At 46.8% G+C, this 72089-nt stretch overlaps 2 protein-coding genes across 2 annotated transcripts; one reads left to right on the top strand and one right to left on the bottom strand.

Annotated features, from left to right (window-relative positions):
- Positions 1-24678: 24678 nt before the first annotated feature.
- LOC124672464 (subtilisin-like protease SBT4.8) lies at positions 24679-30499 on the top strand. The gene is made up of 11 exons (XM_047208686.1): positions 24679-24876; positions 24946-25019; positions 26024-26059; positions 26168-26259; positions 28073-28313; positions 28415-28916; positions 29010-29071; positions 29165-29386; positions 29430-29577; positions 29670-29885; positions 29966-30499. The coding sequence occupies exons 1-11, from the start codon at positions 24679-24681 to the stop codon at positions 30497-30499; spliced, it is 2325 nt and encodes a 774-aa protein (XP_047064642.1).
- Positions 30500-30568: 69 nt separating this feature from the next.
- LOC124676627 (pentatricopeptide repeat-containing protein At1g59720, chloroplastic/mitochondrial-like) lies at positions 30569-32517 on the bottom strand. Its single transcript, XM_047212667.1, has one exon. The coding sequence runs from the start codon at positions 32515-32517 to the stop codon at positions 30868-30870; it is 1650 nt and encodes a 549-aa protein (XP_047068623.1). The 3' UTR covers positions 30569-30867.
- Between the last annotated feature and the right edge of the window lie 39572 nt (positions 32518-72089).

The raw sequence follows: 72089 nt of genomic DNA, 5'->3' as shown, positions 1-72089 counted from the left end.
TGTTCTATGTGATTGTAGTTTAGGTTAGGAGCTACATTGTGAGGTGTATGACGACACATGTGACGACTACCGAGACTTCTAACTTTATGAAACTTAGTCCTTTGGTGTTGCATATGCACATGTGTTGTATGAATCAACATTCCGGAACGAGACTTGTGTATTTGTGTATTGATACCGAAATGATACTTGACTCTCTATGTGCTTCTCATATTGCATGTGCTGCTTGTACAAATATGAACTGTGTTGTAAATATATACTGCTGTCAAATATGTATTCTAATATGCTGGAAAAAAGCTGAAAAAAGAATTTTCGAATTTATTGCCGGCGCACCTAAATGAGCTACTGCCGGCGCACGTGGCATGCGCCAATGCTGGAAGCACTACTGCCGGCGCAGCTGCTGGTGCGCCGGTGGAACTTTTCCTTTGCCGGCGAATCAGCGATGGCGCGCCGGCAGTATCCGTCCTATCGCCGGCGCACTGCCTGGTGCGCCGGCAGTGGCCAGTTATCACCGGCCCGTTCGCACCGGCGGGCTCATGGTGCGCCGGCAATGGGCCATTTAGGTTCGCCGGCGGTAGGCCTTTCCCTTGTAGTGGTATGTCTGGACCACATTCTATCGTGGGCTCCTAGCAATGCAAGGAGCAGTTGGAAGCTAACGCTTCTTTTGTAGGAAAGCTTGCAAAATCGTTAGAAAAATGCCAACCTTCGAAGGAAAGATAACCCGCTCTACACGCGACAAGTGGCGTTTGGTCTTCCTGCTCGGCACGTGTCGTAAGATGTGGATGAGGGAGGAGAGAGAATACAGAGGGGGTTGCGTTGTGTCAGCTTTTCCCTTTATTTTCTAGATTTGTTTTTAAAAAATGAAATATCTTAAGAACAGTAAGTCTAAATTACGATCCGTTTTTTTACTTTTGAGATCCTCGTGTCGAGATTTTCAAAATTAGATCCCATGTTGATAGGTTTTAGAATACTTTTTTTCATACATCCAATACTATTATGTTTATATTCGTGGTGTACCTAACTGTATTCGTGCTTCAACTGATAAGTACTTCTGTTTTTAGTGTATTTGATACAGTTTTTCCCTTTACTCAGTAACTGTACTTACTCGTGTGCGCTATTGTATTTCTGTACCAGTACTTAGTCATGTGTGCGAATGTACTTTTGTACATGTACGCGACTGTACTTATGTACATGTACTCGCTCGTGTACACGACTGTATTTCTGTACCTGTACTCGATCGTTCGTACGACTGTACTTGTAGAGCCTCATGTGTGTAACTGTATTCGTGTGTTGTATGTAATGGTACTCTTATGTTATACGTAACTGTACCCGTATTTTAGGTAATCGAAACTACATAAAACAAGTGAAGCTAGACGAGAAAGTGCTGACCGATATGCATGCATGGGTCAACAGCCACCAAGCGCATGTCTCAAGTACGAAAGTAGTACTTGCTCTGGCGTTTCTCCAGAGATTTTAGGCAATAGATGCATGTAAGAGCATCTCCACTCGTCTCCCCGACGAGGCTTCCGAGCGATGTTTTTTCCATCCGAACGGCGAAATTCGGCCCAGTCGCTTCCCCGGTTTCTCGTTTTCGTCCGGATTTGGCCCTTCATCCATCCGGCAAGCCCACGCCATCCCCGGCCCCCGGGGAGCGCTCGGGGAGTCCGGACGAAACGAAAGCGCGGGAAACACCGATGAAACTTCCCGCGCATCTGGTGGCCCCAACTTGTCGGCGAGAGACACCGATCGTCGTCCTCATCGCATCGTCTTCCGCGCGCTGTAAAAGCCTGCCGCCGGTTGATACGTCTCCGACGTATCGATAATTTCTTATGTTCCATGCCACATTATTGATGATATCTACATGTTTTATGCATACTTTATGTCATATTTATGCGTTTTCCGGAACTAACCTATTGACGAGATGCCGAAGTGCCAGTTCCTGTTTTCTGCTGTTTTTGGTTTCAGAAATCCTAGTAAGGAAATATTCTCGGAATCGGACGAAATCAATGCCCAGCATCCTATTTTTCCACGAAGCTTCCAGAACACCCGAGAGCCAGCAGAGGGGGGCCACAGGGCCACCAGACGCTAGGGCGGCGCGGCCAGGGCCTGGGCCGCGCCCCCCTATTGTGTCACCGCCTCGTCAGCCTTCCGACTCCGCCTCTTCGCCTATTTAAAGCTCCCTGACCTAAAACCTCGATACGGAAAAAGCCACAGTACGAGAAACCTTCCAGAGCCGCCGCCATCGCGAAGCCAAGATCTGGGGGACAGGTGTCTCTGTTCCGGCACGCCGCCGGGACGGGGAAGTGCCCCCGGAAGGCTTCTCCATCGACACCACCGCCATCTTCATCAACGTTGCTGTCTCCCATGAGGAGGGAGTAGTTCTCCATCGAGGCTAAGGGTTGTACCGGTAGCTATGTGGTTAATCTCTCTCCTATGTACTTCAATACAATAATCTCATGAGCTGCCTTACATGATTGAGATTCATATGATGATGCTTGTAATCTAGATGTCATTATGCTAGTCAAGTGGATTTTACTTATGTGATCTCCGGAGACTCCTTGTCCCACGTGTGTAAAGGTGACAAGTGTGTGCACCGTGTGGGTCTCTTAGGCTATATTTCACGTAATACTTATTCACCGTTATGAATGGCATAGTTAAGTGCTTATTTATATCCCTTTATAATTGCAATGTGTTTTGTATCACAATATATCTGCGTGCTACTCTAGTGATGTTATTAAAGTAGTTTATTCCTCCCGCACGGTGTAATGGTGACGAGTGTGTGCATCGTGTAGTACTTGGCGTAGGCTATGATTGTGATCTCTTGTAGATTATGAAGTTAACTATTGCTATGATGGTATTGATGTGATCTATGCCTCCTTTCGTAGCATGAAGGTGACAGTGTGCATGCTATGTTAGTACTTGGTTTGGTTATGTTGATCTGTCATGCACTCTAAGGTTATTTAAACATGAACATCGAATATTATGGAGCTTGTTAACTCCGGCATTGAGGGTTCGTGTAATCCTACACACTAGTGGTGTTCATCATCCAACAAGAGGGTGTAGAGTATAGCATTTATCTATTTATTCTGTTATGTGATCAATGTTGAGAGTGTCCACTAGTGAAAGTATAATCCCTAGGCCTTGTTTCCAAATACTGCAAACACCGCTTGTTTACTGTTCTGTTGCATGTTTACTTCCTGCAATATTACCACCATCAACTGCACGCCAGCAAGCACTTTTCTGGCGCCGTTACTACTGCTCATATTCATTCATACCACTTGTATTTCACTATCTCTTCGCCGAACTAGTGCACCTATACATCTGACAAGTGTATTAGGTGTGTTGGGGACACAAGAGACTTCTTGTATCGTGATTGCAGGGTTGCTTGAGAGGGATATCTTTGACCTCTTCCTCCCTGAGTTCGATAAACATTGGGTGATCCACTTAAGGGAAACTTGCTGCTGTTCTACAAACCTCTGCTCTTGGAGGCCCAACACTGTCTACAAGAATAGAAGCACCCGTAGACATCACCGGTCAGTATTCGCCGGCCGCGTAGCTTCCACGCGGCGAGTTAATGCCGTCGCCTCGGTTTCACGTGCGCCTACCTCTATTTATCGCCGAACTACCGCGTCTGCCCCGCATTCACCTCGCTCGCCTTCCCCCAAATCTTCCCCGACCTCGAATGAACCAGCAATGGCGAACGACGGTGCGGCCAACAACGGCTTCGGCCGCCGCTCTCTCCACCAATGGGAGGGACGGCTCCTCCACGCGGCGGGCTACCCGGCGCCGCCGGACTTCCGCGCGCCGGGATGATTGAGACTTAGCGCGGGCGGCGTGCCGATCCCGCCACCGCCAATGGGTCGGGCCGCCATGGACGCCGAGATCGAAGCAGTGCTCGCCACATTCAGCGACGAGCAGCGCGCCGAGCCGTGCTTCTTCCCCAACGCGTACGACTCGTGGAGCGACTTCTTCCGGCGCAGGTACGAGCGGGAACTCGCCGCCTACGACGGCCCTCCTCCTCCTCCGGCAAGGAACAATGCCGCCGGCTGGCGCTGGTGGTGGAGCGCGCCTGGCCGCATCCTCTCCAATGTGCTCGCGCACATCGAGGATGGGAATTCCCCCGTCCTGCAAATGCCGCCACCGGAGGCGGCTACTGTGTCGCGCCGGCGCGGTAGCTCATGGATGCCGAGGAGGATGGCGCCGTCCTCCTCCTCCTCTGGGTCAAGGTCGGCGTCCAGGTCCGGCGGGTCCACGTCGGTCTTCGTCAAGAAGGAGCCGACGTCTCCGTCGACCCCGGCGGGCGTCAAGAAGGAGCCGGCGTCGCCACCGCCGACCAGAGGGCGCAGCAGCGGTGCCCTCGTCATCCGCGACCAACGCTCCTCGCCGCAGCGCGGGCGGAAGAGGAAGTCGGCGAAGAAGGAGGCCACCGCGGCCGCCGCCAACCAGCTCGCCGAGGCGGAGGCGAAGCGCACGGAGGACGCCGCGATGGCGGAGGCGATCGCCAGGTCGCTGAACGACCTGGTGTCCGCCGACAACAGCCTCACCATCGACGCCGCACTGGAGTGGTCCAGGCGCGACTGGGAGCGCGAGGAGGCGGAGCAGCAGCGGCGGCTGATGGATCTGGCCGCCGCGCGTCAACTCGCCGCCGCGCCGCCGCACCATCCGCCGGTAGGAACGCCGCGCCCAGGGAGGTGGTCAAGCTCGAGGAGAGCAGCGACGACGACATCTACCGTTTGTCTCCGCCACGCGCCGACGACGCTGGCCAGGGCACGAGCCGCTGGTACGAGGCGCCGCCGCCCCAGGACGACGCCGGATCGAGCGACGACGACGACGGCGGCGACTACACGGCCTTCTACCGCCATTTTGGCATGTAGGAGGCCGCTTTTTAGTTTATGTTTTAGTTTGCCAATCGCCGAATTCAAATATATGTACGAATTCAGCCTATTTATGTACGAACTTGCCTCTATATGTTAAATATCATTAAATTTCGCTTATGTTTGAACGAACTCGCCAAATTTTGTCTGAATTCGCCAAATATCCATCCTGGGCTCGCGGCTGGGAAAATGGGCCTCCCCAGGCCAAATTTTCCTCCAATCCGTACGAAAATATCGCCGGATTTGGCCGTGGGGATCGCCAACGAGTGGAGATGCTCTAAGCTTGTACGTGCTCACGATGGAAATCTAGAGTGTGTTTGGTAGCCTGGGCGGCCCTTGGCTCACATCATCCCAGCATTTTTCGAGTCGTTTGGTTTCCTGCGCTCTCTCACGTTTTTGCATAGCACGGATTTTAAAGCACCCCTAGGAAAGGCCCCGGAGGAACGTCCGGTTTGACAATTTTCCAGGGCCAGGCCCTGGCGAGACAAAAATCGACAACGCCGTTTGCGCGGGAGCTCCACCTCGGCATGGTGGGAGAAGCCGAAATCCGAGCGGCGTTGCGCGGCAAAGGTAGGGGTAACCTCCCTCTTCGGTTACCCTCTCCATTAGACCCCTCCCAAATTTTCCCTTGCCCAAAATTTCGCACCGGCGGCGGCGGCAGCAACCCAGATCTGGCAGCGCGCATCTCCCTTCGGTCTCCGGTGCCGGACCAGGGCCCTCTTCTCCAGCCGCGGCGGAGCCTGCGCACATCTGCGGCGGCTTTCGGCCCTGTCCTTCGTCCGCCATGACAGAGGTAAGTGGAAACTTCTCTGCTCTACTGTAGTGTTAGATTCATGTTGGTAGAACTAGTTGGGTTCGATAAAACCGTTCGTAATGCATAGATCTTGTTTGAGTAGACCGACCAGCTCTAGCTTGTGCATCACACCGTAGCACTCATCATTTGCATACAAGCCTGGATCCTGATGGTTCACAAGAGAGCAGTTAGGCATGCTGCTTATCCTCGTGTGACTTACGGACCTATGTTACAACGAGATCAGGAGAGGATTGCCAACCTACACAACATCTCCAACTGAATGACGTAGAGGCTATCCAGATGCTACGGATGAGAAGAGCCCGTTTCTATGCACTTATGAAAACGCTTAGGGATAGAGGACTGCTGACTGATAGCATCCACACCTCTGTCGAAGAACAAGTCGCAATGTTTCTTCATATCGTCCCTCATAACCAGAGGTCCAGAGTCATCCATAACACATTCATGCGATCCACGGAGACTATCTCTCGGTACTTCCAGCAGGTGTTGTACGCAATTGGGGAGCTGAGAGGTGAAATGATCAAGCCAACATCAATGAACACACCAACCAAGATCAAGAACAGCTACAGGTGGTTCCCCTATTTCAGGGTGAGTAGAAAACCATGTTCTTTCTACCTATCCGGTGTGTGGTACTGTCAGAAACATGATTGTGTGCTAATTTTTTACAGGATTGCATTGGGTCTATTGATGGTACTCATGTCACTGCAAATGTACCGAGATCAATGTCTGTAGTATTTCGCAGGAGGAAGGACTACACCTGGCGTTCTTGCTGGGTGGGAGGGTTCAGCTCATGATGCCAGCATCCTGGCCGACAGCTTGTCAAGGCCTGATGGGTTGCAAATACCTGACGGTAAGTTCTACCTTGGAGATGCTGTATATGCATGCCGACCTGGAATTCTACCTCCCTTCAGGAAAACAAGGTACCACCTCAATATGAGTTCTCTGCGAAGCATCGACCTCTGAATGTGAGAGAGTTGTTCAATCTCAGACACTCAAACCTTAGAGTCACCATTGAGAGGGCCTTTGCTGCATTGAAGAATAGGTTCAAGGTCCTTGACCAGAAACCGTTCCACAAGTTTGCCACTCAGGTAAAGCTGGTCCTTGCTTGTTGCATTCTTCACAACTAGATTCTAGGTTGGGGCGATGAGTTCTTCGAAGAGGTTGTTACTTTTGATGAAGTGGAGACCAGCCATGGCGTGGACACAGGCGACAATGATGCCTGAAAGATGAAGAGGCAGGAGTGGGCAGACGCAATGTGGGAAGCCAGATGCAACACCACCATCTGAGAAGAAGTGAAGAAGTGAAGAAGAAGAACCCCCTATGATCCCCTGTTTGTCGAAACGCTTTTCGATTCCCGTATGTTGAACGACCCCGTTATGATAAACTGCAATTCGTAGTAGCTAGGGCATTCGTAGTAGCTAGGTATGATTTCGTGAATAGATATGCTCTGTAACTTTGCAACTATCATGAACTGTGATTTATGTGTGATGGGAGGTGACAGGTGAGAGCATGGTAAGGCTACCCTTCATAGAGAAGAGGTAACCTTAGGCATGCCTCGATGGTACCAAACAGGCCTAATACCATCTCCATCACGATTTGGGCTTGGCTGCAGGCAAACAAACAGAAAGTCCTTTTTGGCCCAGCCAATGCGGCCCGACCTACCAAACAACAGGCCAATTTCGCCCGTGGCTCATTCTGGACGCGCAAGTGTGCTTGCACCGCTGCGCCTGTGAGCCACGAATCAAGCCCAGGCAACCAAACGTGCCCCAAGTATCACGTGTGGCTGTTCGTTCGTGATGCGGGGGGCGGTTCGGTGACACGTCCCAAACGTATCTATAATTTTTGATGCTCCATGCTTGTTTTGTTACAATTCTTATATGTTTTATGTGCACTTTTTCACACTTTCTAGCATTTTCTGGGACTAACCTATTAACGCAGTGACGTAGTGTCAGTTCCTGTTTTCTGCTGTTTTTGTGTTTCGGAAAAGTTGCACATGAAAGTTTCTCGGAATTGTACGAAACAAAAGCCCAAAGTCTTATTTTTCTGGGGCGAAGACGGAGCCGAAGGACACGCGCAGGAGAGCTGCCACGTGGCAGTACATAGGGCAGGCGCGACCCCACCCTTGGCCGCGCCTGGCCCATGTACTGGCGCCTCGTCGTCTCGTTTGCTCCGCCCTTCCACCTATTTATTCCTCGTATCGGGAAAACCCCAAGGACCCGAGCCTCCATCCACGAAAAGTTCTGATGCCGCCGTCAACCGAAACCCTAGTTCGGGAGGGTTCTGCAGTCCATCCCGACACCCTGCCGGAGAGGGAAATCACCGCCGGAGGCCTCTACATCGCCATGTCTTCATCCGAGGTGATGCGTGAGTAGTCCTCCACGGGACCATGGGTCCATAGCAGTAGCTAGATGGCTGTCCTCTCCTTGTTCTGCTTCATGTATATATCTTGTGAGCTGCCTAACATGATCAAGATCATCTATTTGTAATTGCTACATGTTGGTTTGATGTGGATCCGATTTATAGAGAGATTGCTTTGGTTGAGATTATGTATTATGTTATTATGATCTTGCATGCTCTCCGTTTCTAGTAGATGCTCTGGCCAAGTAGATGCTAGCGACTCCAAGAGGGAGTATTTATGCTTGATAGTGGGTTCATGCCTCTATTTAACCATGGGAAGTGACCTTATTCTCTACGGTTGTAGATCTGTTGTTGCTACTAGGGAGAAAACACCGGTGTTCTATTTAAGGGTAGTTTCATCATTTACTTTACACACATTGCTTAAAGCGATAGTCCGTTGCTTGCAACTTAATACTGGAGTGTGTCGCGGATGCAATCCTGAAGGTGGATTATTAGTCATAGATGCAGTTGGATTACGGTCTATGTATATTGTTGTAATGCCCGCATACTTTCATACCATGTATTCTGCACCAACCATTAGCGTAGAATCTCGGTTTGTCAATTGCCCATCTGTAATTTATTTGCCCAGCATATTTATTTTATTGGGGAGGCGCCTGTAGTGAACTGTGGACCCCGGTCCTTCTTCTTTTAATTGCAATCTTCTACAACATTTTTCTGTTCTGTTCTTTGCAAACAATTCTTTTTCCACACGGTTCGTTTAATCCTTTGTTTTCAGCAAAACCAGTGAGCTTGACAACCTCACTGAAAGTTGGGGACAAAGTACTTGGTTGTTTGTGTGCAGGTCTCCACGTTGCTGCTGACGCCGGCAGTGCGCCCTACCACGAGTTGGTTCGCAACACCTCGAGAGAGAACGTTTTTCTCCTGCTGGTCGATAAACCTTGGTTTCTTACTGAGGGAAAACTTCCGGTTGTGCTCATCATAACTTCCTCTTGGGGTTCCACTCAACGTTGCGCATAAATTCTCCTTCATCAACTCCGCGCTCAGCAAAGACTTTTTTTGGCGCCGCTGCCGGGGAGAAAAGCATCTCTTCTGCGAGGGGAGTCTCTCACTCTCAACTCTTTTACTTTGTTATTGTTTTGCTTGCATACTTTATATTTATCTTGTTTTTATTTTATATTGAAAATCTAAAAAAAATAGTACAGTTTTTATTTGTGTTGTTTACTTTACTTTGCAAAATGAATGTCCATGAAGTTGAGGTTCGTACTTTTAAGCAACAAGGGGGTGAAAGTTTGAAAGATGCTTGGTATAGAATATGTGATGCTCATCATAGATGTACTAAGAAATATTCTACTATGATTCTTCTTAGGAATTTCTATGTTGGTATTTCTACTTGGAATAGATATGTTCTAGATACTCTTATTGGTGGTAATTTCCTAGATGCTCCCGCTTCGGAAGCCTATGTTTTAATTGAAAGTTTAGTAGGAAGTCCTCCCATTAATGTTGCTAAAACTGAGATCACTTTAGAAGAGGTTGTAAAAAGACTAGATTCTTTAGAGAAAAGTTTGTCCAGATTACTTTTTGATGCTATCCATACTAATGAGTTGATAGGAGAAATCAATAAAAAAATTGCTGTTTTGGAGGGCAAATGATGATAGAACTATTAGAATTGGTAAACTTGAAGAAGCTATGGAAACTTTGAGTTCAACCTTTTTCTCTCTTGGTTTCAAAAAGGAGAGAGCATTTGTTGGGAAAGAACAAAAATTTATGTATGTCCCTAAGGCACCCAAACCAAAAACCCGTGATATGTTTAAATTTGATAAAACATTTAGTGCAACTAAGAGTAAATTGCATGTTGAATCTTCATAGGTGTCTAAGGTACTTGATGATACAAATGGTGTTTTGGAAGAAGTAATTGATCTTGATGTTTTACCTCTTGATAATACTTGATTTGCACCATTTCTGCGCCTAGCTCAAAGGCGTTAAAGAAAAGCGTTTACGGGAGACAACCCATGTTTTATTTCTGTATTTTTTCTTTGTTGAGTCTTGGAAGTTATTGCTACTGTAATAACCTCTCCTTATCGTTTTTATTTCGTTTTTGTGCCAAGGGTAGCCTCTAATAGAAAGAAAGCACTGTTTGGGGTATTTGCAATTCTGAAACAGATTTTGTGCTGGTCACGAAAAAAATTTAAAAAATCGCCAGAACGTGATTTTGAGCTAATTTTTTTTGCGATTATGCCCCATTATGTTAGCTAACTTTCGTTAGTTTAGCAATTTTCCATTTGATCAACAGAACTATTTCTTTAATTTTGATCTCTGCCTGCTGGTCTGTTTTGACAGATTTGTGCCATGTTTTGCATTTGCGTCTTATGCTTCGTCTTTTTGAGTTCTTTTGTGAAAAAAAGCTTTGGGAAGAAGTAGCTACAGTAGTATATGTTAAAATGAGTGTTTTATATGTGCCATTACTGAAGCCTTGCTGGTTTGATATATTTTTATTTACACTAATGATGCTAATCAATTGTGTTGAGTTTGTGTGAAGGAAGTTTTCAAGTGTAGGGACAGAAGAATGATGTAATAAGATGAAGCCTGGACAAGAGCTAAATCTTGGGGATGTCCCCTGGACCCCCCAAAAAATATACAAGATGTACAAGCGTCAAATCTTGGGGATGCCCAAGGCATCCCCTCTTCATCAACAAAAAGCACCAGGTCATTTTTCAACACGCTATATTTTTATTCCTTCATGTGATATGTGTTATCCTTGGAGCGTCTTTACTTTTTGCTGTGTGTTTAATTTTAATAAAGTTGGATCCCATCATTCATGTTTACTTTGGAGTGAGACACGCTCCAACGCTTTGCATATTTACTTTGGAGTGAGACACGCTCCGCTGTTTTGCATGTTTATTTTGGAGTGAGACGCTCCACTGTTATGTATTTTGCGTTGGAGAGAGACACGCTCCACTTTTACATTTATTTCAGTTTCAATAGCTCTCTGGACATTTACTTATTTTTCATATATGAGAGTTGTCTGGTTTCATTTGGTTGGTGTTGGAAGCATGAAAAAAGTTTTATGTGTATGTGATGCAAATGGAAGCATCTTTAGACTGTGGCATAGTTATTTTTGCATATCTTGCTAGATGTTATTCTCATGACGAGCTTGTTAATTATGTTTTCATTATGATTAGTCTCAAATACTGAGAGTGTTTAGTGTGCCACTGAAGGTTTCATGCATTGTTTTTAGCATACAATAGAAAAGCATATTATTGTGGTATATATTCTCCTGCGAATGTTTTTATTTGGGTCGACTTGGCACATGTTTTGCAACATGTTATGACTACATTCCAGTCAATTCTTGCCTCTATGATAATTTAGTTTGCAACTTGTGTATCACTTTATGCTTTGACTAATATATTTTGTCGTTGTGCATGATTATGGCCATTATGCTCTCTTAGTTGTTCGCACCCGGTCTTTTTCTAGCCTTCATTTGTATGAGTATTTTATTTATACATCCAACCACCAAAAACCAAATATGCCAAAGTGTCCACCATATTTATCTATATGTGGTATTTCATTGCCATTCCATAGTAGTTTGCTCATGTGCTACCTTTAAATTTCAAAGTATTATATTTTTGTTGCTCATGGGAAAGTACTCAAAAATGACTATTGTGCCTAGCGTGTGTTCCTTGTGTAACCGTAGCTCTTTTAAGTTGCTTTTTGTGTGATAACCATTGAAATATTGGGGACACCTCAGCGTTCTTTGCCGCTGAATATCATGTGGGTTTCTATGCATGTTCATCTTATCTGAAATGAAGGAGATTATCCATGCAAAATAGTTTGAGTATACATTTTTTGTTAGAGAAGAACATTGGGCCGCTAACCGAAGCCATGTATCATGGTGGAAGTTTCAGTTGGAAAAATCCTCAATCTCTTATGAGAAAGCTTCTAGCAATAAAAAAATAAGAGGAGTCCATTTATCTGTTGCTCGTGTCGTCCCGGTATGGATGTCCCAAGTTGAAGATGCTTTAAAAATGAGAAATCAAAAGCAATGCATCTCCTAGGACCTTTGTACAGGAGGCACGGGGTACCCCTTTGTGATACTCAGTTAAAACAACTTGTATGTGATGAGAGCTAATGTTGATCCGAGGTGAGCAGGACGAGGTGTGAGCAGTAGTAGCAATTATGCATGAGGCTTGCGATTTACAAGTAGCACTTTTGCACAACCAATATGCTTTGTACTTACCGTTGACATCATCCACCTCTCAAGGGTGCATTTTATACTCTTGTTCTTTTCAATAAAAAGCTCTAGCACATGAGTGATCTTACTTGCCTCTCAAAGACATGCCTTCTTTTACATTTATGTTGAGTCTCCACCTTCTAGTTTATGCACCACTTATGAGAGCATCGTTTTCATTCTTAGTTTTACGTGAGATTTTACTGATTGATTCATAATTATGGTATTGCTTGTTCAAACTTTTTGTTTCTAGTCATCCTTATAATCTTTTAAAGGTGTCCAAGCATTTATGTTTTGCTTCCACTTATGGGACAAGATGAGTACCACTTTATTATGTATCTCGGCTATGCTCTTGACAATCACTTTTCTTTCCATGCACGTTATACATTTTCTTTTGTTTGATTACTATTCATGTTTTAGCATGGTTATTAAGTTTTATTTTTTGATTATATCTATCATGCTTATGTTAGGATTCTATGATTCCAGCTATGTTTGCTTTTACACTTAGATTGATCAAAGTAGTGTGACAACATGTCACCTCAAAATTTATTTGTTTGTTATCACTTACCTACTCGAGGACGAGCAGGAGTTAAGCTTGGGGATGTTGATACGTCCCAAATGTATCTATAATTTTTGATGCGCCATGCTTGTTTTGTTACAATTCTTATATGTTTTATGTGCACTTTTCCACACTTTTTAGCATTTTCTGGGACTAACCTATTAACGCAGTGCCAGTTCTGTTTTCTGCTGTTTTTGTGTTTCAGAAAAGTTGTACATTAAAGTTTCTCGGAATTGGACGAAACAAAAGCCCAGAGTCTTATTTTTCCGGGACGAAGACGGATCCAGAAGGACACGCACAAGAGAGCTGCCATGTGGCAGTACATAGGGCAGGCGCGGCCCCACCCTTGGTCGTGTCTGGCCCATGTACTGGTGCCTCGTCGCCTCGTTTGCTCCGCCCTTCCGCCTATTTATTCCACATATCGGGAAAACCCCAGGGACCCAAGCCTCCATCCACGAAAAGTTCTGACGCCGCCGTCAACCGAAACCCAAGTTCGGGAGGGTTCTGCAGTCCATCCCGGCACCCTGCTGGAGAGGGAAATCACCGTCGGAGGCCTCTACATCGCCATGTCTTCATGCGAGGTGATGTGTGAGTAGTCCTCCACGGGACCATGGGTCCATAGCAGTAGCTAGATGGCCGTCCTCTCCTTGTTGTGCTTCATGTATAGATCTTGTGAGCTGCCTAACATGATCAAGATCATCTATTTGTAATTGCTACATGTTGGTTTGATGTGGATCCGATTTATAGAGAGATTGCTTTGGTTGAGATTATGTATTATGTTATTATGATCTTGCATGCTCTCCGTTTCTAGTAGATTCTCTGGCCAATTAGATGCTAGCGACTCCAAGAGGGAGTATTTATGCTCGATAGTGGGTTCATGCCTCTATTTAACCATGGGAAGTGACCTTGTTCTCTACGGTTGTAGATGTGCTGTTGCTACTAGGGAGAAAACACCGGTGTTCTATTCAAGGGTAGTTTCATCGTTTACTTTACACACATTGCTTAAAGCGATAGTCCGTTGCTTGCAACTTAATACTCGGAGGGTGTCGCGGATGCAATCCCGAAGGTGGATTATTAGTCATAGATGCGAGTTGGATTACGGTCTATGTATATTGTTGTAATGCCCGCATACTTTCATAGCATGTATTCTGCACCAACCATTAGCGTAGAATCTCTGTTTGTCAATTGCCCATCTGTAATTTGTTTACCCAGCATATTTATTTTATTGGGTAGGCACCTCTAGTGAACTGTGGACCCCGGTCGTTCTTCTTTTAATTGCAATCTTCTACAACATTTTTCTGTTCTGTTCTCTGCAAACAATTCTTCTTGCACACGGTTCGTTTAATCCTTTGTTTTCAGCAAAACCAGAGAGCTTGACAACCTCACTAAAAGTTGGGGACAAAGTACTTGGTTGTTTGTGTGCAGGTCTCCACGTTGCTACTGACGCCGGCAGTGCGCCCTGCCACGAGTTGGTTCGCAACACCTTGGTTTCTTACTGAGGGAAAACTTCCCGCTGTGCTCATCATACCTTCCTCTTGGGGTTCCACTCAACGTTGCGCATAAATTCTCCTTCATCAACTCCGCGCTCAGCATTCGGCCATACACGTAGGGCGCGTTTGGTAGCCTGAGCCCGATTCTTGGCTCACTGGCGTAGTGGTGCAAGCACACTTGCGTGTCCAAAACGAGCCACAGGCCGAAATTGGCATGTTGTTTGGTAGGTCGGGCTGTATCGGCTAGGCCGAAAAGGCCTTTCTGTTTGTTTGCCTGCAGCCAACCCAAAATCTCGATGGAGATGAGTTTAGGCATGTTTGATACCATCCAGGCATGCCTAAGGTTACATCTTCTCTACAACAGGTAGCCTTACCATGCTCTCACCTTCCATTACACATAAATCACAGTTCATGATAGTTGCAAACTTACGAAGCATAGCAGTTCACGAAATCAGCCCTAGCTACTACGAATGGTAGTTCATAACACGATGCTCCCTAGCTACTACGAATTGCAGTTTATCATAACGAGGTCGTTCAACATACGGGGATCGAAAAGAGGTTCGAGAAACAGGGGATCATAGGGGGGGTTCTTCTTCTTCTTCACTTCTCACTTCTTCTCAGATGGTGGTGTTGCCTCTGGCTTCCCACATTCCGTCTGCCCACTCTTGCCTCTTCACCTTCCAGGCATCATTGTCGCGTGCGTCCACGCCATAGCCGGTCTCTACTTCATTAAAACCGACAACCTCTTCGAAGAACTCATCCTCGCCCCAACCTAGGATCCAGTTGTGAAGAATGCAGCAAGCAAGGACCAGCTTTACTTGAGTGTAAAACGTGTGGAACGGTTTCTGGTCAAGGACCTTGAACCTGTTCTTCAATGCACCAAAGGCCCTCTCAATGGTGACTCAAATACTTGAGTGTCTCAGATTGAATAAATCTCTCAAATTCAGAGGTCGGTGCTTCACAGAGAACTCGTTGAGGTGGTACCTTGTTTTCCTGAAGGGAGGTAGAATTCCAGGTCATCATGCATATCCAGCATCTCCAAGGTAGAACTTACCCTCAGGGATTTGCAACAGACCGTGACAAGCTGTCGGCCAGGACGCTCACATCATGAGCTGAACCCTCCTACCCAGCAAGCACGTAGGTGAACCTCATATCGAAATCCACAGCTGCTAGCACGTTCTTGCTGGTGTAGTGCTTCCTCCCACGGAATGTTGCAGACATTGATCTCGGTACCTTTGCAGTGACATGAGTACCATAAATAGCCCCAATGCAATCCTGCAAAAAATTAGCACATAGTCATGTTTCTGACAGTACCACACATCTGATAGGTAGAAGGAGCATGATTTTGTACTCGCCCTAAAATAGGGGAACCACATGTAGCTATTCTTGATCTTGGGTGGTATGTTCATTGATGCTGGCTTGATCATTTCACCTCTGAGCTCCCCAATTGCGTACAACACCTGCTGGAAGTACCGAGAGATAGTCTCTGTGGATCGCCTGAATGTGCTATGGATTCCCCACATGTAGCAGTCCTCTACCCCTGAACGTTTTCACAAGTGCATAGAAAGGTGCTCTTCTCATTTGTAGCATCTGGATAGCCTCTATGTCGTTGCAGTTGTAGATTCGGTTTAGGTTGGCAATCCACTCCTAATCTCGTTGTACCATAGGACCGTAAGTCACACGAGGAAAAGCAGCATGCCTAACTGCTCTCTTGTGCACCATCAGGATCCAGGCTTGGATGCAAATGATGAGTGCTGCGGCGTGATGCACAAGCTGGAGCTGGTCGCTCTACTCAAACAACATTTATGCATTACAAACGGTCTTATCGAACCGAACTTGTTCTATCAACATGAATCTAACACTACAGTAGAGCAGAGGAGTTTCCCCTTACCTCCATCATGGCGGACGAAGGACACAACCGAAAGCCACCGCAGATGTGCGCAAGCTCCGCCGCCTGGTCCGGTGCCAGAGACCGAAGGGAGATGCACGATGCCAGATCTGGGTCGCCGCCGGTGTGAAATTTGGGGGAAGGGAAAATTTGGGAGGGGGCTAATGGAGAGGATAACCCAAGAGGGAGGTTACCCCTACATTTGCCGCGCAACGCTGCTCGGATTTCGGCTTCTCCCGCCATGCCGAGGCGGAGCTCCTGCGCGAACGACGCTGTCGATTTTCTTCTCGCCAGAGCCTGGCCCTAGAGAACTGTCAAACTGAGCCTTCCTCCGGGGCCTATCCCAGGGGTGCTTTAAGACCCGTGCTATGCAAGAACGCGACTGAGCCCTGGGAATCAAACTGCCCGAAAAATGTTGGGCCGATGCGAGCCAAGGGGCGCCCAGGCTACCAAACGCTCGTACTTGCTCTCGCACCCTTCCGAGTTCGGACTGACTCGACGTACTCGCACGCGTGCGAGGCCTGGTACATGTCGTTCTCTGGTGCGTCGCGCGGAAGCAACTTTTTTACTTTGTGAAGGTCGGTCTTTTTCTAGTGGTACCCGCAAGCTTGTCATCTACTTTTAGCTACATCTCCATCTTCTTTTCTCCAACTACAAATGTATTGGCCTAATTTAAAAGGTACATAATCTTTTCTCGCTTGGTTCATTATATACATGTTTGCCCCACACTCTAATTAGGTTGGTCGGTATGGGCCACGTCGATTGACTGTTTTGTTTTGTAATATTTGACAAATTATGCGTTTCAAATTCATTGACAATGAATATTGTAGTTTGTCTGCACAGTTTCCTATTCACCTTATTTAATTTGACTTGGTTTAGACTTCTCGCTTGGTTTGATATAAGGCAGAAGGGTGAACCCTAACATCAAGCGTTGATGCCTTTTTCATAGAGCAGTAGTAACACTGGATGTCTTGTTTGGAAGTTCTTCATGCTTAACCACCGGTAGAAAGAGAGGAAACAACTACTTTTTTTAGATAAAAGACAATACTGCCCGACCTTAACTTAATAAAGCCCTGATGAGATCACAAGGTTATTACAAACTGCTGCGGCATACAACTTAACCAAAGAAAAAGAACAGAGGAGCATGGTACAAACAACCAACATGACCAGCTCAACAACCGAACCAACTAAGATAACTAGGCCCCTCCGGACAGCATGAAGAGCCTGCGCCACCAAGAAGATCCTTCAGGCACAATTACACCCACGAGCGGAAGTAGATCTCCCGGAGCTCGTTCATCATCCAGCACAGGCCTTCCTTGTCTCTAGTCTTGGAGTTAATACTCCACAACTGCAAGAACAACACGGTTTTGTATATAACATCAGATGGATGGTTAGGCACAACTTTCTCTTTCGCTAACTTATTGCGAATTTGCCACAACGCCCAAGACTGTGCCAACAACAGCACCCAACGCAATCTCCTAGGGTAGCCCACCAAGCTAGTAAGAATATGATGAAATTGCGCGAAGGATGACGGACGCCAGTTGCACTCCAGCAGCTGGCGCATCACACTCCACACAAAGGAGGATAGCGAGCACGAGAAGAAGATGTGGGACGCGTCCTCCGGGGCACCACAGAGAGCGCAGGAGCCATCTGAGGGGCCGTTGCGAGTCGCAATCTGCAAGCTGGACGGCAGTTTGTCAATCATGAGCTGCCAAGAAAAAAAATCTTGATCTTGAGAGGTACCGCCGCCTTCCACAGATCCTTGAAGAAGGCCACCGTCGCCCCTTGCGAGAGTTTGTCGTACATGGACTTAACCGAATAGCTGCCCGAGGGTTCTAGATGCCACCCAACCTTATCATGTCCTATCCTGAGCTCAACCCCCTGAACACTATCACAGAGCGCGCGCCAATGTACCAACCCCTCCTGGTCCAAAGAGCGTCGGAGCCTAACACCTAGACCAGTGGAAAGGCACACCTGCGCCACTGTTGTCGACTGGTCCTCGCAAACCGCAAAGAAAAGAGGGAAAATGTCCTTTAAAGGCATATCCCCAAGACGCCAATCCAACCAGAAACGAGTGCGAGCGCCATTAACGACCTCAAATTTAGCCCCTACTCCGAAGTAGTATTTAATCCTATGGAGGTTCTTCTAGTACCGCGAGCCTCCTTGGCCCGACCCAGCCAAGATGTTGTCCGCGTGGCGATACTTTGCCTTGAGGATTCTAGCCCAAATAGAGTCCTCGTCTTGGTAAAGCCGCCACACCCATTTGAGCGTATATCTAGCTCTAAACTTTGTCCACAAAATGTGTACCCCTATCTTTCCAATGCACTTTAATTTCTTCTCTCTCATCGCACGGAAATTAAACTAATAATTTTGACCACATGTTCTTCTTGTTTTCTACATGCATTTATCTCATTGGAGGTGAAAGAATTAAAGATGAGAGATGCATGTTCCCAATGTAGTATTTTTCACTCCATTTCATAATTTATCTTGAAAAACCCACATATACACTTATTTGTGGATGGAGGGAGTACACAACTCAACGAAATAAACGAATGGACGAGAAGTCACATTGGCATGATTGATGGTCTCCCATCTGAGTGTAATGTTGCGTTTAATTATCTTTCAGTTTCTCAATGATATGCAAATTTTTCTCAAAACTTTGCAAATGATATAATATTTAGTTAATTTATATTAGATATTTACACTTTGTTTCCTGTCCGTAATAATCACATGTTGGTTCTTGTCCTAAATGAGCCTATCAGGGCAAAAAGCATGTTCGACAACAATATGTCGTTAATTGGCCGTTAATTGGGCACAATTAATGAGCCAAATGAAGAGCTGAAGTGACCTTTGAATATGTCGGCATGTGATACCGTGAGACACTAACATGTCGTAACTGGGTCGGGCCGGACTTGTCATCTAGTATTAATGGGATGTTGCTAGTCGTAGTCGTAATGAGAACTGATGGGTGAGCCACCTAAACAAAGTAGGCCTTAGATGGGTCTACCCGTTTAACATCAGTAGGCCTTATGTGGGAGGCCCACTTAATCTTAGTAGGCTTTAGGTTGGGCACCTTGTTTAAACTAGTAGACTTGGGCGGGCCAGCCCAATATATTTTAGAAGGTTTAAGTTGGAAGACCCATCAACTTTTAGCAAGTCGTAGGGGTTGGGCCACTTAGCCTTATGAGGCCGCTAGCGGGCTAACCGGTTTTTTTTACCTCAGAAGGCCTTACATGGACCGGCCCGCTTAAAATAATAGCTCTTAGATGGGCCAACCCGCTTAATCTTACTAGACCTTAGATGGGATGGATTTTTTTACGCTTAATAGGCCTTAGGCGGCCGACACATCAAGCTTAGAATTTCGTAGGTAGATCACCCCGGTAAAAGTCCAATAGGCGACATATTAAATAATAGCTCTTAGATGGGCCCAACCTATTAAATCAATAGTACGCTTTGGGTGGGCATGTCTACCATGGATTTTTAACTAGATGACGATGTTACTAGCTAGTTAACGGTGTCTTCCACTTGTCAATTGCCATGATGTCAGCAATCAACGGCATCCCCAAATCAATCTACGCGACCCGAAAATTTGTGGGCTTATCCGCCACAGACCAAACAGTTCGTGGTACATCTTTTATTGACGCGATAGACATGACGACTGTCATTCTGTCGTAAATGATTCTTTAACCACGAAAACACCCCTTTAACTACATATTTGGATTGTATCTAATAACATTTTTATAGTGATATACCGCTAGACTCTCAAAATGTATTTTTAGAGGCGGTCCAATATAAAAACCACCCCACAAGATTATTTTCCAAGTCCGTATGGAAACCATAGTATCAGTAGCAACTATCGCTTCGATCCGGATTGGAATGTCGCCACCAACCCATGGTGGAGAACCAAATCTAAAGATCGGTTTTGTGCTAGTGATTGTGAAGTAGTTGTGCCCCTAGTTCCATGTGGGTTGTGTTCCAAAGGGCATGGTGTTGGCGGTGCCGATGAAATGTGAGGAGGTTGTATTTGTCGATGGCAATGAGGAAGAGCTCCCACCAGTTGGAGCCGTTGAGGTTAAGGGTGATCGAGATCTTGAGCTTGATGGAGGTGGCATATGTGGATGGGCTAGGTGCCTAGGTAGAGTATCTGGGGATGGGATTGGGGTTGAGGGTAAGTTATGGGTTTGAGGTATTGCGACGGTGGTCGTCGCCTTTCCTTTTTCCTTAGTGGTGGCGGCTTGTTGGCAGGAGAGGTCGGCCTCGAGGTCGTCGATGACTTCGCCCCGAGCCCTGAGCTTGCTTTTTTTTGGTGCAATCTCGTCGGTAGTCAAGGTGGCGAGGGAGGGAGGTTTAGGTTAGGGTTTTAGGGTTTGGGGTCGACTAGGTCTAATAGTTAGCCTTCTGCACGCCTCAATATCGTTTCCTTATCATTATATACATGAATATAAGGCGTAGATCGACTTGGATCGTAGTCACCGTTACAACATTTTTGCACAAGAAATACTCCTAACCAACTATGTGTAAGTAAGATGGTATGCAATGTGCAAGATCTGGCCGGTATCTCTAACAGTCTTCAACTAGACAGAATGATCCCCTCTAATTCTTTTTTTCGATACGGAGGCATCTAGCCTCTCGGTAGATGCATGCAGACTTTTATTTCCTTATTGAAATAATCTTAGTTTTACAATAGAATACATCATGGGTCACATAGGGTTGATTTATGTATCAACCATAAAAAGATAAAAGATAACATGACTTGACTCTGCAATATCGTGTTAATCTAAAGTCAAAATGCCAGTTGCATTGCATGTATATATCCTTGCGCTTCTCCATTGGTGATAGGTAGGACTATGTACGGATCCAATGAGTAGCAAGAGGAATAACCTGTAAAAGAAGTATATTTTGTCTTGTTAAAGTATAATCATTTCTCACATTCCAAATGGCCCAAAGTAAAGCGCAAACACAAACTCGAATTTGCACTCTATGTTTTTTAACCTCACCCGCTAGACAATTACCAAAAAATATTAGTGATGTTCTTTGGGGGGATAATGTTAACCGACGTATACACTATGCGCCATACAAAAATTTCTAGCGGTCACTCAATATAAATGTTATATTGATCCATCTTGATTACAATAACATCATTTCTACTACCATTCTAACTTATTTTGATGAAGTTATCCTTTGTCAGAAGGACATGACGTTGAATAAACCACATGAAGATGCTTACTTTCAGTGGTAATTTCATCTTCCGAAGATACTTCTAAGAAATGTCGTATGATCATTCATAAAAAATCAAGGTATAGTGATTTGACAGTAAAGGAATCTGATGGTGTTAACTTCCAAGAGAACGTATCAGGTTGTTTGGTTAGTTGAATAGACATCAAACGCAACACTAAATGAGTCCATCTATCGGTTGTACCACCGGCCAGCGTATGTGTAAAACCACATTTAGAGGCACATGATCCATGAAATTAGCCACTAAAACTTGTTTTCTTTGGACTATATTATGCAAAGATGGATATTGATTAGCAAGCGAATTATCCCCTAACCACATATCTTCCCAAAACCTAGTGATCTCACGGTCTCCTACGGTGAAAGAACCACGATCAAAAAATTCATCTTTTATTTCATAAGTTCTTTCCAAAAGGGGGAATCCCAGGGCTTCGCCATTACTTGAGATAAACATTTGGAGTGAAGGTATTTATTCTTAAGTAGCTCCTCCCAAACTCCTTGCTTTGTCCTTAACTTAAAGAGCCATTTGCTCAATAAACACTTATTCTTAATATCTGAAATATTCACTCCCAATCCCCCTTCATCCTTTCGATGGCAAATAATTTTCCATCGAGTAAGTCTATATTTTTTCTTGTGGCCATCATTTTGCCAGAAAAATCCCGATCTAAAAAAATCCAGTCTTTTATGTACCCCTATAGATATTTCAAAGAAGGATAACATAAACATGTGAAGACTAGTCAGCACAGAATTAATATGAACCAACTGATACACTTAAGAGAGAAGTTTTCCCACCCAACCCGCGAGTTTTCTCTCAAAGTGATCCTTGACAGCCTTCCATTCACCATTGTTTAATTTCCTAAAATGAATGAGAATACCTAATATCTCACTAGGAAAGAACCTATCTCGCAACCAAAAAAATATATATACTCCTCTTCTGCGTCCCGAGCTTTACCAAACAAAACACTCACTATTGTGAAAGTATTTCAGACCTCATAGTTGTTTGAAATTACAAAGAATGAGCTTCATATAATATGCTTTCTTAATATCATGCTTCATAAAAATAATTGTATCATCGGCAAACTGCAAAATGGATACATACCCCCCCCCCCCATCAACTAAATGCGGAATCGGACCCTCAACCTGGTTGTCTTCCGTTGCCTTGGCTATTAAAATTGCCAACGTATCCGCAATCAGGTTAAAATAGCATTGGTGACGACAGATCACCTTTTCTTAAGCCTTTCTAGGTCCTCAAATAATGACCTATGTCATCATTGACTTTCATAGCCACGCTCTCTCTACTAACAAAATCGTCAATCCATTTACACCATTTCGGATGAAAACCTTTCATACGCAACACCTGCTGTAAGAAAAGGCCATCTAACATTGTCATATGCTTTTTCAAAATTGATTTTAAGCAAAACCCCATCCATTTCTTCCAATCAAGTTCATGGATCGTCTCATGCAAAATGAGCACCCCTTCTAAAATGCGCCACCCTGTCATGAAGGCAGTTTGGGTGGGCCTGATAACTAAATGTGCAACCTTAGTCACGAGATTAGTGCCAACCTTAGTAAAAAAATTGAAGCTTACATTCATCAAACAAATAGATCTATATTGCTGATTTTGAATTGTGTTTTCATTTTTTAGGAAGCAGAATGATGGTACCGTAGTTCAGGTGGAGGAGAGGTAATTCCCCTTGCTGGAAACTCTCAAACAAACATATAAGATCAAATTTAATAGCTTACTAAAAATTTCGATAAAACTCTGCTGGAAAACCATCTGAATCAGGTGCTTTATTTTTCTTCTTTTGCATAATAGAATCATGGCTTCCTTTTCATCAAATCCGCTGGAAGAATACTATTTTCCACAGCAGATAACTGCGCGATATCTTTAATCTCGCTTTCTACCAAAGAGAAACTATTCAGGTCACCGAAAAATCCCTTGTAGAAACCAGGGATGTAGCTTTTAAAATTTGCTTGACCAATAATTGTTCCTTCCTCTTGTTGTAACTAAAAGATATTTTCTCCTATGTTTTTCATTTGCAATGAGGTGAAAGTATTTTGTGTTGTTTGCCCCCTCTAATCCCTTAAAATGCATTTTAAATACACTAAAAATAATCAAGGCATAAAGAAACCAAACTATGCACTATACAACTATCAGGAGTGATGTTTTGACTTTTGGGTGCATATGCTACCTTTATATTGAAATGTCAAAAAAATCCAAATAAAAAAATTGAAGTGTACAACTTCACATGTTACGTGTGTACAAAGTCTTTTCATGAAAAATGTACTTGATATTTGGGCTATGTAAAAAAGACAAAATTTGGTGCTAAAAATAAGGTTTTTGTGAGACATGTTTTATCGTTTTTACATCGACCATAAAAAATATCGGTTTTCCGTGAAACTGTACAAACGTACATAAATTGTCGAGATATACATGCGATTTTTTTTATTGATTTTTTATATAAATTAGAAAAAAAAATTGGTGGGGGGGGGGGGGGGGGGCATACGGCTCCGGAGCCAAATTGAATTTCCGACGACTATCCGGATTTGTTCCAAAGTGTAAGACTAGTCGCAATGCATAATATCATATAAAAGTATCATGTGTATGATACTACTACATGTTACTATGTCCACGATGCATGATATCGTGTACTAGTATCATAATTTTCTTATATTAATTGATTTGTAGAATCTTAATGTAGATCTATGTACAAGATGTATTTGACATTAAATTTTCTAGTACTACGTGCTATGATACGGTATCTACCTATGATACTAGTACAATACTCTCTCTAATCTTTAATTGCACTGCCATATCAGCTTTTTTGTATGCATGAGATGCATGATACTACCTACTCCTATTGTGGGTAGTCTAAGAGCATGTCTAACAGACCCCTTATAACCCGCCCACCCCGTAAAATTCCGGCGACGTACGGGGCAGGCGAGGTTTGGGCCGTCTAGCAGGCCCCGTATTCGGGCCCCCCCGTTTCGGCGGAATACGGGGCCCAGGAAATCGGCCCCTCCGCCCACTATTTATACTGGGCTCAGGTGCGAGTGAGGGAACCCCTCACTCGCAACCCTAGCTCCGCCGTGCGCCGCCGCCTCCTCCTCCTGCTCCGACGAGCAATTAGTCGCTCCCCCGCGCCGCATTCCACCCGCCGCCACCTGCATGGACTCCCGCCGCCGTAGTACCGCCTCGCCGGCGAGCGGATCGAGCGATCCCGCTCGCCGGACAACGTGGAGGATGCGTGGCGGCTTTCTGCAAAGATCCGCCGCCGGCAGCCGTCGCGCGGCCTGCAAGTACGACGGCGGGGAGTTCGTGCCGGAGAAGCTCCGCGACTTCACGCGGGGCGGCCGCTGGTACCACGAGGACCCGCCGCTCAAACCGATGAGCGGCCCGAAGTTCTCGGCGTGGCTCGCCGAGTGGGAGCGCCAACGTCGGGTGAGCGAGGCGTGGAGGGCGATGATCGGGAGCACCAGCGGCGGAGGTGCCCCGCTCGCCGGCGAGGAGGAGGAGGAAGACGAGGACCAGGACCCCGCCTTGTTGAAGGCGATTCAAGACTCCCTCAAGGAAGCCGCCGAGAAGGACAAGGCGGAGGAGGGAAGAAAAGGCGGCGTCCATCGCCGCCGTGAAGGAGGCGGAGGCGCGGGCGGCGCAGGCGCAGGCGGAGGCCGTCGACCTCTCCGACTAGAAGTCGCGATCCGATCGCGCATTTTGTATGTATGTAGGTACGTCGATTTCTATGTATAATCGACGAACTATGAATGAAACTTTCCCGCGGTTTTAAATTTACAAATATACGGGGTCAAATACGGTTCTGCTAGACGGAGCGGTGCCTGATCGACCATTTTTTTTATACGGGGCGAATTTCGAGCGTTATACGGGGCAGAAAAGTAAGGGGCCTGTTAGACATGCTCTAAGGAGATTAAACCTGATCCTTTTGGTTTAGCATAGATAGATACAATAAAAGGATGGGATTTAAATCCAACGCAGAGTACGTGCTGAACTAACCTCTCGGGCGTACGCACCAATGAGGCGATGGACACTTCATCGTTTTACCGTTTCTTCACGCACCAGAAGACACCAAGAAATGCTCCGGTGCAAGCGAAGCTCGCGAGACGACTGGACACGTACGTAGCATATAATCCAGTGATCCAGCTGGGACGTCGCTCGCCTGCCGTCGTATCCAAAGCTACGTCCTGCCCGCTGTACAAATACACTCACACTATCAGTCTCAAACGTAATCCACGATCGTACGTACGGAAAAGAGAGACTAGCAATGGCCGGCGCCGCCGGCGCACTCATGGCACCCCCATTTCCCATCCTTGCCGCCATCATCTTCCTGGCCTCCGCCGTGACTAGCCTGCATGCTTCTGATCAGATCGGCGGCGACGGCGATGGTAGACAGGTCAGATCAAACCTCACGGACATTCTGCGTACATGTACACAGTAACCATGCATCAAGAGCCATAAGCCCATAAGCCCATAAGTAAGTGGAGTTCTGCGTGCAGGTATACATCGTGTACATGGGATATCGATCGGCGGGGGAATCGCCGTCGTCGGAGGGTCGACTAGGCTTCTCTGCTGCCCACCACGAGCTACTCAACAGGGTCCTCGATGACAGGTCAGGATCCTTTTTACCAAGATCCATTGTTGTACTAAACCAGTGACACCGAATGAAGGAACTGGGCCTGAATTTTTGCTTTACTTATCGTCTATACCTTGTTTGTAGCTCCGCTCACGAGAGGATCATCTACAGTTACCAAAGAAGCCTAAGTGGATTCGCAGCTAGGCTAACAGAAGACGAGAAACAAAAGCTCTCCAGTAATGCTCTGCAAGTCACCATGCCGTCTAGATCAGCGAACTTTTTTCGGATATATTAATGTCTGTTATTCTCACTAAAAAAGTCACTTTTTATTTACTTCGTAGCCAACAGCCAAAACCCTTATGAAACCGGAGAGAGGATTTTTTGAAACCTGGCCCCAACTGCTAACATTTTTTTTTTGCAAACATGACCTTATATTTTGTTAACATTGACACCAGTCCACTTGTGTAGAAGTTTCATCTATGGAACCTTGAAGGAGCATTGTACTTTTTAAATCAAATTCACCACAAATTTATCATCAATAGGCTCAAAATTTTAAGTTGAGGCAGTGCTGCGCCCGAAACATGCTATTTTTTTTCTGAACATGCTATTTGTGGTGGTATGCTGAATTTTTTCCGTGATGAAATATATTTTCATCATGCAGCTATGTGGTTTCATAAATACATATTAATACTACTCCCGGGTGTAGATGTAAATGTTATACAAAATCAAGGTAGTACCAGTCATAACCAAGAGTATGTGTATGTAATACTCCCTCTGTTCCATTCTATAGTGCCTATTGTTTTTTGGCACGGAAATTAACACAAGAGTATTTTTTACATAAAACCCCTAGCTGAACGATTTGAGATCAACGTAAAATTTGGAAAATTCATATCTTCCAAACTTACCATAACAATTTTGGTTGCTGAACGATTTGGGAGCTGAACGGGGAGGGGGTAATTTTAAAAAAGCTAAACTACAACCTTATATTTTGAAACAAATGCCAAAAATCTATAGGCACTATAAAAAGGAACGGAGGGAGTATGATGTATTCCGTGTGTTCCAAATATGTTGGTTTTGCTAGAGCGCTCTCTTTTGGAGCTAATGTCTAGCTCCTTCATGTACAATTAGACTTTTTGTACAGTTCCATATTTCAATAAAAATAAATAAAAATAGACAGTGTGGAAAAATTATGTAACCTTTTTCTCTTTTCAAAATGAGCCAATGTACATATTGAAATGCGTCTATATACGTATGTATTTAGATCAAATTTGACCAAAACTGTGATAATTAATTTAGAACGGAAGGAGTATGTAAGACTATTTAGGTAGTATCCATGCAAATTAATAGGTAGTATGTATAATTATTTGACATGCTCATTTTTTAAGTACAAAAATGAAGTTATTTCAAAAAATATTGCAAACTACTAGTATGTGACCTCTTGCAATTTTTTCAAGTAATGTGATTTGAAGCATCTTAGATATGGTATATGAGCATACTCAAACCGATAAAGTATTACATATACTTTGTATGGTAGCATATGACATTTGGGTGTAATTACACCTAGAAATAGAAATAGATAATATTTTACCTTATAAATAGTGTTATATTTTTAGGGTGTGACTATTACTCAGTCGACTAAGAACTAACTTTGTTCTCAGTTAGATAATGTCATCAAATCTCAGATAAAACTCATGTTGCAATATATGACTAGCACAAATCACGATGCAAATTAAATGGTGTAGGACTTGACTGAGCACGAATTAGCTAGCTGAGAACTAGCAAATCCCATATTTTTATGTAAAGTTGGTCAAAGTTTGAGATGGTTTGACTTTTAGTAAAGCTAAAAGTAAACTCTTTCATGGGCGGAGGAGTACACTGTAAGATCCAGCCACTGTGGATGTGTTGGCTCCGCCAAAGGAAATTTGTAGATTTTGTTCCTTCAAAATTTCGAATCTAAAACCGGTTGATTCCAAGTAGCTATGTCGCTGAATATTTTGCGTAGCTCTGTTGCTGAATGTACCGAATCTCCGGATGGTTTTGACCTGGTAGGCACGGAGGGTGTGGTTTCCATCTTCCGGAGCAGGACGCACCGGCGCCCTGTAACGACAAGATCATGGGACTTCCTAGGCTTCCCTAAGACGTCAAAGCAAAACCTTGAGCTCGAGGGAGACGTCATCATCGGCATGCTCGACACCGGCTTGTGGCAGGACTCCCCGTCTTTCTCCGACGAAGGCTTCGGCCCGCCGCCCAGCAGGTGGAAGGGCGCCTGCCATAACTTCACGTGCAACAAGTACTGCTCAGCCGCCATTTCCTTCTTGCCATGACCATTTCTTGTTGCCACGCCGGTCAGCCGGTGAACTCTTAGTTGACGTACACATGTCGTATGCACAGCAAGATCATCGGTGCTCGCGCGTACCATCACGGAATCACGGAGGGGCTGTCGCCGGTGGACACCCACGGCCACGGCACACACACGGCATCGACGGTGGCGGGCCGGGTGGTGGGCAATGTCAGCCTCGGCGGCCTGGCCGCAGGCACGGCTCGGGGCGCCGTGCCGGGCGCCAGACTCGCCATCTACAAGGTATGCTGGGAGGACTCGTGCAGCGACGCGGACATGCTTGCGGCGTTCGACGACGCGGTGGGCGACGGCGTCGACGTGATCTCCTTCTCCATCGGAAGCAAGCTGCCGGTCCGGTACTTCGAGGACGCGGCCGCGATCGGCTCGTTCCATGCTATGAGGGGCGGGGTGCTCACTTCGGCCGCGGCCGGGAACTCCGGGCTGGACGGCGGGCGCGTCAGCAACGTCGCGCCGTGGATACTGTCCGTCGCCGCCAGCAGCACCGACCGCCGGCTCGTCGACAAGCTGGTGCTGGGAAACGGCAAGACGATCGTGGTAAGTGGGACACTGAGACATGCTACTGAAACTTCGCAAAAGGAACATTTCGCAAGGTAGTCCCATATTTTTTAACATGTTCTTCTCATACAGGGGGTCTCCATTAATTTCTTCCCCGAGCTGAAGAAAGCTCCACTTATTCACCCAATCAATGGGTAATTGTTACAACCTTAGTGACATAAACTTATCTTCAGCTGTACAATACGGGATGATGTTCGTATTGGTTTAACATGTCGTCCATGATGCAGTTCTTGTGAACCAGAGTCACTGACCGTGGCAGGACGGTCATACAAGGGGAAGATCTTGCTCTGCGCCTCTTGGAACAATGGCAGCGGCCCGGCCATCGTCGGCGCTGCTGGCGCAGTCATGGCCACCTCCGAGCCCGATGTCGCGTGGCAGGTGACCCTCCCTGGCGTCATGGTTACCCAGGATCAGTTCAATGGAATCCTGGCCTACGTAAACAGAACCCGGTATGATTATCAGCCTAGTAGCCAGACAAATTTCGTTTTGCAGAGCTGAAATGGAGAAACATCGTAATGTTTTCTTCAGTAATCCTGTGGCCACCATCCACACCAGCGAGGCAGCCTTCGACTCTGAAGCCCCCATCGTGGCCGGGTTCTCTTCTCCAGGTCCCAACGCGATTACTCCTGGGATCTTGAAGGTTGTTAGCTCATCAATCAGGCACAATCAATGGCTTATTTCACAGTTGAGGATGCCAATTCTGGTGCTCATGCATTTGTATGGACGTTGCAGCCTGACCTGTCGGCGCCGGGGATCGACATCCTGGCGGCGTGGTCACCGCTGTCACTGGTGGCCGGGAGAAGCGTGGCGTACAACATCGACTCGGGCACGTCCATGGCGTGCCCCCACGCGACCGGCGCCGCGGCCTACGTCAAGTCCTTCCACCCCGACTGGTCACCGGCGATGATCATGTCGGCTCTCATCACCACAGGTAATCAATCAATGCGCATGCGCTCTCTCGTGTCTTTCATTCCCAAATGTAGTCACTTGCAGAACGGCGGCGTGTGCTTGCAGCAACTCCAATGGACCCGTCGCGCAACCGCGGCGGCGCCGAACTCACATACGGCGCGGGGCAACTCAACCCGGCGCGGGCGCGGGACCCGGGCCTCGTGTACGACGCGCGCGAGGGCGACTACGTGCGCATGCTGTGCGCCCAGGGGTACAACTCCACGCAGCTCCGGCTCGTCACCGGCTCCGACGACGCCACGACCTGCCACGGCGGCCGTAAAGGGTCGGCCGCCGACCTCAACTACCCGACGATGGCCTTCCACGCCGTGCCGGGGAAGAACTTCACCGCCCGCTTCCCGCGCAGCGTCACCAACGTCGGCGTGCCTGGATCTGTGTACGTCGCCAAGATTGTAGGCTCGCGGCCTGGTCAAACTGTTGTCGCCGTTTCGCCGAGGAGGCTGGCGTTCAGCCATCTTCATCAGAGGATGTCCTTCACCGTGACGGTCTCTGGCGCGTTGCACGACGGGAACGAGTATTTCTCGGCTGCTGTCGTGTGGTCCGACGGTGAACGCCAGGTGCGGAGCCCGGTGATTGTCCATACTGTGGATGCTTAACTGGAGACTTGGATACATCGTCGAGTGAAAGCATGCACTCGTGTTGAATACAGTAGTTCATTTCTCTGATGATTTCAACTCTCCTTTCTGATGATTGCAATTCAACACACAAGTGGACTTGGGGAATTATTCAAATCCAATTCATACATATTCGACCGATTGATCTCATATTTCTTACCAGGTCAATGTATTTGTCATATATCCTATAATATTCTGTTTAACTGACCAGTCGATCAAACAAGAAAGAACTATCTCAGCACCGAACACTCTAGTTCACTTTGCGCCCAGCGCCTAGAGAAATGCGCTTTCTCTTGCGTTAAATAGTCAAACAGCAGCGCAACCTCTCTGGATATATCATGGCTTAAGGATCACCAATAGTCTTTGCAGGAACATACTCCATCCTTGAAATGGTGAAACCGAATCCGGTCTCTGACGATGATCTCGACACCATACAGCTCCGATATGAGCTTGCTGATGGTGTGGCAATCTTTGCACACTCTCAGGTTCTTCAGAATCCGAATAGGTGCCCCGGCTCTCGCCTTGAGCAAGCCAAAAGATATTGCTAGGCGCTCGCTGTGCAGACGGAGCGCAGCGCCCTTGGTATGGTCCATGCCAGCAACCATACGAGCCTCTGATAAGTCAGGCTTGTATCCAGAGGATGCGAGCCTCTCTTCAATTTCATCCAGTTTCATGTATATCTCCTCCGATAGAGGGTGCGACGTGTCACCTGCGACAAACTGATGAACCAAGCCGTCCATTTCAATAGAGCTGAACCCTGGCTCCTTCTTGAGACCCTCCTCGCTCATCAACCGCCGGACCATGCCGACGTCGTTCCACCGCTGCGCGGACGCATAGACCCTCGAGAGCAGAACATAGACGCCACTTACAGCATCATCAGGAACATCAAGTGCCATCTTGGCCATGGCCTCGCTGAGCTCCGACCCGGCATTCTGCTTGCAGCATGCATCAAGCAGGCTCCTCCAGATGATGGCATCAGGCCGGCAGTTCATGGCAGACACAACATCCAGGGCCTCTTCAATGAACCCAGCTCGTGCCAAGATGTCCACCATGCAGCCGTAGTGCTCGATCCTCGGCCTGATCCCGTACTCGCTCACCATGATCTGGAAGTAGCGTCTGCCCTCCTCCACCATCCCGCCATGGTTGCACGCGCTGAGAACCGCGACGAACGTGATGGCGTTGGGCACAACATTCTCCAGCCGTGTCATCCGATCGAACAGCTCCAGTGACTCGCGCACGCGGCCGTGGTTGGCAAGCGTGAGGATCATGACGTTCCAGGACGTGATGTCCCGCTGGGGCATCCTGTCGAACACCTGGCGCGCGAGCTCCGCCGCCCCGCACTTGCCGTAGAGGTCCACGAGCGAGTTGTTAATGAGCACGTCGCGGGAGACGGCGTCGCCGTGGCCGTGGCCCCCGAGCTCCCGTAGCAGCAGCGCGTGCGCGTAGACCCCGAGCGAGAGCGCGCCCGCGCCGGCGCACGCGCCGATGGCGCTCTGCACGGTGTAGGCGTCGGGGGCGAGGCCCGCCGCGTCCCGCTGCATCTCGCGGAAGAGCTCGAGCGCGCCGACGTGGTCGCCGTTGCTGACCAGGGCGTCGATGGCGGTGTTCCAGGAGACGAGGGACTTGGCGGGGATGTGTCGGAAGAGGGCGAGCGCGGCGTCGGGGAGGCCGCAGGAGGCGTAGAGGTGGAGGAGGGAGTTGGCGACGACTGTGTGGGCCGGGGCGAGGTTGAGCTTGACGGCGAGAGCGTGGAGCTGGCGGCCCTCGGGGAGCGCGGCGAGGAACGAGGCTGCGGAGAGCGCGGCGGGGAGAGAGAAGTGCGGCGGCGGTGGGGACGGGGAGGCGTGGAGTGAGCGGAAGAGGAGGAGCGCGCGGTGGGCGAGGTGCGAGCGGCGGGAGCGCGCGAGCGAGCGGAGGAGCTGGACGGAGGAGGAGGAGGTGGGGTCTGGGCGGTGGGAAGGGGTGATGGGGAGCGGCGTGGCGGCGAGGGAGGGGGGCATCGCAGCGGCGGTGGCGGTGGCGAGGCGAGCATGGTGATGGCGGGGTTAGTGAGGATATGGTGGCGGTGGTTTTTTGTGTGGACGGCAGCGCGCGATGGGCTGATCCGGGGATTTTCCCGGTGCCGATCGAGCGCGCCACCAAATCCTCCAACTCGCGATAACCGTAACCCGGCCAATCTTCCGTGAACGGGGGCTGGCGTTCATGTTTCCTCCCTTTCGATTTTCACCTACTCCAGTTTAGTTCCGATTCGTGCTGTCGGATTTCACTCCAATTTTTATGGAAAGTGTTGGGCGTCCCCGCGGATCTGATTTCCCAGCCCCCGGGTCTCCAGCCGTCGGATCAACATCATATACGTTCAGATTTACATGTAGCAAAAAAACATATCCGGCAGCAAAAATAACATCCCGGCAGCAATTGTATGTAGCAAAAAACGGTTCACCCATGAAACAAAAGAAAACGTCTAAGCTCGCCGGAGTCTCGTCGGAGACCTCATCGGAGACCCCGTAGCAAACATATTACGCAGATGTAGCAAAACCACAAAAAATTGTAGCAAAAAAATTTATTCATATGTTGTAAATCCTCTAAGGCTGGTGCCAACGCGGGCTGGAGGCGGGGCGGTACCGCCCGCGTCGGGGCGAGAGGGAGGCGAGAGGCGGGCGAGACGCTAGCGGCGGGCGGTGGATCCACCGCCCGGCGGTAGGGGCGGTACCGCCCGCCTATAGCCCGCGTTGGAGGCGAGAGCGGGGCGAGAGGGAGGCGATAGCGATGCTAGTGGGGGCGGTAGGGAGGCGGTAGGGAGGAGAGAAAAGTGAGAGCTGGCACTATAGCTCGTGCACTGGCACCGTGGGGTGAGAGTGGGGTGAGAGTGGGGTAAAGTCTGACGTGGCGAGGCTATAGTGGTGTGATGCATTGGTATCAGCCTAAGACATCAACGTGGACCTCGCCTGCAGCCGACAATAACGCCGTCCGAGGGTGGCAGCAACTCCGTTCGTCTAGAACAGCAACACCAGAAGCCGCTAGTAGCAACATCCTATGCCTATGGTAGCAAAAAATCCACCCTCCGTCAGTAGAAATGCCGGACACCTTAAATAACAAAATTTGTCCGCACAGCAAAACTCCTAACGAAAGCAGCGAGATGGAGGCGGTGATGGTAGCATCAGCGGCGACCGCCTGTAGCATCGACGTCCTCGGCTGGTAGCACCAGTGGCAGCCACTAGTAGCATCCCCCAAATTGGGTTACACAGCAGCGTCGTCGACCGCTGGTAGCAACGGTGCCCACGGCAGGCAGCACCTCCGCCGACGGGAGGCAGCAACGACGCCCTCAGTAGGCAGCATCTACGCCCACGGCGCGCAGCAACGACGGCCATCGGAGGCGCAGCTTGACGTAGCGACGGAGCACACCGTGGGGGCAGACGAGGGCGCATAGGACGCATCGGTGGTCGTCGGGGTCGGAGGTAGTGGGTCCGGCCGAAACTCCGCGATGAGCTCGGCTTCCCTTGATGGCATCGACGCGGAGAAGCGCGACGAGCTCAAAAGCGGCGAGGTGGGCGAGCTCCTGGCGGCAGGTGGCGGCCAGCTACCACCGGCGGAGCGCCTTGGAGGCGCACCTGGGCTACGACCCCCCCCCTCCAAATTTGCAAACATAGTTCTGGCCATACTTCACGTCAGTCATCATCGTTTGTTTCCTAGTGGTTAATCCTGTGTAAAAGCGAGCAACGTGAAAAAGGCCTGGGCGTATTAGGTGGTTGGTGTCAATGTTTAAAATAGTCGGCTACAGGATATAGCCGCGGCCTCCCAAAACAGCTATAGCCCGGCTATAGCCTGGCTATAACCGGCTATTTAAGGACTTTAACATTTTTTAGTGGACTAATGCAGGTAGCCACACCATGCGGGAAAGGCTATAGCGCGCTATAGCCCGGCTATTTTAAACTATGCTGGTGTGTAGTTCGTTGGCTGTGTGCCCAGATCGGCCTGCTGGGCCGGGTGGCAATAGGTTAATAGCTTGGGCCGTGCGATCAACTTATTCAGTTATTGTAGATGTTTTCTCCTTGATAGTGGTTAGCTTCCTCTTGTTTTTTTTTTTTTTTTTTAAAGATCGGTTAGCTTCTCTTGTTGTTACAGATAAAAACAGAATCGAATCTGCGTACTATGTCAATTCCCATATAAAATAACTAATTGCCTAGGCTGCAACAATGTGTAAATGGAGTCTTGACTTTACAAAAAAAAAATTGAAGCATGCTTTGGTGGCGAAGCATGGTGGGGTGAAGTCTCAGCTATTTCTGCAGATTGTGTTGATTTGGCACGGCTTATTGGAAATGTCATGTTCAAGCATTGCTCAAGCGAAGCCAACAAAGTTACTCATGATTTGGCTAGAAAGTGTTCTTCTAGTAAAGATTCTTATAATTGGGTTAATGAATCCTCAAGCTTAATTTATATAACTATTGTTGACAATTAATAAAATTCCACATAGTCCTTATTTCTCAAAAAATAAAATTTGCTGGCCATCGGTGTGTAAATAAGTCCTCTCTTATTTGCTATGCAACACCTATTTAAATCGAGAAATTAAGTGCAATTTCATTCTTGAACATCGTCAATAGAACAAGTTGAAATTACAACAATTTTAGGGGTGAAAATTTTGCCCCCGCTTTACTTTCGGTCACGCTCCGCCACTGCCAGCTACCCCACCTCACCCTCCCGCTCGACCACTTCGCTCTGCGCCCGCCGCCGGCCTAGCCCGTCGTCATCGCGCCGCCGGCCTAGCCCGTTGTCGTCGCGCCGCCAAACCTCCTCCAACTCCCGCGAGGCAGAGATCCGTATGCTCGCTGCCGGCGTGCCGCAGTTCAATCGGCTCCGCGCCATGAGCCCCTCCCCGGCGGCGGAGGAGCCACCCGCGCTGGCGTCTGAGCTCGTGCTGGGAGGCTCCTTCGCTAGCCTTCTGATCCGGTCCGCTAGCCTTCTGATTCGGTCGCTCCATCTCCACTAATATAAAAAGGGAGAAAGGGTGGTGATCCAAACGATCTCAGCCATACATCGTCCATCTAACGTTACAAATAGGAGCGGACAATACCCGGCGGACTGCCCAGGCGGACTGGAACCTCTCGATCAGAAAATCACGCACGAACGAGTGAGGGGGCGACCCTATTCTTTTTCGGAACCGTCGCCGTCGTTGCCCATCACAGAAGCCTGCTGCGCTTCCCTGTCCGCAGCCGATGCCGCGCGGGCCCGCCTCCGATTGGGTCGCCACCGCCGCCCGACCCTGCCCGCCGCCGCACGAGCCGGCATTCGACGGGAGGGGTGCGCCCTCGACGCTGCAGAATCGAAGCCGCGCCCTCAATGACTGGGAATCGCTGGAGAATCGAGGCCGCCCTCAACGACGGGGAATTGCCGGGAAGTCGAGGCGGTAGTCATCGTCGATCGACCCAAGCGTTCTTCCTTGTGCTGCCAGTCCTGGCAGGTTCCACGGATGTGTTGCCCGCACATAAGAGAATAAGAGATCCACGCGCTCCTCAACGGTTAGTCTACCACCATCCCTGACTACATCGGCCATGGTTCTGCGGCAGGGACCTGAAAGAAAGATGACAGGGGTGGAGACGTGGAGTTCTATGTTCCTTTCTGCTGACAGCTTAGCTTGGTTTCCGGATCAGATATGAATTTTTTAGATTGCCCTTTCAGAGAATTCGGAGTAAGTTCTACACCAGCAGCTACTGGGGATTTTCGTACGACACCATGCTTTCTACCCTTATTTGCAGGTGTATTTTCGGTCGTTCATCATGCAATACGATAAGGCTGATATTTTTAATTATCAGCTGTTGGCATGAATTGATCTATGCATTTTGCACAGGCACACATGATAATTTTAACTTGCTAATCAAGCTGGTGCACCTTGATTCACTTTGAGGATAAATGATGGGGCAATTGGCTGATTAAATGCATATGTTCTTTTCCATGTTCAGATGTAGCTGCGGCAATTTGCTGTAACAGCTACTTTTTCGCAGTTGGGTCGTGCATCGAGACTTGTTAGCTGCAGCAATTGACAAACTATTTTTTTTCGATCCTTCTCATGTTTCTATGGACATAGATTGTACTTTGCTTAGACTGAACAATGATTTCGAAATAGAGAAGTCAGGCTATTAATTATAGTCATGTATCTAAATCAGTAGCATCATTCCTAAGTTTGAACCCCTCTCAGTGTTATATCCTGTTTTCATGGCTCTACCCTAATCTGAGCAATACTAATAAAGAAGGCATCACAATTCTTTTCTTGCATAAAGTATTACTTTTTTTGAAATAAATTATTTCTTGCATAAAGTATCAAATTTATGTTTCATCATTCGTCTCATACACAACTCCATCGCCTCTTATCTGAGCCGCATATACTGGGTTTTTTTGCAGGAAGGACACACATAGTCTGTCCTCGGCGTCATCTATCCCGGCTACATATAGTTACATGTCTTACAGAACCTACATATACCATGGTATTTTCGGCTGTCCATGAGATGGGTAAAGAGAATTGAGGGCAGTTTATGGTAATCCGTAAACAATGTGTCACCCCCTGTAAATTAGATGCTAAATAGTTTCTATTTTGTTCATACTCCCCTTAATTAGGTCCAAGCACATTTTACAAATAAGTGGTTCGGCTCAAATTCTGGGAAGAAGGCAATAGACATATGAGTGGTCTTTCATATTTCAGAAGTTTGAAACTATAGTGCATGCCATTTTTTTTATAATTTTAGATTTATGATATTGGGCAAATCCTCTACATAATAATATTTTTAGATTTATGATATTAGCTATTTTTCAGTCATGGGTAGTAATATTTCACATAATAATCAGTAGGTTCAAGAAGACATAATTATCTCCCTCTACTGGCTGTTATCATCTTCCAAGTTCACCAAAGGCCATGATTTCACTCACGTATCTCCGGTTCTCAAACTAACATATATGTATTTCTTCTCTTTTATTAATAATCACTAGGTTCAAAAAGACATAATTATCTCCCTCTACTGGCTGTTATCATCTTCCAAGTTCACCAAAGGCCATGGTTTCACTCACGTATCTTCGGTTCTCAATCTAAGATGTATTTCTTCTCTTTTATTAATTGTGCAGGGAAAGGCTTTGCGAAAGGATGAATCTGAAGTAAATTCGTTCTGCCATCTTGGATGTGTGCGCGCTACTATTTAGTAGATTTCTAACTTGGATCTAACATAGGATCAATTGCAGTATGCCGGTCAGTTTATTTTGCATTCAAAAAATTGTACCTGCAGATTATGCAAATTGTTTAGGAGACTGAATATGTACAGGACATCTCTAATAAAATGTCCAGAGAAAATAAATTTTGTTCTAGAATGGAGAATCTTATATCAAGAAAATTCTGTAGATGCTGAATTGCTTACTTATGCTTATGGCACTGATTTATTATCAAACGTGGTTGCTTGGACAGCAGCCTCATGAAGGTCACGTGGTGTCAGTAATTGAGTTTGCCTGAGCATTCGTGCTATGTACTACTATCTGCTGATTGGACATGACCTGTAGGTGGAGTGAGGGGAAACAATGAAATCCAGTTACGAGAGTTGGTAGTACGTATATAAGCAGAGATATTGGATGGTTGTAAATATTCATTGGCTGGTCCATGTTTTATTCAGGGAGTTATCAAACATTTAAATCAGTTCTGATAATTTTTCTAATCAGGGCTTTATCAATTGTTTAATAGGAATATGAGTATGAGTATCAGTGCTTTATTAGTTGCTTGCTTCAGTGCTTGGTGGCTGTTTGGGTGTCAAATTCTTTTCAGTTGGATTATTTGTATCTGAGAGACCGAATCATTGTCATCCATGTAGATTTTTTTTTGTCATTTATTGTATTGAACTGCTAACTTGTGACCTTCTCTGTATAGAATGCAACAAGGTCCAATCTTATGCTGCCAGGACGCGAGTATCAGAAAGCTGATAAACATGCTCTGAAGCTTATCGAACAACACAAGGTCAGTCCCTACTATGCTGATACGTTTTCACACTGTTATGTTTCCCCGGTGACTAAGGTTAGAGAAGCAGATATTCCAAATATTCAAAACACAAATGAAGATGCACATTACCATACGGAATTTGCTGCGCCCACCCGAGCTGTATGTGAAGAAGTCATTACTTTTTTCAAGATGCTTTGGCTAATGGTGTTCTGAGTAGGGTAGTGCTGGTGGTGGCACATGGTAACTTCATCACCAGTCTGCAAAATGCTCAGATAATTTTCTAACTTTAGTGTTTTTTTGCTTTGTCAAATTGCTTTTAATACTATGAAAAAAAGTACTGATCCTTGTAATCAAGTGTTCACGTAGACCGTCAATGTGATCTCTTCATGATAAGCATATATGATGCACTTGCAGGACAGCTACAACTTACAGAACAGTGTGTTGGTTGCTTACATACAACAACAAAGAATGTGAAGGCGACACCCCAAAAGTCGATTTGGACAAGCACATTGGGACATAATTATTTGAATATTGTGAATTTACTTGGCTTTTGAGCAATGTTTATTGAAATATCTGTATAAGTTTTATAATTTTCTGTTCGGACAGCTCCCGGTAGATGCTGTTCTGAATGTTGTTTGGAAATCAAATATGTTGCCTAAACTTAAAGTATTCTCCTGGCTTTTGATACATGACCGATTGAACACAAGGGACTTGATTCTAAGGAAGCATTGGCAATTAAATTCCGGTCCTGAATATGTGTTGTGCACGTCGAAACAACTTGAAACCAGGGAGCACTTATTTTTTGACTGAGGCCATTGGTATACATTGGGATATTTCCAAGCCAATTTTGACATGAATTTTATTGGCAAAGCAAAATTTATGGGCCCATGCTTTATGGAGGTGGTAGCTTTGTGCCGCATGGAATGTTTGGAAAATTCAAAATAATTTGATCTTCCAAAATCAACCAGCTTTCATTTGGACGTTGGAGAGTCTGTTTCCAAAGTGATCTCATGCTTCATCAATGTAATAAGCCCACTTGGGTGTTTCCGTTTTGTACAGTGTGGTCTCCCTTTAATATATAAAATTACACCGTAGGGAGGGGTTTCCCCTACGGTAAAGTTGTCAAAAAAAATTATATAAGTATGTTATTATACCTGAGTGATAATTTGTTATATTGGCAAACAAATTCATAATCTTACACGTGCATTGCACGTGCACGTTTACTAGTGGTGAAAAAGGTGAGAGGATGGGGAAAGCAACGAGTGGACAGGAAAGGGAAACGATAACGTGCGGTGTGGTGGGTCCCATGAACACGCGTCACGCACGGAAGGAGGAGGCTGCGGGCGTGCCATCCCCTGGAGGATTACAATCATTTTCCAATTTTTATTGTGTTTTGGAATCTTCAATCGAATTGGTATGCAATAAAACATGGTGAGATCGTGCACTGGATGTCCCATATACACAGAAGAAAGACATTTCTCCAACTCGCCAATTCCTATACTGTCACACTAAACCGAACCATCAATTTTGCAAAAAAAGAAAAAAAAATCCTAAGATCATATCTATAATATCTAAATAGAAGCAACCCACTAAGTGATTTCTCTCAACATGCAACCTATCCACCTCAGCAAACATGCCACATCATATTTTATTTCTAAGAAAAGAATTAATTTATATTGCTTGATTCCACTACTGATAGCATGCAGCACCCCATCTCTCTGCGCTATGATATGAACAGACGACATGCATGTTTTTACTGCTCCACTAGAAGAGACGAACCATCCTTTTGGCTTTAGTTCAATCCATCGCTTCACCTTCCCACTGTTTCATAACAAATCGCTTTGCCTCCTGGGTTGAGCTATGTCCATCTGTCTCCCCTTGCCCCTCCGAGCACCAGAACAAGCTATAAAAATCGATCTCTCAGTCACCCCCTGCGATGTCCTCAAGCGCGTCAGCGACGCAAACGAATTTTTTTCTCTCTCGGATCGATGTTGTGTTGCTGTGAGAACTGAGAAGGAAAGCAGCAGGTTAATGCAGCGGTCCAGGCCATCATGATCTCAGTGACGGGGTTTGTCCGCCCTTGCCGATACGAGCTTATACTTTCCTGGAAAAGCAAAGAGCCGCCATATCGGCTCTATTCTTTCTTCCTCTACTTCTGTAAAAGCAACGAGTCTCCAGATGGATTGACAGACAAGAGATAACACTGGAATTAATTAAGAAGCACATCGTTGTGTGCTGGATTTGGCCTTTCGGAGGTACTAGAAGGTTCAAAGAAAGACGAAGAGAGCAGCAGCGAGGTAACATCTTTTACGTCATGTATAGGTCGTACCTTGAGGCATCCATACATTGATTTGGAAAGATTTCTCAAAATCGTCTTTCAATTCCATTAGTTCTGACTTCTTAGATCTCCTAATTTATTTCAGTTTGTATGGAACTTTTTTTCGCTTCCGGGCCGTGACGCAATTAACATCTTTGGTGTGTATCCTAGGTCGTCTTGGAACCATCCAGAGACATATTCATTTCGACTAGGCATGTACACATACTATGTTATATTCTTATATTTCATGTTTCATGAGAATGGCATAGTTAAATTTTGATTTTCTAATTTAATATTTATGCAAGCATTAATATATGTTTTCCAGGAATTTAATATATTTCCATAAAGTATTTTTTACCATACATTTCCGCAGCAACGCGCGGGGAATTGTCTAGTATTATCTAAAACGAGCCCTTGCAAGAATATTCTTACAAGAAAAATAAATAAAACATAAGTACTTGAAACATTCGGCACCATCTTCCTTAGCATCCCTCGATTGCGCGTCATGAGCAAAGCTTGATGCCACCTCTGGGCCTACGTGTAGCGATGCTCGTGTCGGATGAGGGGATTATCCCATCCCCGACATTGTCGTCGTGGTGAACAGACAGATGTCATGGGATGGCTTATCTTGGGGCCGGGACGCTAGAGGATTTGGGGGAGGGTTTTTGGTATGAATGGAGAGGTTTCTGGATGGATTCCTCAAGAACTTGGCTTGAGCCGAAGGTAGAAGATGATGAACTCAAGAACAAGTACAACACTAGATCTCTCTATTTCCTCATGTCAAGTGCTTACAAGTTTCTATGTACAAGATTGGTAATGCAGAACAACGTCAAGGTCGTCGTCGTGCCCGCGAAGGGCTGTGCCCCCTCTCCTTATATAGGGCAGAGGGTGGCTTACAGGGGAAAAAACCTAGAAACCCTAATGGGATCTTTGACTAGACAAACTACTTTACAAAGCTACTTTAGCTACCGGTGATGCCGGTATGCCTTTAATCAGAAGCCGTGACATCCTCCGGCACCTTTTACGTCATCCTTTGCCTTTGGCGTCATGGCTTCGATTAAAGCTGAAGTGCTTCGCTCATCTTTGTCTTCTAGCTCTGGAGAGCATCTTTGACTGGTCTTTGCCGACGTGCTACAGTGTAGCCTGTTCCGGTATTCTGGTACGCTCTTAGCTAGTTCCGGTATCCCCCTCCTTGGGATATCGGTATGATTCTCTGAATCAACTTTCGCTATCCGGAACAACCTTTAAATCGGTACTTTGATGGCCTAAACCATCCGGTTTGGCATGCCTTTGGCATACCGGGGGTCATCCCCCCAACATTAGTCCCCGAAGCTGGTATAGTCCGGTGGATCCTATCCAACGGACCATGCCAGGTTTTCCTTTCTCAAGGTTCCGGTTTAACCCTTCCGGAATCCGGATCAAACTCTTCGGCGTCCTTGCCGAACTTATGTCTCTGTACCGATTTTCTCCGGCATCTCTTGTCATTAAACCTCTCCTCGACGAGGTCGAGAATATCTCGAGTACCGTGCCTGTCAGTGACATGCGCACTGTGCCTGGCGCGCGACAGTGTCAGTGGTCACTTCGGTTCGTCTTCTATGCCAGCATTTATGGCGCCGCACCGGATCCGCGCTGCCGTTCCGGATCCGTGTGGCCTTCCTGTGTCTTTGTATTTTTGGCGCGTGTATCTGCGCGCCACGTGGCGGCCCACGATCCGAACCGCCGCGGCCCAGCGGTTTCCGGCCCACTTCTCTTTTTTCCTTTATAAGGGGGGAGCGGTTCCTCTTCGTCTTCTCTCCGCATTTGCCCCCTTCCCTGCGCTCTAAGCCCTCTCGCCCGTTGCGCCCTCGTCGCCGCCGTTCTCCGCCGAGTTGCTGCTCCGACGAAGTCCAGCCTTTCTTCGCGCTGCGCCAGGACTCTCCGTCGCGCAGAGGGTCTTTGAAGCTCCTCGTCCGCTGCAGCATCGGGTTCCCGCAGGCGCCCTCTGCTCATCTTCGCCGCTGTCCTTCTCCGTCGGTCGCGAGCTCGCCGCGTCTCCGGCGACCTTCTTCCTCAACTACTCTGCCGCCTCAGGTTAGGCCCGATGTGCATTTGCCTCTTTCTTTTTTGCTTTTCAGTTCTTGGGCCGGTAGGGTATTTACCTCCTCTTTTCCTTTGCTTTTCCTCTTACTCGTAGATCTTCGCGCGGGGCTTGATCTTGGGAAATCTGTTTCTAGGTAGATTCCGAAACCTTCCGGAAAATGTCTTCCGAGGACCTCTTTTCGGATTCTTCTTCCGGTAGCCGCCACACTGTAATCCCCACATCTTGTTTCGATGGGCTTGAGGCAGATCTCGCCCAGAGCGAGGCTGGTACTGGTAGCTCAGCCCCTGCTACCGGTAACCAAGGAGAAGCCGGCAGCTCCAGCCAAGGTGCCAGAGTAGATCTGGACTCCTACACGCGAGGAGCCTGGATGGGCTCCGACGTGACCCAGGCGGAAATCGACTGGCTCTACCGCTCCCGGAGGATTCCGGAAGAGGTTTGGTGCCGAATCCCTGGCGAGGAGCGTCAGCCGGAGCCTGAGCCGGGTGAAATTGTGGTCTTTGCCGCTCATTTTGAGCGCGGCTTGGGCCTTCCAGCGTCAGATTTCTTCCGGCGCTTCCTCGACTTCTACGAGCTTCAGCCCCACCATCTTCCGGGCAACGCTATCTTTTATCTTTCTTCCTTCACCGCGTTCATGGAGGGATACTGCGGTATCACTCCTTCTGTTGATAATTTCTCTTTCTTTTACTATCCTCGGAAGAATTCTATCCAAGATAGGAAACTTCCTCAGCCCAAACCCTTTGTCCGGTGTGGGGGCTGCATTCTGTCTCCCCGCGCCGGAAGCAACTTCTACAAACTCTCCGGTCTGGACTCTGTCCGGACCTGGCAGAGGACCTTTTTCTACGTTCGGAACGGCGGTCCGGAAGACTTCATCAATCTTCCGGCATATGTTCCCGGGCCGCCCTCCATGAAGAATTGGCTCCACCATCCCAAGGATGACAAGGAGTCCACCCGGATCGCCGGCTTCATTGACATCAACAAGGAGGAGACCAACCTCTGCGCGGAGGATCTAGTCCGCGCCTTCCTCGCGCGCCGGGTGCTGCCCCTTCAGCGGCGCGCCCACAAGATCAGCGAGATGTCGGGGCCAATGGACCCGACAAGGATCACAACCCACCGGCTGAGCCCTACTGACTTGGTCCTTAAGGCCAAGCAGATCTGCCAAAACCCGCTGAGCCCCAGCTGGAAATACGGGTTGGCCCCTTATAGCCGGCGCAACTCTCCTTCGCGGAGAGTAAGACTCTGGGATCTTTGGGAAGCTTTTTCCGGTATTACCATACGTATCTTGCTCTAACATGTTGTCTTTGTATCTCAGAACTTCCGCCGGATCGGCCAGGAGCATCCGGCTTCCTACACGCCGGACCGGGTTTTCGAGGACGACTCCGACGCTGACCCCTACGTGAAGGGAGAGCAGAAGATAGGCCGCACCCACATTCCACGCCCCGGTAACTTTTCCGGCAAGGACTCTGATTCGGATGATGGGGTTACCATACTTGAGGTATTTTGCTCTTTCGCCTTCTCATGTATCATCTTTCTGTAGGCGCTGCCTCAGCCAGCGCCGACCCACAGGTTGTGGAGCGCGCCACCCCACTTCAGGCCGAGGTTGGGGCTGAATTTCTGGAGAAGCTCACCTCCCAGGGCCGCAAGAACAAGGCGCCCACGCCCGAGGCCGGTTCAAGCGAAGCCCCTTCCGGCAAACGCTCCCGGCAGGAAGTTATTGGCGGGAGGAAGGTATCCACCAAGCGACGCCGGTCTCGAGAGATGCCGGTGGCTTCCGGGTAAGTTTCCGATTTCACTTCCTATTTTTCTCTTGACTCTTTGCTTTTTGATTCTCTTTTCCCGGTTGCCTTTTCTGAACTTGTTTTTTCTCTATCTTTCTCAGGCCTGCCCTGAAGATCTCCAAGAGCGCCTCTGGCATGAGGCCAGAGACCTCTGAGGGAACCGCGAGGGCCTCACCTCCTCCTCAGCCAAGTCCGGTACCATCTGGTGTCAGCAATCCTTCTGCCTCCCCTGCGGGGGCAACACAAGTTCGGGGCGCGTGGCCCCAAAACCTTCTGATCACCGCGCGGAGGGGGACTTTGTCTCCCCTCCAGATACCCAAGACACCGGGGCCAGCAACATCGGTGCCGACACTGAAAACGTCGGGCAGGCGGAACCTCTGGTTCCTCCTGCTCAGAAGAAGAAGAAGAAGAAGAAGAAGAAGAAGAAGAAGAAGACCTCTTCCTCCCCCTCCAAGGCCATGCCGGATTCTTCCGGGCCGGCTAGATCCTCTCCGGCGAAGGACGCTCCGGAAGCTCCTGAGCCTGCCAAGGCTACGCCAACTCCTCCTCCGGCAACCTCCATCGAGAAACCGGCTCCTGGCAAGCCCACGCTGCCAGAGAGCGGCAAGCTCACCGCCCAGCAACTTGCTGCGGTGGTAACTGCGGCCACGGATCCCTCTTCGGTTCGCGGATGATGGTTCTGCATACCGGTTGTGCCGCCGTAGTGGCCTCCGAGGCGGCCTCCGCCCAGATTGGCCGGATTACCGAGTTCCAACGCCAAGGAGCCGAGCTGGGCCATCTGCTCGATTACGCTGAGAAGTGGAATCGGGCGGATCTGACGCCGGCGACGCGGGGCCTTGGCAAGGACAAGCTTCCGGTGGTCGACCCCTCCGGCCCCCGCAACACCGTCCAACATTATGGCCGGCTACGGCATGCGGCCAAGGAGTTTGACAACGCCTGGCACGATGCCAGCAGCAACGTGACGGTAAGCCGCAAAACCTCAATCTCTTTTACATCCTTGCCGGTTTTCTTTCCAAGCTCTGAAGATTATGTATATCCTCCCAGTCCCCGAGTTTCGGGTTGAGAACGTAGTTCTTAGCGCGAAACTTTGTTAGGAACACAAAAAACCAGCATAGCCAGTCCCCGAGTTTCGGGTTGAGAGCACAGCACTTAGCGCGAAACTTTGTGAGAAACACAAAAAACCGGCATAGCCAGTCCCCGAGTTTCGGGTTGAGAGCGCAGCACTTAGCGCGAAACTTTTCTCCCTGCCGGCATGTTTTTTACCGGATCCTTTTCTTAACATGAACAGAGCACGCTGGACACCCGGAAACAGCTCTTTGAAGAGATGCTGTGGGAGCACCGGGAGCTGTCCGAGGCCCACAGCAAATGCCAAGGTTAGTTCTTGCTCTTCCGTCTTCTTTTTACCGGTTGCTTTTTCTTTTTAGTTCCTAACTTTTTGCATTTCAGCGCTTCCGGAAGTCTCCTTCGAGGCTCTCTCCACCGAGCTTACCGCGCTCAAGGGTACCATTCCTTGCTTTTACTTGTTTGGCATGTTTCGTCACACTGGATTTCTCTTTGCTAACAAAACTCTTCCGGATTTCAGCCGAAAAGGAGCAGCTCACCACCGCGCACCGCGAGATGAAGGAGCGGGCCATGGAGGCTGAGCTCCGGCACGCGCGCGAGCTCAAGGAGCAAAGCCGCTGCAGAGGTCAAACTAGACGAGACTCTGGAGGAGTATACAGACTCCACTGCTGGGCTGCGGAAGGAGCTGGAGGAAGAAGCTGCCGCGCGGAAGGCTGTGCAGGACAAGATCACCCAGCTCACCGCTGATCAAGCCGACTATGATCAGATGGTGATGCAGATCGACTCCCTCGCCCGCAGTAAGTGATTCCTCTCTTTTTTCTCTTGCTTAAAAGCTTTTAGTTTATACCGGTATGCTCTTACACCGGCTGCTCTTTCTTTTCTTTTTCTTTGTAGGGATCTTCCCGGACTCCCAGAGGCATGCTGTTGCCAAGGTCACGGAGCACAGGGCCAAGCAAACTTTGCCAAGCCCGGATGCGCCCTGGGACGGCTACGACTATCTGGTCGCGCTCTCCGCCCGGATCCAGCACATGCGCTCCGTCGACCGGCACATGAACGCTCTTCCGGATGCTGCGCTCCAAATCTTCAAAGTGTTGTGGCCTGGGGAGCCGGTGCCTGACAACGTCACGCTGGTTGATGAGCGCCTGAAGGACGCATGCCGGAGGATCCGCGAGTGGAGGTGCTCAGCTGCTCGTGCCGGAGCGGATGCGGCGCTGCGCATCGCATGCTCCTGGTATGATGACCTGGACCTGGACGCCTTCCACGCCCTTCGTGGCGACTCGCCTGCTGACAAGGATCCGGTTCGCGTCGCCAAGCACCAGGACCGAGCCTACCGCATTGCCGAGTTCGCTCACGTGCGCACCTTCATCCCTCCTCCTCCCGACGTCAAGGATGCAATTTCCGATGACGAAGGAGCCGTCGAGGACGAGGAGGATGAGGATGTCGAAGAGGACGCGGCTGATCCGGAAGAAGGCGACGCTCCTCCGGAAGCTCCTGCGGCTGGCGAGCAGCCTCCCATTGCCTGAACCTCTTATCTTGTTCCCCTTTATATATGTTGCTTCAAAACTTTCAGTTTGTTAAATTCTACCCTGGAATGCCGGGGTTTGAGATGTAAGATAAAACAATCATGCCTTTTGGTTGTGCTACAACAATTATGCCGGTATCTCTTTACCGGTAACCATTTAAGTTAAGTTTTATGTGCTAGCTTAGCATTTTGCATATCGTTTGCTTTGATCTTGCACTGTGAAGATTCCGGAATTGTTTCGGCATCCAATCCGATGCACACTTGGTTCTTTTGCTTTGCCTCTGCCTACCTCTCTGGGTTTTTTGGCGTATGAGTCACAAAGTTCTTTTGCCAAGCAAGCATTTTCTTGAACTTAGAAATAATTCAAAATTTTCACAAAAAACCGGTACAACCGGGGTTAGTTACATTTTTCCGGATTGATTGTTCCCATTCATCCTCTTCGTGTTTCACGTGCTTAGTTCCTACCGGTTTATCTTGCTTTCCATGAAGCCGGTCTGCGGACAACAGCATAGTCAAAGACTCCGGTAGGTTTAGCACATTACTAAACCGGAAAGAAAAATGTTCACAAAGCAATCGGTAAACTGAAAAAATAAACACATTTCATGCAACTTTTGGTAGAGGCAGTCCCCGAGATTCATTCGAGGTGCCGGCATCTTTATTCATAGCATTTAAGGTACAAAAAAGAACCTCTTACAGCACAACTTCAGGAATAGAAAGGACGCAGTAGTGCTATGTTCCATGGGCGCTTGGTTTCCTCTGGACCTGTCCGCCTTGCCTTTCTTCGATTCCTGTGCATCGATTAGGTAGTAGGCATCATTGTGCAGAGCCTTGCTCACAATGAAAGGTCCTTCCCACGGAGGTGAGAGCTTGTGGCGTCCCTCAGTGCGCTGCACTAGGCGTAACACCAGATCTCCCTCCCGGAAAACCCTCGGGTTAACCTTCCGGCTATGATAGCGTCTGAGGTTCTGCTGGTATATGGCTGTTCTTGCCAAAGCCAGCTCTCTTGCTTCTTCTAGCAAGTCCACATCATTTTCTCGGGCCTCTTTTACCTCCTCTTCGGTATAGACTTGAACCCTTGGTGAATCGTGAATGATATCGGTTGGAATTACGTCTTCCGCCCCATAAACCATGAAGAACGGAGTGTATCCGGTAGACCGGTTTGGTGTTGTCCGGATGGTCCACGGTACGGATGGTAGCTCATCCAGCCAACATCCTGGTGACTTTTCAAGCGGTTCGATCAGCCTTGGCTTGATACCGGAAAGCACCAGAGCATTTGTCCTTTCAACCTGGCCATTGCCTTGCGGGTGTGCTACGGAGCAAAAATCCAACCGGATATTGTTATCCTCACAAAACCTTTTGAACTCACCTTGAGCAAAGTTTGTGCCATTGTCAGTGATGATGCTATGCGGGTATCCATACGGCAAGATCACATCTTTTAAGAATTTCACAGCCCTATACCCATCACACTTTGCGATAGGCTTCACTTCCAAACATTTGGTGAACTTATCCACCATCACCAGTACATGTGTCATATTGCCCCTTGCGGTTTTAAATGGACCAACCATATCAAGGCACCAAACAGCAAATGGCCAAGTCAATGGTATAGTTTTGAGACCGAAGGCTGGGGGATGATTTTGCTTGGCGTACCGGCGGCAGCCGTTGCACTTTCGTACCAAGTCCTCGGCATTTTCCAAAGTCTGTGGGCCAATAGAACCCATGCCGGAAGACTTTTGCCACCAGAGCCCTTGATGAAGCATGGTGCCCACATTCTCCTTGGTGAACCTCTACCAGCATTTCTTTTCCCTCTTCTGGCTCCATGCATCTCTGGAGGACGCCGGTAACACTTCTTTTGTATACCTCACCATTGATGATAGTGTAGGCCTTGGACCTTCTCTGGTTCCTTCTCGATTCGTTTTCGTCAACCGGCAAGGTGCCGTTGATCAGGAATTCCTTAATAGGTTCAACCCAAGTTGGTGCTTCCCGGACTAGGAATACCGGTACGTCTACCTCCATACTGTCCACCAGCATAGCTTCTTCCGGTTTTGACACTGCAGTCCCCGGGTTTACCGGAACAGTCCCCGGGTTTCCTTCGTCAATGTCCATTGGCACAACGTGTGACTCCGGTACAAAAATTGACTCTGATTCCGGACTCGGTTTGATCGATGGAGTCCTTAGGTGAGCCAAAGCCACTCCGGGAGGAATTTCCTGCCGGGAGGAGCCTAACTTGGAAAGCGTATCTGCGGCTTCATTTTCCGCCCGCGGCACATGGTGAAACTCACATCCTTCGAAGAAGCCGGCAATCTTTTGCACGTGAAACCGGTATGAGGCCATGTCGGCATCTTTTGCGTCCCAATCTCCGGAACACTGCTGCACCACAAGATCTGAATCTCCATAGCAAATGATCCGGTGCGCACCGATTTCTTTTGCGACTTTGAGCCCATGGATCAGAGCCTCGTACTGAGCAACATTGTTTGATGCTCTGAAGTGCACTTGTAAAACATACCGGAGATGATCTCCCTTAGGCGAAGTAAGCACCACACCGGCGCCCAGACCCTCCTTGAGTTTGGATCCATCAAAGTGCATCTTCCAGTACTCTACCTTGTGTTCTGGCGGTTTGTATTGCATTTCCGCCCAATCAACCAAGAAATCAGCTAAAGCTTGTGATTTTATGGCGTCCCTTCTTTCGTACTCCGGTATATATGGTGATACCTGAATTGCCCACTTGGCAATCCTGCCGCTAGCATCCTTGTTTCCCATGATATCGGAAATTGGTGTCTCGCTCACTACTTTCATGGGATGTTCTTCAAAGTAGTTCTTGAGCTTTGTGGCGGCCATGAACACGCCATAAGTCATTTTCTGGAAGTGAGGGTAGTTTTGTTTTGAGAGGGAGAACACCTCACTCAGGTAGTATACCGGTCTTTGCACGGTTTTTCCTTCCTCTTCTCTTTCAACCACAACTACTACACTCACAACCCGGTTTGTTGCTGCTATGTACAACAGCATGGGCTCTCTTTCTAGAGGCGAAGCCAATATCGGCGCTGTGGCTAGCATTGTTTTCAGCTCTTTGAACGCTGCGTCTGCCTGAGGGGTCGAGACAAAGGTATCGGATTTTTTCATCAAAGCATAGAGCAGTAGGGCCTTTTCCCCCAACCTGCTTATGAACCGGCTTAGCGATGCCAAGCTTCCGGTAAACTTTTGCACATCTTTGAGCTCTTGCGGTATCGCATTCTTTCTATGGCCCGGATCTTTACCGGATTAACCTCAATGCCCCGGCTAGACACGAGAAAGCCAAGCAATTTGCCGGCTGGCACACCGAAGGTGCATTTTGCCGGATTGAGTTTCATCTGGAACCTTCTTAGGTTATCAAACGTTTGCCTCAAATCATCGATCAAGGTTTCCTTGACCTTCGTTTTTATCACAATGTCATCCACATAGACCTCCACATTCTTTCCGATTTGGTCAAACAAACACTTTTGCATGCAGCGCTGGTACGTTGCACCAGCGTTGCGCAAACCGAAAGGCATAGTAACATAGCAATAAGCCCCGTGCGGGGTGATAAACGCAGTTTTTATTTGATCTTCCTTTTTCAAGGGAATTTGGTGGAAACCGGAATAGGCATCCAGGAACGACAGCAGTTCACATCCAGTAGTGGAATCAATCACTTGATCGATCCGGGGTAAAGGGAAAGGATCTTTCGAACAAGCCTTGTTCAGGTTGGTGTAGTCGATGCACATGCGCCACACCTTTGGAGCTTTTGCCTCAAGGTTCTCCTCTTTTTTCTTCTCGACCAGCACCGGATTGGCTAGCCATTCAGTATGTAGTACTTCCATGATGAATCCGGCAACCAACAACTTTGTCACCTCTTCTCCGATAATCTTTCTCCTATCTTCAGCAAACCGGCGCAACGGCTGTCTTACCGGCTTCGCATCCTTCCGGACATTCAAAGAGTGCTCCGCCAACTCCCTCGGAACACCTACCAAATCATCAGTAGACCAGACAAAGATATTCCGATTCTCACAGGGGAAGTTGATGAGCGCGCTTTCCTATGCCTCACTGAGACCGACACCGATACGAACGGTGCGCTCAGGGTGAGCCGGGTCCAACACGATGTCTTTTGTTTCCTTGGTTGGCCTTAATGCCGGTGTGCCAAGGTTGCCACTCATTGCAGCTAAACTCAACTGCGAGGACTGAGCCAGCGCAACCGCAGTTTGCATTCTCCTTTTTTCTTCTGCGATCACCAACGATTCGGCCAGATTTGATCCGGTGGAAGCGGTTTCCAGCGAGACCTTGTAGTTTCCCACTACGTTCAAGGGTCCAGATGGTGCCGGCATCTTCATATTGAGATACGCCGTATGAGTTGAGGCCATAAATGATGCCAACGCCGGTCTCCCCAGCAGCGCATGGTAAGGACTGTCTAAGTCCACCACTTCGAACAGAACATTTTCCACCCGGCAATTGTCGCATCCACCAAACTACACATCCACCCGGACTTTTCCCATGGGCGAGCAGGACAAACCCGGAACGATCCCATGGAACGTAGTGTGAGTTGGTTGCAGCATGTTCTCAGTGATTCCCAGCGTACGCATGGTGTTCCGGTACATAATGTTTATGCTGCTTCCATTGTCAATCAGCACCTTGCTGAACCGCACTCGAGCCGTTGGCCCATGCATGATAGGGTCCACAACAAGAGCATAACCACCCGGATTGGGCATGATTTTCGGATGATCCTTGAATGACCAGGTGATTTCCTGATCAGACCACAGCATGTACCTTGGTACTGCCGGCATCACTGCATTCACTTCCATAGAGCGACGGTATAAGCTCTGCTTGTCAGTTGGCTCAGTAACGAACACAACACAGCATAGGTCTGGATCTTGGTAAACATTCCGGCCCAAAGGTGCCGGCGGTGGCGGTTGGCCATTGCCATCACCCACCTGATGAATTTGCTGGTGCTGCTGCCGGTTTGGCTGAGGCTGTACCGGTAGAGCATTTGCTCCGGTAAGCGGTGGTGGTGGTGGTAAGGGATGCTGATGCAGCATATCTTGCGACGGTGGTAATATCGTGGTACAGCCTTGTGCTTGCGCATCTTTTACCGCACCTTTCAACATCAGGTACTTAGTCCAAGAGCAATCCTTCGTCAAATGGTTAGACAGATTAGCCGGATTCGGTGTGTGCCACCGGCAAGGTTGGTCCATAGCTGCTTCCATGGTGTACTTCGCATGTTCTTTCCAGTTCTTTTTCTGGCCCCAGGGTTTCTTTTCGACCCATTGTTTCTTAGAACCCGCCCATGGCTGCGATCCGGTTTTCTGCCTCTGGCTGCCGCTGGCGCCAGAGTTATCTTGTACAGCAGCAACTTGCTGCGGACCGTACCTCTGATCCGGGAATTATTCCCTTCTTTTGTTGTGCCGGTTATCCCGGTACTGATCTTGGCGTGGTTGGCTTGTTTGTGCTGGCTCTGCCTGCACTGCCGGTTGCATTGGGTCTCCCAATGCGTAGCTATCCGCCACACGTATCATTTCCGACAAAGTTGTCGGCATGTTCCTCTGGAGCTTCTGCCACAGGGGCGAACCTCTTCTGCACCCGTTGCAAAACCAAGCTATGGCTTGCGCTTCGATTACTCCTTCACAGGAGTTCCTTGTGGAGTTCCACCGGGTCAGGTAATCCCGGTCTGTTTCGTTCGAACGTTGTGTGCACAGAGCAAGCTGTTGCGGCCTGTTTGGCCTCCGGTAGGTACTGCTGAAGTTGCTCACAAAAGCTTCCTCAAAGTCCAACCAGCCGTTTATGCTTCCTGCCGGCAGGTTGTTTAGCCAAATGCGCGCTGGTCCTACCACAAAAGATGGTACAATCCTTACGGCCCAACGCCGGTTTCCTCCACCAGCGACGGTTCTTCCGCCACCGGCAACGTAAACTGCGGTCACGTAATCCGCAAGCCAGTCTTCCTGTTTAGTGCTACCATCGTATGTTTTCGTGTCACGGGGCAATGTGAAGTTGCGAACCGGTGGTTCCTCTTTCATGATCCGCGGGCCAAAACACTTGGGACCCGGAGGACCTTCTGCGTCAACCATCTTAGACAAATACATCCTATCCAGCCTGTGCCTCGCATCCCGGTCTGGCAGGCATCTTTCTCCTAACCTTTCCCCCAAAGGGTTCCGGTAGGCCCCGACTCTTTCGGTTGCTGAATCAGCCTCATCATATCTTTCCGGTACCGCGGCCCTTGCCTGCCGGTACCTTGGCGGAGGCATTTCCTCCTATGCATTAGCAGCTCTTGGTACGCGATAATTTTGCCCGGTTTCTCCTCTACCGGCATACTCATCTCTGGCATAGCCGTATCTGGCGTAGCCACGATCTGCCCCTTGGTTTTTTCTACCGGCCTCATGTCGCCTGGCTTGTTGTTTTCCGGCAAGAACCGGATCGTACATAGTCATCTGCTGCGCATTCACCTCTTTTTCTTTTCTCTTGTCCGGATAGGGGGACGATGCCTGCCCATGGGACTTGCTTCCGGCAATCTTTGTTGAACGCACAGATTTCGAAGCCGCAGCCTTGTTCAATTTGGCCAGCTGCTCAGCATTTTGCTGCTCAATGGTATCAAGCAACTCCCTGACACGCTCTTGCTGTTTTGCCAAAGCATCTCCGGAAAGGAATTCACACAGCTCTACTGCAACCTTAGCAGCCTTTATGGTTTTATCCGGACTGCTATACTTAGGTTTCTCTACCATGCTCAACGATGCAGAAGCGTTCTTTCCGGTAAGAATCTCCTTACGCAGATCCTGATCTAAGTTGCGAGCTCTAAGCCGGTTTTCCTGTATCCTTGTAGCCTGAGCGCTAACAGAAGCAAAGCCATGGGCAGCGTTATACTCACGTAGGGTTAGGTTCAGCTCGCGCTGCGCCCGGATGATGTCGGCGCCGTTCGCAAGCAGCTTCTGGCGTTGCGCCTCCAGCTCCGCCTGAGCCGCTGCCGGGTCAATGTTCTGCGCGATGGGCGTAGCGAGGATGCTCATGGCCGCTTGGAGTGGAGTCTCCGGTGGTGGTGCGGAAGCTCCTGCAGCCTCCTGGTCGCGCTCGGTTGGCGGCTTGGCCGTGCGCGCGGACTTCGTCCGGCCAGCGCCTTCCGCTGCAGCTCCCTTGCCGGCGTCGCCCGCGCCAACAACCAGCACCTCGACGCTGCTGGCGGCGCGGTCACTGTGAAGCGTAGATCTTGGCGGGTCCGGAGCCACAAGCACCGGCGAGAGGCACTGCCGCTCGGGGACGGTGTCGTAGTAGACGAGGATGCTCCCGAACTCGATGACGCGGCCGTTCTTGGGGAACTTACCTCCGTTGGAGAAGCAGCCCGTGTTGTCGTTGATGAAGCGCATGCCGCGGATGCGGTTGACGAGCGCGGTGACGACGCGTTCGCCGCCGACGGTGAGGAGGCCCGCCCGAATATGAACTCCAGCAAGCGCCGCTGCTGGCCCCACGGTGGGCGCCAACTGTCGTCGTGGTGAACAGACAGATGCCATGGGATGGCTTATCTTGGGGCCGAATGGACGCTAGAGGATTCGGGGGAGGGTTTTTGGTATGAATGGAGAGGTTTCCGGATGGATTCCTCAAGAACTTGGCTTGGGCCGAAGGTAGAAGATGATGAACTCAAGAACAAGTACAGCACTAGATCTCTCTATTTCCTCATGTCAAGTGCTTACAAGTTTCTGTGTACAAGATTGGTAATGCAGAACAACGTCGTCGTCGTCGTGCCCGCGAAGGGCTGTGCCCCCTCTCCTTATATAGGGAAGAGGGTGGCTTACAGGGGAAGAAACCCTAGAAACCCTAATGGGATCTTTGACTAGACAAACAACTTTACAAAGCTACTTTAGCTACCGGTGATGCCGGTATGCCTTTAATCAGAAGCCGTGACATCCTCCGGCACCTTTTACGTCATCCTTTGCTTTTGGCGTCATGGCTTCGATTAAAGCTGAAGTGCTTCGCTCATCTTTGTCTTCTAGCTCTGGAGAGCATCTTTGACTGGTCTTTGCCGACGTGCTACAGTGTAGCCTGTTCCGGTATTCCGGTACGCTCTTAGCTAGTTCCGGTATCCCCCTCCTTGGGATACCGGTATGATTCTCTGAATCAACTTTCGCTATCCGGAACAACCTTTAAACCGGTACTTTGATGGCCTAAACCATCCGGTTTGGCATGCCTTTGGCATACCGGGGGTCATTGATACGTCCAAAACGTATCTACTTTCCCGAACACTTTTGCTATTGTTTTGCCTCTAATTTGTGTATTTTGGATACAACTAACACGGACTAACGTTGTTTTCAACAGAATTGCTCTGGTGTCTCGTTTTTGTGCAGAAATCCAACTTTCAGGAAAATCCCCGGAATTAATGCCCAAGGGCTTATTTTTCCAGAAGATTCACGGAGCCAGAAGGACAAGCCAGGGGGGGCCCACGGCCCCCACACCATGGGCCGGTGCGGCCTGGAAGGGGGGCGCGCCGCCCTATGGTGAGGCCCCCTCGGCCAGCTCCGACGCCCCCTTTTCGACTACTTAACGCCTTCGACCTAAAAACGCACGGGGGGTTAGACGGAATCGCCAGAAGACATCCAGAACGCCGCCACCATCGCAAAACTCCGTCTCGGGACCAGAAACTTCGTTCTGGCACTCCGCCGGGACGGGGAATTGGAGGAGATCATCGCCATCATCACCACCGACGCCTCTCCATCGACCAACCATCTTTCCCCCATCCATGTGTGAGTAATTCCCCCGTTGTAGGCTGAAGGGGATGGTAGGGATTGGATGAGATTGGTCATGTAATAGCATAAGATTGTTAGGGCATAGTGCCTAGTGTCCGTAATTGGTACTTTTATGATATTGTTGCAACTTGTTATGCTTAATGCTTGTCACTAGGGCCCGAGTGCCATGATCTCAGATCTGAACATGTTATCAATTCATTATGATATTCATTGCTTTATGATCTTACCTGCAAGTTGTATACACGTATTGTTGTCCGGAACCCGAGGCCCCAAAGTGACAGAAATTGGGACAACCGAAGGGGAAGGCGGTGATATGAGGATCACATGTGTTCACGGAGTGTTAATGCTTTGCTCCGGTGCTCTATTAAAGGGAGTACCTTAATTTCCAGTAGATTCCCTAGAGGCCCGGCTGCCACCGGCTGGTAGGACAAAAGATGTTGTGCAAGTTTCTCATTGCGAGCACGTACGACTAAATATGGAACACATGCCTATTGATTGATTAGTACTTGGATACCGTTTTATTATTATCTGCAAATGCCCTACCTTGATTGTTACATGAGTTTCTCTCATCCATGCAACGCCCGTTCATCCATCCCCGTGCCTAAAGTATTTTAATCCTACCGTTTACTATAATCACTACTCGCTGTCTTTGTGACACTGCTCGCTGATATTTCACTATCGCTATCGCTATAAAACCATTACTATCGATAAACTCTTGCGAGCAAGTCTGTTTCCAGTGTGCAGCTGAATTGACAACTCCGCTGTTAAGGCTTACAAATATTCTTTGGCTCCCCTTGTGTCGAATCAATAAATTGGGTTTTACTTCCCGCGAAGACTGTTGCGATCCCCTATACTTGTGGGTCATCAAGACTATTTTCTGGCGTCGTTGCCGGGGAGCATAGCTTTATTTGCAAGTTCACTTGGATTGATATTGTTCGCTGCAAATTCTCCATCATGGGTAAACCTCGCGATACTAAAGTCACCATATTACCATCCACTATAAGAAAAGGTAGTACCTCTGCTGCTCTTGATTCACCATCTGTGATAAGTAAACTTGTTTCACCACCATAAGCTTCAAATGCTGGTACTTCTGCTGAATCTGAAAATTCCTCTTATAATTTTGATGATGCTTCTGCTGTGCTTGATAATGATGGTTCGTTAGGATCTTTTCTAGATGCTACGATTGCTAGGTCTAGACAGATTGAAAGTACTGAAACTCCTAATGAAAATGCTGCTACACCTGTTAATTTACCTGAGTCTGTTGAATACTCTAGTGATGATCTTGATGAAGATTATGTAGAACTTGATGATGACTTCATTGATAAATGCAATGCTACTACTGATGCAAGTAATATTAAAAAGCTTCTTGCACAACGTGCTGTTAGATATAAACTGTCTCCTGATCCTAAATTTGCCACATCTCCTATAAATATTAAGGATAAGGATTATGATTTTTCTCTTGATTTATCTCATATATCTATTGTTGAGAAAACACCTTTTTGTGGTACTGAAAAAGAAAGTGTTGTAGAACACATGAATGAGCTTTCAACTTTGAGTAGCTTGTTTTCTGATGATATTAAGAAGCGTACTTATTTTGTAGCTAAAATTTTTCCTTTCTCATTAAAGGATGATGCTAAAACTTGGTATAATAGTTTGCCACCTGATTCTATTGATAGTCCTAGAGATTTGCTTGATGTTTTCTTTCGGAAATACTTTCCTGCTAGTGCTCAACATATTGCTTTGCAGAGAATTTATAATTTTGACCAGGAAGATGGAGAGAAATTGCCTGAGGCTTGGGCGAGATTTTGCTCTCTTATTAGAGCTCGGCCTGGACATGATTTGGAAAAGCATGATTTACTTGATATATTTTATAGTGGATTAACCATTGAGTCTAGGGCATACCTGGATAGTTGTGCTGGTTGTGTTTTCAGGAAAAGAACTCCAGACGACGTCGAAGTATTATTGGCTAGAATAGGCCGGAATCATGATGATTGGTCTACACCTGAACCAACCCCGACACCAATATTGAAGAAGAGGGGTATGATTAAATTAAATGATGAAGATATGAGGGAAGCCAAGAAATCTCTTAAAGAGAAGGGTATTAAATCCGAAGATGTGAAGAATTTACCCCCCATAGAAGATTTATGCAAGATTACTCCCCCTTCATCCATGATTGAGGTACACTCTCTTGAACGCTTTACTAGGGAAGATATTCCGTATTCAAAACCTCCTGCTCAATGCTTAGATGAGTTTGATAATTATATTGTTAAGCAAAATAATTTTAATATGAGAGTAGAGAATCATTTAATGGAAAATTCTCGAGCTATTAGTGAATTGCATGGTATTGTGGAGAGAACCTCCAATGATGTTAAGATGCTTGTTAAACATTTTCATATGGTTCAAACTCAAATTGATCAACTCACTAAAGTGCAATATGACTTGTTAAAAAATATTTCTAAAGAAAAACATGCTTATGAAGTAACAACTAGAGGCGGTGTTTCTACCTAGGATCCTCTATATCCCGAAGGGCATCCCAAAAGAGTTGAACAAGATTCTCAACGAACTGAAACTAGTGCTCCATCTAAGAAAAAGAAAAAAAAACTGTTGTAGAATCATCTGAACCTGTTAATGATCCTAATAGTATTTCTATTTCTGATGCTGAAACTGAAAGTGGTAACGAACATGATAAAGATAATGATAAGTATGATGCTTCTGATAAAGAAGAGGTTGGAGAAGAACCTGAAAAGCATGCTAAAAATAAAAAGTATACTAAAGAAGATTTTATTGCTAAGAAACATGGTAATGAAAGGGAACCTTGGGTTCAAAAGCAAATGCCTTTTCCTGCTAAGAAATTAAAATCAAAGGAAGAAGAACACTATAATAAATTTTGTGATTGGATGAAACCTTTATTCCTGCAAATCCCTTTGACTGATGCTATTAAATTGCCTCCTTATTCAAATTATATGAAAGATATTGTCTCAAACAAAAGGAAAATTCCTAATGAGGAGATTTCCACTATGCTTGCTAATTACTCTTTCAATGGCAAAGTTCCAAAGAAGCTGGGCGACCCAGGTATACCGACTATTCCTTGTTCCGTCAAGAATAATTATGTTAGAACTGCTCTATGTGATTTGGGAGCAGGTGTTAGTGTTATGCCTTTCTCTCTTTACAAGAGACTTTATTTAGATAAGTTGATACCGACTGATATATCTTTGCAAATGGCTGATAAATCTACTGCTATTCCTGTTGGTATATGTGAGGATGTTCCTGTTCAAGTTACTAATAATTGCTTAATATTAACTGATTTTGTTGTGTTGGAAATGCCTGAAGATGATAATATGTCTATTATTCTTGGGAGACCTTTTCTTAACACCGCAGGGGCTGTTATTGATTGCAATAAAGGAAAAGTTACTTTCAATGTCGATGACAAGGAGCATACCGTTTATTTTCCCAAGAGGATTGATAAAGTATGTGGAGTTAATACAATTTCTAATGTGAGAACTATCAAAGTGGGAACTATTGATTGTCCTATATATGAGCCTAAGCAAGGATATCAAAGTATTATGATTGGATCCATATCAATTCAATACAAGGTAACATGATTGATTTGAGGTTTATTTCTTCTTATGTCATGTAAAATTTATTTGGTGACAAGACTTGATCAACCTTGTTAACAAGTACATTTTATATGCATAGAAGAGCTAAACAACATTTCTTTCTCCCTCCACTTGCTTTACTTGCCGTAGCACTACTTGATTTGCAAGATGCTTTAGTTGTTTAGAGGTTTGAAAATCTTTTTCTGCCCTGTAATAATAATTTTGACACCCAGAAATATGCGTTTTTCAAAGTTTTCAAAAATTCACAAAAATTATACCGTAGGTCTTATTTTTCGAAGAGGCATTGGGAGCACCTGGGGATGACCAGTGGGGCACCCCAGGGCTGCACCCCACCAGCCGGCGCGACCAAGGAGGGGGGCGCGCCACCCTGTGGTGTGGGCCCCTCCTTGCCCCACTACTTCATCTCTTCCTCCCATCTCACTCTCTCTCCCGAAAAAACTCGTACTCACTTTCTCTCACTCGCGTTTCTGCTCAAGAGCTCAAGATTTCTCGATCTCTTTGCTCAGCCCAGATTTCTGTCCGAAATTTGGCACATTTGCTCTCCGGTATGTGACTCCTTCGATTATCCAAATAGAATTTTGTTTGGTTGAGTATATCTTGAATATTTTGTTGCTGTAGGTAACATGTTTAGTGAGCTTGCATGCTTGTTCTAAGAGGTAAAAACTAGTTTTAATGCATGTTTAGTACTCTAGCAAGTTCCTATAGTAGTTTCCCTCAAATTGTATGTCACCAAATCAAATTTTATAATGTTTGTTGAAAAATTTCAGAAAAGGAAGATGGATAACTATAACTTTGGAGAAGTGTTTGAAAGAGAGACGACAAGCATGGGGAGGCCCTCAAGGTCATCCACTCGGATTAGACGATCCTATAATGAGGATGTCATCGCACCGAGCTTCGAAGCCGAAGAGGACAATGGAGTCCCTAACGCTTCATCTTTTCCATGTTATGACTTTTTGAGTAATGCAGGGTTGCTGGATGATTTCTTGGTCCTCGTCGGTAATGTGGGCTTAACCGCCTACATGGAGGATGAGAGGGATCAATACTACATGCTTACTAAAATCTTTGTTGAGAGCTTTCGGTTCAACAACAAGCACTATCAACCATCAGTTGCATTCAGGATCTATGGTAATCCTATCACTATGAAGTTGAAGGATTTTTGTACTGAATTGGATATTGCCCCTGTAGGTACAGCAAAGAAGATCGAGAGCAATCCCAAGGATTTGCTGGAGCTCTATCGAGGAGTCACCAATGATGATTGTCGCACCATTCAGCGCGGCAAGATAAGAAACATTCAACTCCCTGCCATTAAATATTTTGCTTATTATCTTGCTACTAGCATTCTTGGTAGGGAGAACACTAGCAATATTTCTAGTTATCATCTTGCTTTCTTAGTTGCTGCACTTACTGGAGAGACACCTTATCATCTTGGTGCTCTTGTTGCTCGCCGTCTGTCTAACAAGGGGCCTATTTTTGGAGGAATTATTGCCTCACACATGTTAGCATATCTAGATCGTCCTCTTGACCCTACTAATGTGAAATTAACTCCTATAAGGCTTGATATTGCTGCTATGAAGAGTCATCAATTTGTTACAACTGACTCTAGTTTAGATAATATTGTCTATAGAATGTTGTTTGCTGACGGGGATGAGAGGGAAATCCCTTTGCCGCAACCAGATTTGTTCAGTATTCACAGGAAACCGTGGTCGCGCTCTAAGGAGGAGGTGGATGAGCAGCTGAGGATACATGGGTTCCACCAGCAGCATGACTCCGAGGACGCCGAGCCCTCCCACGACTACACCGTCACGTATCCTGGTGCTTCTTCCAGCACATACCCAGAACAGGATCCATCTTCATCGTACTACGGAGGTGCTACTTCATGGGCACCATGGGATTGATCTCCACTTAAGCCAAAAGCCTAAGCTTGGGGGAGGTATACCGGCATCACTCATTCTTTGCATATTATAGTTGCTGGATACTTGTACATACTTGTTTAGCTTCTTAAAGTGGTTTTCTAATAAGAGAGAGATGATATTTGGGGAAGTGCTGATTGAAAACAGATTCTGGACTGATACCAAAAATTTTCTCAAAAACAGCTAGTACGTTATTTTGCGAAGCCAATTTTTGTGCATGTTCCCCAGGTTATTATCTAACTTTCATTAGTTGAACACTTTTCGAGCTGAGCAGCGGAAGAATTTCTTAAAAATCGATTCATCGTACTTCGTCAAGTTTGACGAATTTACTCGCTTTGTGTTTATGTGACTCTTTTAGTTTTCATTTTCTTGTTTTTGCTTTGTTTCTTTCCTAAAACACAAAAAGACCAAAAATATTTCTGTTGTTTCTATTTACCATTTGTTTATTTTGGTTTCTTGCTTTTATTTTGCTTTATTTGCTATCGTTGGTTTGCTATAAGAAAATCCAAAAAGATTTTGCTTTGTTTGCTTGTTTCCTTTTGTTCTTGTTCCCAATTCGAAAACACCAAAAATATTTGCTGTTATTCTTTGGTTTTGTAAAGTTCACTATGGAGTTCAGAGGTCTTCGGTGGTTGGAGCTTGGCTTTCATTTCATATTATTCAAGCTACACAAGTGAAAGGCAATAATGACGATCTACGACAATTCGATTGTGGTGAGAGGCTGGTATGAACTCTATTTGTTTTCATTTTTGTACATATACTCATCCATGTGAGCATGCTTAGTTGGTTCATGTGAGGTATATGTCATTTAAGAAAGTCTAGTAGTTCATGATCTCTCATGTTTAGCTCCAATTTATTAATATGAGTAGCATATCATAAATATTTGCTTGCATTGCTTTATTCATAGATAGATATGACATTGTGGTATCCCCCTCTGAGTAATTCACTTGAATCAACTTGGCACATGCTCACGCATGCATATGACTGAACAAAAAGTCAATTAAGTCTCGATGATTTACTTAACCTCAGAGTTCTTGTATCACTTTTATGCCTCTGTTAATTTATTTTGTCACAAGCATGATTATGACAGTTACTGCTCTCTTGATTGTCACTTCCCAGTCTATTGCTAGCCTTCACTTGTACTAAGCGGGAACGCTGCTCGTGCTTCCAAACCCCTGAAAACCAAGTTATTCCAAAGTGTCCACCATAAATACCTATGCATGGCATTTCAAACCATTCCAAGTAAATTCTCATGTGCTACCTTTAAACCTAAAAAATGCTTCTCAATTTGTGTCGATGTTTTATAGCTCATGAGGAAATATGTTGTGTTTATCTTTCAATCTTGTCATTTACTCCAGACAGACTTTCATAATGGACTAGTGGCACATCCGCTTATCCAATAATTTTGCAAAAAGAGCTGGCAACGGGGTTCCCAGCCCCAATTAATCAACTTTCATTAATAATTCTCTTCACATGTTTTGCCCCGATTTATCAGTAAGCAACTTAAATTGCAAATAGACACTCCTCCATGGTATGAGATTGTTGGAAGGCACCCGAGGATTCGGTTAGCCATGGCTTGTGTAAGCAAAGGTTGGGGGAGTGTCATCCATAATAAAACTAAAGTACGTGTGTAAACAAAAGAGAAGAGGGATGATTTACCTTGCTGGTAGAGATAACGTCCTTCATGGGAGCCGCTCTTGAAATTCTGGTTGACGAGGTAGTTAGAGTACCCACTATCATTCGTTGACAACAACAAACACCTCTCAAAATAATTTTACTCCTGTTTTACAAATGAAAAGCTCTAGCACATGTTAATCCCTCGCTTCCCTCTCGCGAAGGGTCAATCTTTTACTTTTACATTGAGTCTCCATCCTTTCTTTGAGCACCTTCTTGAGAGCACAACTCGTCATTCTTAGTATAATATGCTTGTCCCAAAATGTGATTAACTGTGGTATAATTTTGATGCTTTTATCTTTGATAATCTCTACTTCCAGTCTTTCCATGAACTTCAAAGGTGCCCGAGCATTTATGTTTTGCTGTACAAATACGGGCAAGCGAGATACCACTTTATCATATCCTTTTATGAACATTGCAATCCTGCTGATAGACATGGTTCATGATGCTCATTATTAATTTGTTGGTACCTTTTCCATGATTGACATAGCTATTAGATGATTTTATTTGCATGTATCTTATTATGAATTGCTTAAGTACTTGCCATATCATGAGAATATTTACATCATATGAACAAATGTGTTCATGAAAGTTCTTTTATCGCACTCAGTTGTTAACTGAATTGCTTGAGGACAAGCAATAAGCTAAGCTTGGGGGAGTTGATACGTCCAAAACGTATCTACTTTCCCGAACACTTTTGCTATTGTTTTGCATCTAATTTGTGTATTTTGGATACAACTAACACGGACTAACGCTGTTTTCAGCAGAATTGCTCTCGGTGTCTCGTTTTTGTGCGTAAATCCAACTTTCAGGAAAATCCCCGGAATTAATGCCCAAGGGCTTATTTTTCCAGAAGATTCACGGAGCCAAAAGGACAAGCCAGGGGGCCCACGGCCCCCACACCATGGGCCGGCGCGGCCTGGAAGGGGGGCGCGCCGCCCTATGGTGAGGCCCCCTCGGCCAGCCTCCGACGCCCCCTTTTCGACTACTTAACGCCTTCGACCTAAAAACGCACGGGGGGTTAGACGAAATCGCCAGAAGACATCCAGAACGCCGCCACCATCGCAAAACTCCGTCTCGGGACCAGAATCTCCGTTCTGGCACTCCGCCGGGACGGGGAATTGGAGGAGATCATCGCCATCATCACCACCGACGCCTCTCCATCGACCAGCCATGTTTCCCCCATCCATGTTTGAGTAATTCCCCTGCTGTAGGCTGAAGGGGATGGTAGGGATTGGATGAGATTGGTCATGTAATAGCATAAGATTGTTAGGGCATAGTGCCTAGTGTCCGTAATTGGTACTTTTATGATATTGTTGCAACTTGTTATGCTTAATCCTTGTCACTAGGGCCCGAGTGCCATGATCTCAGATCTGAACATGTTATCAATTCATGATGATATTCATTGCTTTATGATCTTACCCGCAAGTTGTATACACGTATTGTTGTCCGGAACCCGAGGCCCCAAAGTGACAGAAATTGGGACAACCGAAGGGGAAGGCGGTGATATGAGGATCACATGTGTTCACGGAGTGTTAATGCTTTGCTCCGGTGCTCTATTAAAAGGAGTACCTTAATTTCCAGTAGATTCCCTAGAGGCCCGGTTGCCACCGGCTGGTAGGACAAAAGATGTTGTGCAAGTTTCTCATTGCGAGCACGTACGACTAAATATGGAACACATGCCTATTGATTGATTAGTACTTGGATACCATTTTATTATTATCCGCAAATGCCCTACCTTGATTGTTACATGAGTTTCTCTCATCCATGCAACGCCCGTTCATCCATCCCTGTGCCTACGGTATTTTAATCCTGCTGTTTACTATAATCACTATCGCTGTCTTTGTTACACTCGTCGCTGATATTTCACTACTGCTATCGCTATAAAACTGTTACTATCGATAAACTCTTGCGAGCAAGTCTGTTTTCAGGTGCAGCTGAATTGACAACTCCGCTGTTAAGGCTTACAAATATTCTTTGGCTCCCCTTGTGTCGAATCAATAAATTGGGTTTTACTTCCCGCGAAGACTGTTGCGATCCCCTATACTTTTGGGTCATGAGTCATCCCCCCAACAGACATCATCCCCTCCTCAGTTGCCAATAGACAGACACTATAACGCTATACCTAGTTTCTGGTGATCAAATCTAAACTCTAGCCTCGACGCTCCTTCGGGAAGAACATCGGGTCTTAAGGACCTATATTCTCATTGTCGTCAATGGCACTTCACTAGACAACAATAACTCGAATAACCTATGGGACCAGACACCCGATTTGAGGTTCCCGACACTCTTGCCGCCATAGTGGTCGACGGTCGAGGAGAGAGCCGATGACCTCATGCTGGAAGACCTAGAAAAAAACGCTTCGTGTCAGGCTCCTCCAACCCTGTTACCCAAATGAAGATTAGTAGTCTCCGACGCCCATAGAGATGGAGGCGATGGAAACAAATGGATCTCGGCGTGTTGTCGGTGGAGCACTCACAAGAGGAGGCGCCTCGAGTCGATTAGAGCTTGGAGCAGGCGACCTGATGAGGACATCCCATCTCTTGATACAACCGATGTACCTACAGCCACACAAATACAAGGACCAATCACTCGAGCTCGTGCCAAACAACTTAACTATCAGGTACTTTCGTTCCTTGGAACTATTCCTCACATACATGAGAATATGATGCTGCCTAAATCAGATATGTTTGTTACTCTTAGGAATGATGGACCAAGCATGGATGAGGAGGACAAGCATTGGAGCATGATCACGCATGGAGGAGATGGCAGCAAGCATTTGAGGATTGAAGATGACGCCGCAAGTGGAGATTTCAGAACTTTGAAGCCACCATAAGAAGAGATGAAGACATGGACGAAATATAGAGTTTTCTACTTCATAATTTCGTCCATAGCATAATATGGTGCTGCGTCACCTTTAGTTTTGGGCCAGGCCCATGTCATTTTCGCAGGAATTAAGTCAACCACTTTTTAGAGTCCGTATTGAAGGGGGAAAGGCCTTCTAGGGTTTGGTTCGGCCGCCATACGTATGGCTGGCCGAAACCCCACCTTTTCCTCCTTTAAATACCCCCATAATCGTCAAGTTTAGACTCGGATTTTGATTAGACTAAAAGTTAGCCATTGCTGCAACTCTCGTGTACTTCTTTTGAGGCCAACGCCCAGAACAAGACCGACTATTCGGAATCCCACCTTTTTTCAATAAAGCTTTCATCTTTCATCCGCAATATTCTGATTGCAATATTAGTTCTTACTTGTTCTCGATTTCAGGTAGGAATTAAGACCCTCGCTGGTCGAGCCGATCGCGCATCCGCAAGATCAGTAACTCCCGGACATTGTCCTAGCGATTGCATTGGCGCGCGAGCTTTGCACGTGTAGTCGGATCGTCAAGTACGAACTCCACCAACAAATCGATCTATCCACCTCTCATCGAAAGATCGGCCACCTTTGCCCTATCAAGTGGTATCAGATCGGTGAGATTTTACTGTTTTCCTAGTGTAGATTGCATCTGCCATCATACCCATAAACCACGAAAAATCCAAAAAAAAAAGTTAGGGTTTAGATCATATCGTCCCATAAACCCCTGCCACGTCTTTGCATTGTCTTTCAGTTTTGCATATTTGAATTTGTGTCTGCATCTTCGTGTCGAGTTGCTGGTCTTAGCATCTAGTTCCTTTAGAGTTTCGAGTTCTGGTCATATTAGTCACGCCGCCGCCGCCACTCGCACCATACGCAGATCACCGCCATCATCGCCATATACACCTGCCATATACACATGCCATATACACCTGCCATATACTTCCGCCATCGCCATATACACCTGCCATATACTTCCACCATCACCATATACACCTGCCATATACAACCGCATCTACCATATACCCCGGTTCCTACCACGACACGGATTTGTGATGTTTCTCTGCCGCGACAGAGTCCGTGTAGAATTAGGTTTTATTGTTTTCCTTAATAGCTATTGCCTTCTAATTTCATCCTGCGCTGTAGAAAAATTTCCGTGAGATAAGTTTCGGCCGCCAGTAAAGAATTGGAAGGAGAGCAAAAAAAAGAAGTCTGGAAACGCCTCCGAAAAAAAATTCTGGCTACATTGGTTTTTCACTTTGGCGATCACTTTTCGCCACTGGCCGTTATAGCGACATTTTTTTGGCGCCTGCGCGCTTTCCGGAGCACTTCCGAAATTTCGACCAAAAAAATTTCTAAGGCTATACTGTTTTTAGACCTCGGGGATCAGTTTGAGACACTTGCCATCATAGTGATTTTTCGCATCTCGCGTCACCACATCATCGCCACCTCATCGCTGCTAGTTGCTTGTGTGCCGCGTCGTGACCTCGCTAGTGTTCTAGGCTCGCGTCTCTAGTACGGTCTAGCCTAGGACCAGCACAGTACCGTTGTTGAGCATATTTTCAATATTGCATTGCTGTTTTGACAATTGTTGTTTTGCTACCATATTAGCCTTCCTACAGCTCTACATATTGTCTCCACGTGCACTGTGTCGACACCTGGTAATCGCTTTGGCAATCTTTGGAGACGCTGATCCTTGTTGGTTGCCGTATCACCTTCCTCCTGTTTGGTAAGAACTTGTAAGAGCTTTGTATTTTGCTTGACGAATTGCGCGTGAACCACCATATTCCGTAGTTTGAGGGCATATACATTTGTGCTTTTTGTGTACTAACCATGTCAGGACCTACACCGGCCGCTGTTGACCCGGCCAAGATGACGTCTAAGCAGTTGCATGCTCACTTCACCCACCTTTTGGGCGGGCATGCACACGACGTCGATGCGCACATTGGTGATGTGGACGCCAAACTCACTGATGCGCTGGACAAGCTGGATGGCCTCGAGACAGGTTTCAACTCCAAGCTCGACGCCAAGTTCCAGGAGCTCTTGAATCGGTTGCCGCCACCTCGCGACAACATGCGACGATGCGCACGCCGCGTTCCTCGTGCGGATGTGCCTGCGGGTACCGCTCCTGCTGCAGCAGCCGCACCTGACGCGCCTTCTGATGAAGGATACGAAGACTATGACGGGGACGGGGACGAGCAGGTCGAGGAGAACGTGCTGGACGGCGAGGAAGTTGAACAACCTGCACCTGGTCGCCCACGACAACTGAACCGCAACGCTCGCCCACCTCCACGGCTGGTACGTGATGATGATCATGTTGCTAAACTGAAACTGAATATTCCGCCATTTGAGGGTACATATAATTCTGATGCATATCTTACATGGGAATTGGAGGTAGAACAATGCTTTGCATGTTTAAAATACCCTGATCACTTGCGTGTTAGTGCTGCTACTTGTGAGTTCATAGATTTTGCATCTATTTGGTGGTCTGAATATTGTAGAGCACATCCAGCAAATGTTCCTACTACTTGGGTTGGTTTAAAACTTGCTATGCGTACTCGTTTTGTTCCTCCACATTATCAACGTGATTTGCTGAAAAAATTGTCTCGCTTAGAACAAGGAAAAAATTCTGTAGAAGACTATTATCAAGAATTGCAAACCGGCATGATTCGCTGTGGTATTGTAGAGGATAATGAGGCTATGCTTGCACGTTTCTTTGGTGGTTTGAATAAAGAGGTTCAGCATATTTTAGATTATAAGGAGTACAACACTATTACTCGCTTGTTTCATCTTGCTTACAAAGCTGAACGTGAAGTGCAGGATCGTCAACCACCATGGAGAAGAGCTAATGTTTCTGCAGGTCGTACATCATCATGGTCTCCGCGACCATCAGCACCACCATCTCGTGGGGCTGCACCAGCGCCTACTACCTCCAAGTACACCGCGCCTGCATCACAAGCACCACCGGCTGCTACTCCATCACCATCTGCTGGTCCTCCGCGGAGTTCATCTTCGATGGCCTCCACGGGGAAGACGCGCGACATTCAATGTCGCAAATGCTTGGGATTTGGACACATAGAGAGAGAATGCAGAACCAAGCGTGTGATGTTGGTGCGTGAAGATGGAGAATATGATTATGCAAGTGACTTTGATGAAGACACATTGGCCCTTATTGCTGCACGTAATGGCGCCAATTCTGATTCTGAGAGAGAGATGGAGGTAATAGAAGCTGACACTGCTGATCAGTATAGGAGCTTAGTTGCACAGCGTGTTTTGAGCGTGCAATTGAGCAAATCTGAGCATGATCAACGCCACAATATGTTCCAAACAAGAGGCGTTGTCAAAGAGCGAGCTATAAGGATCATCATTGATGGAGGGAGCTGCAATAATCTGGCTAGCGTTGACATGGTGGAGAAGCTTTCTCTCCCTACAAGACAGCGCACACATCCATACTACATTCAATGGTTTGAGAGCTCTTGGAAGCTCAAGGTAACAAGAACTACACGTGTGCATTTTACTATTGGTACATATTCTGATTTTGTTGATTGTGATGTTGTACCTATGCAAGCTTGTTCTACGTTACTTGGTAGATCTTGGCAATTTGATAGAGAATCTGTTCATAATGGTAGAACTAATCAGTATTCTCTTATGCATGATGGAAAGGAAATCGGTCTCAAACCTATGACTCCTGAACAAATAGTCAAAGATGATCTTGCTAGAGCTAGTAGAGTAAAAAACGAGGAGAAACATAAGAGTGAAAATCAGATTGTTGCTGCAGATTTTGTGCCACATAAGACTAATACTAAATCTGATTCGAACCATGCTACCGAAATTCGTTTGAAGAATCCTTGTTTGCTTGCTAGCAAATCTGATATTGCAGAACTTGATGTGAACACTACTCAATGCTATGCTATCATTTGCAAAGAAGTTCTGTTTTCATTTGAGGATATGCCTCCTTCTTTGCCACCTGCGGTTGCTAACCTTTTGCAGGAATTCATTGATGTGTTTCGACAAGATGTTCCCCCTAGACTACCACCTATTCGTGGCATAGAACACCAGATTGACTTGATTCCAGGAGCTTCACTGCCCAACCGTGCATCATGCCGTACCAATCCTGAAGAGACGAAAGAGATTCAGCGACAAATTCAGGTTCTTCAAGATAAAGGTTACATTCGTGAGTCTCTTAGTCCATGTGCTGTCCCTATTATCTTGGTACCTAAGAAGGATGGTTCTTCACGCATGTGTACTGATTGTAGAGCTATTAATAATATTACCATTCGATACCGCCATCCTATACCTCGTTTAGATGATATGCTTGATGAATTGAGTGGTTCTATTATGTTCTCTAAAGTTGATTTGCGTAGTGGTTACCACCAGATTTGTATGCAATTAGGAGATGAATGGAAAACATCGTTTAAAACTAAGTTCGGTTTATATGAGTGGTTAGAAATGCCTTTTGGTTTAACTAATGCACCTAGTACTTTCATGAGACTGATGAACGAAGTTTTACGTGCTTTTATTGGACGTTTTGTGGTGGTATACTTTGATGATATTCTGATTTATAGCAAATCTTTGGAGGAACATTTGGATCATTTACGTGCTGTTTTCAATGCTTTACGTGATGCTTGTTTGTATGGTAATCTTGAGAAGTGCACCTTTTTCACCAATCGAGTTGCGTTTCTTGGCTATGTTGTTACTGCGCAGGGAATTGAAGTTGATCCAGCCAAGATTGAGGCAATTGAGAGTTGGCCGCAGCCAAAGACGGTCACACAAGTGAGGAGTTTTCTTGGCCTCGCTAGTTTCTATAGGCGCTTTGTGAAAGATTTTGGATCCATTGTTGCGCCGCTGAATAAGCTTACAAAGAATGATGTGCCCTTTGTGTGGGGCGATGCACAACAAGACTCCTTCATGATTCTGAAAGATAAGTTAACACATGCTCCATTACTCCAACTTCATGATTTCAATAAGACTTTTGAGCTTGAATGTGATGCTAGTGGAATTGTTTTGGGAGGTGTGTTATTACAAGAGGGCAAACTTGTTGCATATTTTAGTGAGAAATTGAGTGGGCCTAATCTGAACTATTCTACTTATGATAAAGAATTATATGCGCTGGTTCGGACATTAGAAACTTGGCAACATTATTTATGGCCTAAAGAATTTTTTATACATTTTGATCATGAATCCTTGAAGCATATTTGTAGTCAAGCTAAGTTGAATCATCGCCATGCAAAGTGGGTTGAGTTTATTGAGTCTTTTCCTTATGTTATCAAACACAAAAAGGGTAAAGATAATATTATTGCTGATGCTTTGTCGCGCCGATATACTATGCTATCTCAACTTGACTTCAAGATTTTTGGATTAGAAACCATAAAGGAACAATACTTGCATGATGCTGATTTTAAAGATGTGTTGCTGAATTGTAAAGATGGTAGAACATGGAACAAATTCGTCCTCAATGATGGATTTGTGTTCCGTGCTAACAAGCTATGCATCCCAGATGGTTCCGTTCGTCTTTTGTTGTTGCGGGAGGCGCATGGAGGAGGATTGATGGGACACTTTGGTGTGAAGAAGACGGAGGATGTACTTGCTGCACACTTCTTTTGGCCACGTATGCGTCGAGATGTTGAGAGATTTGTGGCACGCTGCACTACATGTAAAAAAGCTAAGTCTCGACTTAATCCACATGGTTTATATATGCCTCTTCCTGTTCCTAGTGTACCTTGGGAGGATATTTCTATGGATTTCATTTTGGGTTTGCCTCGTACACAGAAGGGGAGGGATAGTATCTTTGTTGTTATGGATCGGTTTTCTAAGATGGCACACTTTATTCCATGTCACAAGACTGATGATGCTACACATGTTGCTGATTTGTTCTTTCGCGGAATTGTTCGTTTACATGGTGTGCCTAATACTATTGTTTCTGATCATGATACTAAGTTTCTTAGCCACTTTTGGAGATGTTTATGGGCTAAGTTGGGGACTAAATTGCTGTTTAGTACTACATGTCATCCCCAAACTGATGGACAAACTGAAGTAGTAAATATAACTTTGTCTACTATGTTGCGGGCTGTTT

The sequence above is a fragment of the Lolium rigidum genome, chromosome 7 (assembly GCF_022539505.1).
Source record: "Lolium rigidum isolate FL_2022 chromosome 7, APGP_CSIRO_Lrig_0.1, whole genome shotgun sequence".
In the NCBI taxonomy this organism is placed as follows: domain Eukaryota; kingdom Viridiplantae; phylum Streptophyta; class Magnoliopsida; order Poales; family Poaceae; genus Lolium; species Lolium rigidum.
Note: the sequence above shows the minus strand (reverse complement) of the source record. Positions and strands in the feature narration are given on the sequence as shown.

Coding starts and splice junctions, on each gene's coding strand:
- LOC124676627 (XM_047212667.1), bottom strand. CDS start 32,517: ATGCCCCCCTCCCTCGCCGCCACGCCGCTCCCCATCACCCCTTCCCAC.
- LOC124672464 (XM_047208686.1), top strand. CDS start 24,679: ATGCGTGGCGGCTTTCTGCAAAGATCCGCCGCCGGCAGCCGTCGCGCG. Junction 24,877..24,945: donor AGTGGGAGCGCCAACGTCGG/GTGAGCGAGGCG, acceptor GCCGGCGAGGAG/GAGGAGGAAGACGAGGACCA. Junction 28,314..28,414: donor CATAACTTCACGTGCAACAA/GTACTGCTCAGC, acceptor TCGTATGCACAG/CAAGATCATCGGTGCTCGCG.